This window comes from Hyperolius riggenbachi, chromosome 8 (assembly GCF_040937935.1).
Source record: "Hyperolius riggenbachi isolate aHypRig1 chromosome 8, aHypRig1.pri, whole genome shotgun sequence".
In the NCBI taxonomy this organism is placed as follows: domain Eukaryota; kingdom Metazoa; phylum Chordata; class Amphibia; order Anura; family Hyperoliidae; genus Hyperolius; species Hyperolius riggenbachi.
In genome coordinates this window covers 293,957,695-294,029,783 of record NC_090653.1, presented here as the reverse complement: position 1 = coordinate 294,029,783, position 72,089 = coordinate 293,957,695, and the positions used below count along the sequence as shown (strand labels likewise).

The window sequence follows — 72,089 nt, the reverse complement described above, 5'->3', positions numbered from 1 at the left end:
ATTAAGCTGCACTACTGCAGTATAGCGTGTGCTGAGCTCGCCCTCCTCTCATTAAGCTGCACTACTGCAGTATAGCGTGTGCTGAGCTCGCCCTCCTCTCATTACGCTGCACTACTGCAGTATAGCATATGCCGAGCTCACACTCCTCTCATTAAGCTGCACTACTGCAGCATAGCACATGCCGGGCTCACACTCCTCTCATTAAGCTGCATTACTGCAGTATAGCATATGCCGAGCTCACACTCCTCATTAAGCTGCACTACTGCAGCATAGCGTGTGCTGAGCTCGCACTCCTCTCATTAAGCTGCACTACTGCAGCATAGCATATGCCGAGCTCACACTCCTCTCATTAAGCTGCACTACTGCAGTATAGCATATGCCGAGCTCACACTCCTCTCATTAAGCTGCACTACTGCAGTATAGCATATGCCGAGCTCACACTCCTCTCATTAAGCTGCACTACTGCAGTATAGCATATGCCGAGCTCACACTCCTCTCATTAAGCTGCACTACTGCAGCATAGCGTGTGCTGAGCTCGTCCTCCTCTCATTAAGCTGCACTACTGCAGTATAGCGTATGCCGAGCTCACACTCCTCTCATTAAGCTGCACTACTGCAGCATAGCGTGTGCTGAGCTCACACTCCTCTCATTAAGCTGCACTACTGCAGTATAGCATATGCCGAGCTCACACTCCTCTCATTAAGCTGCACTACTGCAGTATAGCGTGTGCTGAGCTCACCCTCCTCTCATTAAGCTGCACTACTGCAGTATAGCATATGCCGAGCTCACACTCCTCTCATTAAGCTGCACTACTGCAGTATAGCGTGTGCTGAGCTCGCCCTCCTCTCATTAAGCTGCACTACTGCAGCATAGCATGCGCTGAGCTCGCCCTCCTCTCATTAAGCTGCATTACTGCAGTATAGCATATGCCGAGCTCACACTCCTCTCATTAAGCTGCACTACTGCAGCATAGCGTGTGCCGAGCTCACACTCCTCTCATTAAGCTGCACTACTGCAGCATAGCGTGTGCTGAGCTCGCACTCCTCTCATTAAGCTGCACTACTGCAGCGTAGCATATGCCGAGCTCACACTCTTCTCATTAAGCTGCACTACTGCAGTATAGCGTGTGCTGAGCTCGCACTCCTCTCATTAAGCTGCACTACTGCAGCATAGCATATGCCGAGCTCACACTCCTCTCATTAAGCTGCACTACTGCAGCATAGCGTGTGCTGAGCTCGCACTCCTCTCATTAAGCTGCACTACTGCAGCATAGCATATGCCGAGCTCACACTCCTCTCATTAAGCTGCACTACTGCAGTATAGCGTGTGCTGAGCTTGCTCTCCTCTCAGTAAGCTGCACTACCGCAGCATAGCGTGTGCCGAGCTCACACTCCTCTCATTAAGCTGCACTACTGCAGCATAGCGTGTGCCGAGCTCGCCCTCCTCTTATTAAGCTGCACTACTGCAGTATAGCGTGTGCCGAGCTTGCACTCCTCTCATTAAGCTGCACTACTGCAGTATAGCATATGCAGAGCTCACACTCCTCTCATTAAGCTGCACTACTGCAGCATAGCATATGCAGAACTCACACTCCTCTCATTAAGCTGCACTACTGCAGTGTAGCGTGTGCTGAGCTCACACTCCTCTCATTAAGCTGCACTACTGCAGTATAGCATATGCAGAGCTCACACTCCTCTCATTAAGCTGCACTACTGCAGTATAGCGTGTGCCGAGCTCGCCCTTCTCTCATTAAGCTGCACTACTGCAGTATAGCGTGTGCCAAGCTCACACTCCTCTCATTAAGCTGCACTACTGCAGTATAGCGTGTGCCGAGCTCGCGCTCATCTCATTAAGCTGCACTACCGCAGCATAGCATATGCCGAGCTCGCCCTCCTTTCATTAAGCTGCACTACTGCAGCATAGCGTGTGCCGAGCTTGCCCTTCTCTCATTAAGCTGCAGTATATCGTGTGCCGAGCTCACACTCCTCTCATTAAGCTGCACAACTGCAGTATAGCGTGTGCCGAGCTCGCACTCATCTCATTAAGCTGCACTACTGCAGTATAGCATATGCCGAGCTCGCCCTCCTCTCATTAAGCTGCACTACTGCAGTATAGCGTGTGCTGAGCTCACACTCCTCTCATTAAGCTGCACTACTGCAGTAAATCGTGTGCCGAGCTCACACTCCTCTCATTAAGCTGCACTACTGCAGTATAGCGTGTGCCGAGCTTGCACTCCTCTCATTAAGCTGCACTACTGCAGTATAGCGTGTGCCGAGCTCACACTCCTCTCATTAAGCTGCAGTACTGCAGCATAGCTTGTGCCGAGCTCACACTCCTCTCATTAAGCTGCACTACTGCAGCATAGCACATGGCGAGCTCACACTCCTCTTATTAAGCTGTACTACTGCAGTATAGCACATGCCGGGCTCACACTCCTCTCATTAAGCTGCACTACTGCAGCATAGCACATGGCGAGCTCACACTCCTCTCATTAAGCTGCACTACTGCAGCATAGCACATGCCGAGCTCACACTCCTCTCATTAAGCTGCACTACTGCAGTATAGTGTGTCCTGGGCTCGCCTTCCTCTCATTAAGCTGCACTACCCCTGCATAGCGTGCGCTGAGCTCGCCCTCCTCTCATTAAGCTGCACTACTGCAGTATAGCGTGTGCCGAGCTCGCACTCCTCTCATTAAGCTGCACTACTGAAGTATAGCGTGTGCCGAGCTCACACTCCTCTCATTAAGCTGCACTACTGCAGTATAGCTTGCACTTAGCTCAACCTCCTCTCATTAAGCTGCACTACTGCAGTATAGCGTGTGCTGAGCTCACACTGCTCTCATTAAGCTGCACTACTGCAGTATAGCGTGTCCCGAGCTCATACTCCTCTCTATAAGCTGCACTACTGCAGTATAGCGTGTGCCGTGCTCGCCCTCCTCTCATTAAGCTGCACTACTGCAGTATAGCGTGTGCCTAGCTCACACTCCTCTCATTAAGCTGCACTACTGCAGAATAGCGTGTGCCGAGCTCATACTCCTCTCATTAATCTGCACTACTGCAGTATAGCGTGGGCCTAGCTCACACTCCTCTCATTAAAGAGAACCTGAGGTGGGTTTGAAGAATATTATCTGCATACAGAGGCTGGATCTGCCTAAACAGCCCAGCCTCTGTTGCTATCCCAAACCCCCCTAAGGTCCCCCTGCACTCTGCAATCCCTCATAAATCACAGCCACGCTGCTGACAAACAGCTTGTCAGAGCTGGCTGTGTTTATCTCTATAGTGTGTCTGCTGCTCTCCCCGCCTCCTGCAGAACTCCAGTCCCCGCCTGCATCCCTTCCCTCCCTGCTGATTGGAGGGAAGGGACCGGGGCTATGCAGGAGGCGGGGGAGCAGCTGAGACTGACACTACAGATGTAAACACAGCCTCACAGCACGGCTGTGATTTATGAGGGATTGCAGAGTGCAGGGGGACCTTAGTGGGGTTTGGGATAGCAACAGAGGCTGGGCTGTATAGGCAGATCCAGCCTCTGTATGCAAATAACATTCTTTAAACACACCTCGGGTTCTCTTTAAGCTGCACTACTGCAGTATAGCGTGTGCCGAGCTCACACTCCTCTCATTATGCTGCACTACTGCAGTATAGCGTGTGCCGAGCTCGCCCTCCTCTCATTAAGCTGCATTACTGCAGTATAGCGTGTGCCTAGCTCACACTCCTCTCATTAAGCTGCACTACTGCAGTATAGCGTGTGCCGAGCTCGCCCTCCTCTCATTAAGCTGCAGTATAGCGTGTGCCTAGCTCACACTCCTCTCATTAAGCTGCACTACTGCAGTATAGCGTGTGCTGAGCTCGCACTCCTCTCACTAAGCTGCACTACTGCAGTATAGCATATGCCGAGCTCACACTCCTCTCATTAAGCTGCACTACCGCAGTATAGCGTGTCCCGAGCTCACACTCCTCTCATTAGGCTGCACTACTGCAGTATAGCGTGTGCTGAGCTTGCCCTCCTCTCATTAAGCTACACTACTGCAGCATAGCGTGTGCCGAGCTCAGACTCCTCTCATTAAGCTGCACTACTGCAGTATAGCGTGTGCCGAGCTCACACTCCTCTCATTAAGCTGCACTACTGCAGTATGGCGTGTGCCGAGCTCGCGCTCCTCTCATTAAGCTGCACTACTGCAGTATAGCGTGTGCCGAGCTCGCCCTCCTCTCATTAAGCTGCACTACTGCAGTATAGCGTGTGCTGAGCTCGCACTCCTCTCATTAAGCTGCACTACTGCAGTATAACGTGTGCTGAGCTCACACTCCTCTCATTAAGCTGCACTACTGCAGTATAGCATATGGCGAGCTCACACTCCTCTCATTAAGCTGTACTACTGCAGTATAGCACATGCCGAGCTCACACTCCTCTCATTAAGCTGCACTACTGCAGTATAGCACATGCCGAGCTCACACTCCTCTCATTAAGCAGCCCTACTGCAGTATAGCATGTGCCGAGCTCACACTCCTCTCATTAAGCTGCACTACTGCAGCATAGCATGTGCCGAGCTCACACTCCCCTCATTAGGCTGCACTACTGCAGTATAGCGTGTGCCGAGCTCACACTCCTCTCATTAGGCTGCAGTATAGCGTGTGCTGACCTTGCCCTCCTCTCATTAAGCTGCACTACCGCAGCATAGCGTGTGCCAAGCTCACACTCCTCCTCTCATTAAGCTGCACTACTGCAGTATAGCGTGTACCGAGCTTACACTCCTCTCATTAAGCTGCACTACTGCAGTATAGCGTGTGCCGAGCTCGCACTCCTCTCATTAAGCTGCACTACTGCAGCATAGCACATGCCGGGCTCACACTCCTCTCAATAAGCTGCACTACCGCAGTATAGCGTGTGCCGTGCTCACACTCCTCTCATTAAGCTGCCCTACTGCAGTATAGCATATGCCGAGCTCGCCCTCCTCTCATTAAGCTGCACTTCCGCAGCATAGCGTGTGCCAAGCTCACACTCCTCCTCTCATTAAGCTGCACTACTGCAGTATAGCGTGTACCGAGCTTACACTCCTCTCATTAAGCTGCACTACTGCAGTATAGCGTGTGCCGAGCTCACACTCCTCTCATTAAGCTGCCCTACTGCAGTATAGCATATGCCGAGCTCGCCCTCCTCTCATTAAGCTGCACTACTGCAGTATAGCGTGTGCCGAGCTCACACTCCTCTCATTAAGCTGCCCTACTGCAGTATAGCATATGCCAAGCTCGCCTTCCTCTCATTAAGCTGCAGTATAGCGTGTGCCGAGCTCGCCATCCTCTCATTAAGCTGCACTACTGCAGTATAGCGTGTGCCGAGCTCACACTCCTCTCATTAAGCTGCACTACTGCAGCATAGCGTGTGCTGAGCTCGCCCTCCTCTCATTAAGCTGCACTACTGCAGCATAGCGTGTGCTGAACTCGCCCTCCTCTCATTAAGCTGCACTACTGCAGTATAGCGTGTGCCGAGCTCACACTCCTCTCATTAAGCTGCACTACTGCAGCATAGCATGTGCCGAGCTCACATTCCTCTCATTAAGCTGCACTACTGCAGTATAGCGTGTGCCGAGCTCACACTCTTTTCATTAAGCTGCACTACTGCAGTATAGCGTGTGCCGAGCTCACACTCCTCTCATTAAGCTGCACTACTGCAGCATAGCGTGTGCCGAGCTCACACTCCTCTCATTAAGCTGCACTACTGCAGTATAGCGTGTGCCGAGCTCACACTCCTCTCATTAAGCTGCACTACTGCAGCATAGCGTGTGCTAAGCTCGCACTCCTCTCATTATGCTGCACTACTGCAGTGTAGCGTGTGCCGAGCTCGCACTCCTCTCATTATGCTGCACTACTGCAGCATAGCGTGTGCTGAGCTCGCACTCCTCTCATTATGCTGCACTACTGCAGTGTAGCGTGTGCTGAGCTCACACTCCTCTCATTATGCTGCGCTACTGCAGTATAGCGTGTGCCGAGCTCACACTCCTCTCATTAAGCTGCACTACTGCAGTATAGCGTGTGCCGAGCTCGCACTCCTCTCATTATGCTGCACTACTGCAGTATGGCGTGTGCCGAGCTCGCGCTTCTCTCATTAAGCTGCACTACTGCAGTATAGCATATGCCGAGCTCACACTCCTCTCATTAAGCTGCACTACTGCAGTATAGCGTGTGCCGAGCTCGCACTCCTCTCATTATGCTGCACTACTGCAGTATAGCATGTGCCGAGCTCGCACTCCTCTCATTATGCTGCACTACTGCAGTATAGCATGTGCCGAGCTCACACTCCTCTCATTAAGCTGCAATACAGCAGTATAGCATGTGCCGAGCTCACACTCCTCTCATTAAGCTGCACTACTGCAGCATAGCATATGCCGAGTTCACACTCCTCTCATTAAGCTGCACTACTGCAGCATAGCATATGCCGAGCTCACACTCCTCTCATTAAGCTGCACTACTGCAGCATAGCGTGTGCTGAGCTTGCGCTCCTCTCATTTTGATGAATAAAACCCATTGTATGTTTTGCCTGTAAATTACAAGTAATTGAAGTGTAGCTGAGGCGATCCTCTGGAATGAAAACATGCAGAAGAGGGAAGTTTCTGGATCCTGTAGAGGCCTCCTCCATTCTTCCATCACCTAGTGCGGACATTGAAGATCGGGGTCGCTCCTTTTCAGTATGGCCGCGCCTCTACATTAAGTCGCTAGTGCGCAAGTGACTCCGTACCACTGCGCAGGCGCGACTGTATTCGTGCATGAAGAGGTCTGAAGGCCTGGATTTTCCAGAGGGCGGCACCAGCAAGGAGGACATGGGAAGCCTATACAGCCTCCAGAGGCCTCCCCTGCCATCCTCCGGCCCCCTGCCACTCACAGATCCCCCAGAGAGCAGTACTGCTCCTGCATGGAGAGAAGCCTGGATTCGATCTTCTGGAGGGCGGCAGCGAGGAGGACATGGGAAGCCTATACAGCCTCCAGAGGCCTCCCCTGCCATCCTCCGGCCCCCTGACACTCACAGACCCCCCAGAGAGCAGTACTGCTCCTGCATGGAGAGAAGCCTGGATTCGATCTTCTGGAGGGCGGCAGCGAGGAGGACATGGGAAGCCTATACAGCCTCCAGAGGCCTCCCCTGCCATCCTCCGGCCCCCTGACACTCACAGACCCCCAGAGAGCAGTACTGCTCCTGCATGGAGAGAAGCTGGGCCCCGATCTTCTGGAGGGCGGCAGTGAGGAGGACAGGGCAAGCCTATACAGCCTCCAGAGGCCTCCCCTGCCATCCTCCGGCCCCCTGACACTCACAGACCCCCAGAGAGCAGTACTGCTCCTGCATGGAGAGAAGCTGGGCCCCGATCTTCTGGAGGGCGGCAGTGAGGAGGACAGGGCAAGCCTATACAGCCTCCAGAGGCCTCCCCTGCCATCCTCCGGCCCCCTGACACTCACAGATCCCCCAGAGAGCAGTACTGCTCCTGCATGGAAAGAAGCCTGGCCCCCGATCTTCTGGAAGGCGGCAGCGAGGAGAACATGGGAAGCCTATACAGCCTCCAGAGGCCTCCCCTGCCATCCTCCGGCCCCCTGACACTCACAGACCCCCCCCCCCCAGAGAGCAGTACTGCTCCTGCATGGAGAGAAGCCTGGCCCCCGATCTTCTGGAGGGCAGCAGCGAGGAGGAAATGGGAAACCTATACAGCCTCCGGAGGCCTCCCCTGCCATCCTCCGGCCCCCTGACACTCACAGATCCCCCAGAGAGCAGTACTGCTCCTGCATGGAGAGAAGCCTGGCCCCCGATCTTCTGGAGGGCGGCAGTGAGGAGGACATGGGAAGCCTATACAGCCTCCAGAGGCCTCCCCTGCCATCCTCCGGCCCCCTGCCACTCACAGACCCCCCAGAGAGCAGTACTGCTCCTGCATGGAGAGAAGCCTGGCCCCGATCTTCTGGAGGGCAGCAGCGAGGAGGACATGGGAAGCCTATACAGCCTCCAGAGGCCTCCCCTGCCATCCCCCGGCCCCCTGACACTCACAGACCCCCCAGAGAGCAGTACTGCTCCTGCATGGAGAGAAGCCTGGCCCCGATCTTCTGGAGGGCAGCAGCGAGGAGGACATGGGAAGCCTATACAGCCTCCAGAGGCCTCCCCTGCCATCCTCCGGCCCCCTGACACTCACAGACCCCCCAGAGAGCAGTACTGCTCCTGCATGGAGAGAAGCATGGCCCCGATCTTCTGGAGGGCGGCAGCGAGGAGGACAGGGCAAGCCTATACAGCCTCCAGAGGCCTCCCCTGCCATCCTCCGGCCCCCTGACACTCAGACCCCCCCAGAGAGCAGTACTGCTCCTGCATGGAGAGAAGCTGGGCCCCGATCTTCTGGAGGGCGGCAGCGAGGAGGACAGGGGAAGCCTATACAGGGTCCAGAGGCCTCCCCTGCCATCCCCCGGCCCCCTGCCACTCACAGATCCCCCAGAGAGCAGTACTGCTCCTGCATGGAGAGAAGCCTGGCCCCGATCTTCTGGAGGGCAGCAGCGAGGAGGACATGGGAAGCCTATACAGCCTCCAGAGGCCTCCCCTGCCATCCTCCGGCCCCCTGCCACTCACAGACCCCCCAGAGAGCAGTACTGCACCTGCATTGAGAGAAGCTTGGCCCCGATCTTCTGGAGGGCGGCAGCGAGGAGGACAGGGGAAGCCTATACAGGCTCCAGAGGCCTCCCCTGCCATCCCCCGGCCCCCTGCCACTCACAGACCCCCCAGAGAGCAGTACTGCTCCTGCATGGAGAGAAGCCTGGCCCCGATCTTCTGGAGGGCGGCAGCGAGGAGGACATGGGAAGCCTATACAGCCTCCAGAGGCCTCCCCTGCCATCCTCCGGCCCCCTGACACTCAGACCCCCCCAGAGAGCAGTACTGCTCCTGCATGGAGAGAAGCTGGGCCCCGATCTTCTGGAGGGCGGCAGCGAGGAGGACAGGGGAAGCCTATACAGGCTCCAGAGGCCTCCCCTGCCATCCCCCGGCCCCCTGCCACTCACAGATCCCCCAGAGAGCAGTACTGCTCCTGCATGGAGAGAAGCCTGGCCCCGATCTTCTGGAGGGCAGCAGCGAGGAGGACATGGGAAGCCTATACAGCCTCCAGAGGCCTCCCCTGCCATCCTCCGGCCCCCTGCCACTCACAGACCCCCCAGAGAGCAGTACTGCACCTGCATTGAGAGAAGCTGGGCCCCGATCTTCTGGAGGGCGGCAGCGAGGAGGACAGGGGAAGCCTATACAGGCTCCAGAGGCCTCCCCTGCCATCCTCCGGCCCCCTGACACTCACAGACCTCCCGGAGAGCAGTACTGCACCTGCATGGAGAGAAGCCTGGCCCCGATCTTCTGCAGGGCGGCAGCGAGGAGGACATGGGAAGCCTATACAGCCTCCAGAGGCTTCCCTCTTCTTCGGTAAGGTTGTGTTTGCCGTGGGTTCTCTTTAATATGCAGCGTTCTGTGTACCCTGCAGCTCTCACCCTCAGACGTGGAGACTGGAGATTGTCACTGGACATGGGCAGAAGGAAGTAAAGACCATCTGGCAGCTCACTTCCAGGCCTCCTGTAGATCACGTGTCGTTTAATGTCCCAGGTATTGCATTCAAACACTTTATAATCTGCTGCTCTTAACACTTTCTTTTCAAATCCAGTTCAGCTGAATGGGGAACATACATGAAATTGCTCACCAGGTGGTAGCTACTTTTAAAAGGGAACCTGTGGTGACATGATGGGATAGACGTGTGTAAGTACAGTGCCAGGCACACAAATTAATGTGCTGTGTTCCTTTTTTTCTTCTTCTTTTTGAAAGAGTTAATCATTCAGCTATGCAACCATTTCTCTCCAGCTGGGACCAGTCGAACTATGGTGTCTTTCAAAGATAAGAATTTACAGCCATAAAACACTTTCCTGGCAGAGAACTGGGCTTCCAAGAGCAGGGAATAAATAAAAAGGGTCAATAGTTCATTTATTTTAGCTTTTGTAAAGTGTTTTACACATGCCATAAAAATGTGGGATAGCTAAAATCCTTTTTAGGTTGATAGATACAATTGCTTCTCCCCAGTTTAATGTCACTTAAAGAGAACCCGAGGTGGGTTTAAAGAATGTTACAAGGACACAGAGGCTGGTTCTGCATACTATCACCAGCCTCTGTGTCTGTACTGTGCCCCCCCCCCCCTCCCGCGCTCTGCTGTCCTCCAGAAAAAAACCGCCATGATAGCGTCATGCAGCTTGTCTCTAGCAGGCGGTTTACCTTTTTGCTGCCTGTCACCGTCGCTCCCCCGCCTTCTCTATATCGCCGCGCCCCGCCTTCGGCCCTTCCCTCCAATCAGCTTACGGAGGCTAGGGACGCAAATAATTCAGTGGAGTTTAGAAGTAGACCAATAACCCAACCCTACCACCATGTTAACACTGTCAGACTGGGAGGGTCCAAGCGGCTGTGAAAATGTCTCCTGCTTTGTGCTCTTAATACTCTTCATAAGAAGAAGAAACTCTTGGCTGGTCTGTACTGCAGCACATAATACAGATGTCAGGCTGGGAATAATAATGCCTCCTGCTTTGTGCTGATAATTATCCATGTAGGAAGAAGAAACATCGGAGCAAGCAGGCCACACCCATATATCAGGAAGAGCAGGCCACAGCCATATATCAGGGAGAGCAGGCCACAGCCACGTATCAGGGAGAGCAGGCCACAGCCACATATCAGAGGGAGCAGGCCACAGCCATATATCAGAGGGTGCAGGCCACAGCCATATATCAGAGGCAGCAGGCCACAGCCATATATCAGGGAGAGCAGGCCACAGCCACATATCAGGGAGAGCAGGCCACAGCCATATATCAGAGGGAGCAGGCCACAGCCACATATCAGGGAGAGCAGGCCACAGCCATATATCAGAGGGAGCAGGCCACAGCCACATATCAGGGAGAGCAGGCCACAGCCATATATCAGAGGGAGCAGGCCACAGCCACATATCAGGGAGAGCAGGCCACAGCCATATATCAGGGAGAGCAGGCCACAGCCATATATCAGAGGGAGCAGGCCACACCCATATATCAGGGAGAGCAGGCCACAGCCACATATCAGGGAGAGCAGGCCACATCCACATATCAGGGAGAGCAGGTCACAGCCATATATCAGAGGGAGCAGGCCACATCCATATATCAGAGGGAGCAGGCCACAGCCATATATCAGGGAGAGCAGGCCACAGCCATATATCAGAGGGAGCAGGCCACATCCATATATCAGGGAGAGCAGGCCACAGCCATATATCAGAGGGAGCAGGCCACACCCATATATCAGGGAGAGCAGGTCACAGCCATATATCAGGGAGAGCAGGCCGCAGCCATGTATCAGAGGGAGCAGGCCACAGCCATATATCAGAGGGAGCAGGCCACATCCATATATCAGGGAGAGCAGGCCACAGCCATATATCAGAGGGAGCAGGCCACAGCCATATATCAGAGGGAGCAGGCCACATCCATATATCAGGGAGAGCAGGCCACAGCCATATATCAGAGGGAGCAGGCCACAGCCATATATCAGAGGGAGCAGGCCACACCCATATATCAGGGAGAGCAGGCCACAGCCATATATCAGGGAGAGCAGGCCACAGCCATATATCAGAGGGACAGGCCACAGCCATATATCAGAGGGACAGGCCACAGCCATATATCAGAGGGAGCAGGCCACAGCCATATATCAGAGGGAGCAGGCCACAGCCATATATCAGGGAGAGCAGGCCACAGCCATATATCAGAGGGAGCAGGCCACAGCCATGTATCGGAGGGAGCAGGCCACAGCCATGTATCAGAGGGACAGGCCACAGCCATATATCAGAGGGACAGGCCACAGCCATATATCAGGGAGAGCAGGCCACACCCATATATCAGGGAGAGCAGGCCACACCCATATATCAGAGGGACAGGCCACAGCCATATATCAGAGGGAGCAGGCCACAGCCATATATCAGAGGGAGCAGGCCCCAGCCATATATCAGAGGGACAGGCCACAGCCATATATCAGAGGGAGCAGACCACAGCCATATATCAGGGAGAGCAGGCCACACCCATATATCAGAGGGAGCAGGCCACAGCCATATATCGGAGGGAGCAGGCCCCAGCCATATATCGGAGGGAGCAGGCCACAGCCATATATCGGAGGGAGCAGGCCCCAGCCATATATCGGAGGGAGCAGGCCCCAGCCATATATCGGAGGGAGCAGGCCACAGCCATATATCGGAGGGAGCAGGCCACAGCCATATATCAGAGGGAGCAGGCCACAGCCATATATCAGAGGGAGCAGGCCACAGCCATATATCAGAGGGAGCAGGCCACAGCCATATATCAGAGGGAGCAGGCCACAGCCATATATCAGAGGGAGCAGGCCACAGCCATATATCAGAGGGAGCAGGCCACAGCCATATATCAGAGGGAGCAGGCCCCAGCCATATATCAGAGGGAGCAGGCCCCAGCCATATATCAGGGAGAGCAGGCCACACCCATATATCAGAGGGAGCAGGCCACAGCCATATATCAGAGGGAGCAGGCCACAGCCATATATCAGAGGGACAGGCCACAGCCATATATCAGAGGGACAGGCCACAGCCATATATCAGGGAGAGCAGGCCACAGCCATATATCAGGGAGAGCAGGCCACAGCCATATATCAGGGAGAGCAGGCCACAGCCATATATCAGAGGGAGCAGGCCACAGCCATATATCAGAGGGAGCAGGCCACAGCCATATATCAGGGAGAGCAGGCCACAGCCATATATCAGAGGGACAGGCCACAGCCATATATCAGAGGGAGCAGGCCACAGCCATATATCAGGGAGAGCAGGCCACACCCATATATCAGGGAGAGCAGGCCACAGCCATATATCAGAGGGACAGGCCACAACCATATATCAGGGAGAGCAGGCCACAGCCATGTATCAGAGGGAGCAGGCCACACCCATATATCAGGGAGAGCAGGTCACAGCCATATATCAGAGGGACAGGCCACACCCATATATCAGGGAGAGCAGGTCACAGCCATATATCAGAGGGACAGGCCACAGCCATATATCAGAGGGACAGGCCACAGCCATATATCAGAGGGAGCAGGCCACAGCCATATATCAGGGAGAGCAGGCCACACCCATATATCAGAGGGAGCAGGCCACAGCCATATATCAGAGGGAGCAGGCCACAGCCATATATCAGAGGGACAGGCCACAGCCATATATCAGAGGGACAGGCCACAACCATATATCAGGGAGAGCAGGCCACAGCCATGTATCAGAGGGAGTAGGCCACACCCATATATCAGGGAGAGCAGGCCACACCCATATATCAGAGGGAGCAGGCCACAGCCATATATCAGAGGGAGCAGGCCACAGCCATATATCAGAGGGACAGGCCACAACCATATATCAGGGAGAGCAGGCCACAGCCATGTATCAGAGGGAGTAGGCCACACCCATATATCAGGGAGAGCAGGCCACAGCCATATATCAGAGGGAGCAGGCCACAGCCATATATCAGAGGGAGCAGGCCACAGCCATATATCAGAGGGAGCAGGCCACAGCCATATATCAGGGAGAGCAGGCCACAGCCATATATCAGAGGGAGCAGGCCACAGCCATATATCAGAGGGAGCAGGCCACAGCCATATATCAGAGGGACAGGCCACAGCCATATATCAGAGGGAGCAGGCCACAGCCATATATCAGGGAGAGCAGGCCACACCCATATATCAGGGAGAGCAGGCCACAGCCATATATCAGAGGGAACAGGCCACAGCCATATATCAGAGGGAGCAGGCCACAGCCATATATCAGAGGGAGCAGGCCACAGCCATATATCAGAGGGACAGGCCACAGCCATATATCAGGGAGAGCAGGCCACAGCCATATATCAGAGGGAGCAGGCCACAGCCATATATCAGGGAGAGCAGGCCACACCCATATATCGGAGGGAGCAGGCCACAGCCATGTATCGGAGGGAGCAGGCCACAGCCATATATCGGAGGGAGCAGGCCACAGCCATATATCAGGGAGAGCAGGCCACACCCATATATCAGGGAGAGCAGGCCACAGCCATATATCAGAGGGAGCAGGCCACAGCCATATATCAGAGGGAGCAGGCCACACCCATATATCAGGGAGAGCAGGTCACAGCCATATATCAGAGGGACAGGCCACACCCATATATCAGGGAGAGCAGGTCACAGCCATATATCAGAGGGACAGGCCACAGCCATATATCAGAGGGAGCAGGCCACAGCCATATATCAGGGAGAGCAGGCCACACCCATATATCAGAGGGAGCAGGCCACAGCCATATATCAGAGGGAGCAGGCCACAGCCATATATCAGAGGGACAGGCCACAACCATATATCAGGGAGAGCAGGCCACAGCCATGTATCAGAGGGAGCAGGCCACACCCATATATCAGGGAGAGCAGGTCACAGCCATATATCAGAGGGACAGGCCACACCCATATATCAGGGAGAGCAGGCCACAGCCATATATCAGAGGGACAGGCCACACCCATATATCAGGGAGAGCAGGTCACAGCCATATATCAGAGGGACAGGCCACAGCCATATATCAGAGGGACAGGCCACACCCATATATCAGGGAGAGCAGGTCACAGCCATATATCAAAAGGAACAGGCCACAGCCATATATCAGGGAGAGCAGGCCACAGCCATATATCAGGGAGAGCAGGCCACAGCCATATATCAGAGGGAGCAGGCCACAGCCATATATCAGAGGGAGCAGGCCACACCCATATATCAGGGAGAGCAGGCCACAACCATATATCAGGGAGAGCAGGCCACAGCCATGTATCAGAGGGAGCAGGCCACACCCATATATCAGGGAGAGCAGGTCACAGCCATATATCAGGGAGAGCAGGCCACACCCATATATCAGGGAGAGCAGGTCACAGCCATATATCAGGGAGAGCAGGCCACAGCCATATATCAGGGAGAGCAGGCCACAGCCATGTATCAGAGGGAGCAGGCCACACCCATATATCAGGGAGAGCAGGTCACAGCCATATATCAGAGGGACAGGCCACAGCCATATATCAGGGAGAGCAGGCCACAGCCATATATCAGAGGGAGCAGGCCACACCCATATATCAGGGAGAGCAGGTCACAGCCATATATCAGAGGGAGCAGGCCACAGCCATATATCAGGGAGAGCAGGCCACAGCCATATATCAGGGAGAGCAGGTCACAGCCATATATCAGAGGGAGCAGGCCACAGCCATATATCAGGGAGAGCAGGCCACAGCCATATATCAGGGAGAGCAGGCCACACCCATATATCAGAGGGAGAGCAGGCCACACCCATATATCAGAGGGACAGGCCACAGCAGTGATTTTCTGCTGCACAAATGTTGAGCGTGTCATAGTGCTGGGGAAAGCCATGAAGTGCCAATAATATGCGATTCTTTCTTCTGCCAGATGTACAGATCAACATGACAATGAGTGTGGAAAATGAAGACATTCCTTATTACCAATCCCAGGCAAGCTGCAGCCAGGTGCACTTCTGCTAATACTTTACACAGGTAATGCCAGATATTATAAATATTCATATACAGCTTATCATACAACATATACAGTGGTGTGAAAAACTATTTGCCCCCTTCCTGATTTCTTATTCTTTTGCATGTTTGTCACACTTAAATGTTTCTGCTCATCAAAAACCGTTAACTATTAGTCAAAGATAACATAATTGAACACAAAATGCAGTTTTAAATGATGGTTTTTATTATTTAGTGAGAAAAAAACCCTCCAAATCTACATGGCCGTGTGAAAAAGTGATTGCCCCCCTTGTTAAAAAAAAATAACTTAACTGTGGTTTATCACACCTGAGTTCAATTTCTGTAGTCACCCCCAGGCCTGATTACTGCCACACCTGTTTCAATCAAGAAATCACTTAAATAGGAGCTATCTGACACAGAGAAGTAGACCAAAAACACCTCAAAAGCTAGACATCATGCCAAAATCCAAAGAAATTCAGGAACAAATGAGAACAAAAGTACTGTAATTGAGATCTATCAGTCTGGTAAAGGTTATAAAGCCATTTCTAAAGCTTTAGGACTCCAGCGAACCACAGTGCGAGCCATTATCCACAAATGGCAAAAACATGGAACAGTGATGAACCTTCCCAGGAGTGGCCGGCCGACCAAAATTACCCGAAGAGCGCAGAGAAAACTCATCCGAGAGGCCACAAAAGACCCGAGGACAACATCGAAAGAACTGCAGGCCTCACTTGCCTCAATTAAGGTCAGTGTTCACGACTCCACCATAAGGCCCGGTTCACATTGGCGTTCGCCGTCCGGAATCGCCGTACCGGAGCCGGACCACATGCGGAACGGACGCACGGCATAGCAATGAAAGTCTATGCGTCCGTTCACATGCGTCCGTACCATGCGGACCGGAGCCGGACCGGATCCGGACTCCGGCGTAAGATCCAACATGCGCTATTTTTTGGTCCGGCTCCTCCGGCAGACGTATCCGGAGCGGAGCCTGACTGTTGCATCCGTCCAATACAAACCAATGAGAAACGGAGAGCGCACAACACACTGGCTATTAAATATGGACGTTCTACCCCGTTCTCCCTTCTACCTTCTCCCCACATAGTAGTAGATGAACAACAGGAAGGAGAGAATTCCCAGGTAATACGAGTAAAAAATGACTGGATCCATGGTCCCAACTGCAGTATCTGTATCCACGGATGGTCTCCACAGGTCTACCTGTCTCCAACAATGACCCCAGAGCTTCTGCTGACCTCCCAGACCCCAGGTATTTATACAGGTTGTTATCTCTGTAAACGGATCCGGACCGCAACCGTGTTCATACCGCACGGAAAACGGATGCAAACGGAACGGATCTGGATAGGAACCGTACGGATCCGGTCCGGATCCGGTGCGGTCCGGACATCCGTTCTGTTTTTTACAAAAACGCAAGTGTGAACGGGGCCTAAGAAAGAGACTGGGCAAAAACGGCCTGCATGGCAGATATCCAAGGCACAAACCACTTTTAAGCAAAAAGAACATTAAGGCTCGTCTCAATTTTGGTAAAAAACATCTCAATGATTGCCAAGAGTTTTGGGAAAATACCTTGTGGACCGACAAGACAAAAGTTGAACTTTTTGAAAGGTGCGTGTCCCGTTACATCTGGCATAGAAGTAACACAGCATTTCAGCAAAAGAACATCATACCAACAGTAAAATGTGGAGGTGGTAGTGTGATGGTCTAGGGTTGTTTTGCTGCTTCAGGATCTGGAAGGCTTGCTGTGATAGATGAAATCATGAATTCTACTGTCTACCAAAAAATCCTGAAGGAGAATGTCCGGCCATCTGTTCGTCAACTCAAGCTGAAGCGATCTTGGGTGCTGCAGCAGGACAATGACCCAAAACACACCAGCAAATCCACCTCTGAATGGCTGAAGAAAAACAAAATGAAGACTTTGGAGTGGCCTAGTCAAAGTCCTGACCTTAATCCTATTGAGATGTAGTGGCATGACCTTAAAAAGGCGGTTCATGCTAGAAAACCCTCAAATAAAGCTGAATTACAACAATTCTGCAAAGATGAGTGGGCCAAAATTCCTCCAGAGCGCTGTAAAAGACTCGTTGCAAGTTATCGCAAACGCTTGATTGCAGTTATTGCTGCTAAGGGTGGCCCAACCAGTTATTAGGTTCAGGGGGCAATTTCTTTTTCACACAGGGCCATGTAGGTTTTCAGTTTTTTTTTCTCACTAAATAATAAAAACCATCATTTAAAACTGCATTTTGTGTTCAATTATGTTATCTTTAACTAATGGTTAACGGTTTTTGATGAGCAGAAACATTTAAGTGTGCCAAACATGCAAAAGAATAAGAAATCAGGAAGGGGGCAAATAGTTTTTCACACCACTGTATACAAAATATGAACAGTTCCCAGTAGCGTTTCCTGCTAACAGTATTCCATCTCTTTAGGCCTTTATAGCCAAGCGATCATCAACCTAAGAACATTCAAAAAAGAATAACCGTTGTGTTGTGGAGAATTGGGTCAAAAATGATTTTCATCTGTATTGGTAGCTGTGTAAAAAAATAAAATAGTAATCTGACCTACTATGAAATGTTTCCGTAGTATTTGTGCCCTTTGATGTTTTTGATGGTTTTCACTGCTTTGGACCTGACAATTGGTCACATGGTGAATCTCACTGCACACTTCTACATTTTATCAGTGCTGCCTTTTTTGTAAATTTAATTGTTAATTATGTATTAAAATGAAGCCAATGTGATAAATGTATAAACAAAACCAGTTGCCTGGCAGCCCTGCTGATGTGTATGGCTGCAGTAGTATCTGAATCACACACCTGAAACAAGCATGCAGCGAATCCTTTCAGAAACGCCTGATATACATTCTTGTTCAGGGGCTATAACTAATTGTATTAGAGGAAAAGGATCAGCAGGACAGCCAGGCAATTTACATTGTTTAAAAGTATATACATGTAACCGCCTCCATATGTCTCTCACCTTGGGTTCCTTTCTAATGCTATTGTGCAATTGTTCATTAGGGTTCAGTTTTGTGTCCATCACACAGGGGCATGTAGTGTGACTGTCTCAATAATAAGTGGCAAGCCACATAGTCACCATGTCTGTAGATCCAGAAGAGGCTGCTGTGGAAGTGGAGAATGCAGTTTGTAGATCCAGAAGAGGCTGCTGTGGAAGTGGAGAATGCAGTTTGACTGTCTGTAGATCCTGAAGAGGCTGCTGTGGAAGTGGAGAATGCAGTTTGGCTGTCTGTAGATCCAGAAGAGGCTGCTGTGGAAGTGGAGAATGCAGTTTGGCTGTCTGTAGATCCTGAAGAGGCTGCTGTGGAAGTGGAGAATTCAGTTTGGCTGTCTGTAGATCCAGAAGAGGCTGCTGTGGAAGAGGAGAATGCAGTTTGGCTGTCTGTAGATCCAGAAGAGGCTGCTGTGGAAGTGGAGAATGCAGTTTGGCTGTCTGTAGATCCAGAAGAGGCTGCTGTGGAAGTGGAGAATGCAGTTTGGCTGTCTGTAGATCCAGAAGAGGCTGCTGTGGAAGTGGAGAATGCAGTTTGGCTGTCTGTAGATCCAGAAGAGGCTGCTGTGGAAGTGGAGAATGCAGTTTGGCTGTCTGTAGATCCAGAAGAGGCTGCTGTGGAAGAGGAGAATGCTGTTTGGCTGTCTGTAGATCCTGAAGAGGCTGCTGTGGAAGTGGAGAATGCAGTTTGGCTGTCTGTAGATCCAGAAGAGGCAGCTGTGGAAGAGGAGAATGCAGTTTGGCTGTAGATCCAGAAGAGGCTGCTGTGGAAGTGGAGAATGCAGTTTGGCTGTCTGTAGATCCTGAAGAGGCTGCTGTGGAAGTGGAGAATGCAGTTTGGCTGTCTGTAGATCCAGAAGAGGCTGCTGTGGAAGTGGAGAATGCAGTTTGGCTGTCTGTAGATCCAGAAGAGGCTGCTGTGGAAGAGGAGAAGGCTGTTTGGCTGTCTGTAGATCCAGAAGAGGCTGCTGTGGAAGTGAAGAATTCAGTTTGGCTGTCTGTAGATCCAGAAGAGGCTGCTGTGGAAGAGGAGAAGGCTGTTTGGCTGTCTGTAGATCCAGAAGAGGCAGCTGTGGAAGAGGAGAATGCAGTTTGGCTGTAGATCCAGAAGAGGCTGCTGTGGAAGTGGAGAATGCAGTTTAGCTGTCTGTAGATCCTGAAGAGGCTGCTGTGGAAGTGGAGAATGCAGTTTGGCTGTCTGTAGATCCAGAAGAGGCTGCTGTGGAAGTGGAGAATGCAGTTTGGCTGTCTGTAGATCCAGAAGAGGCTGCTGTGGAAGAGGAGAAGGCTGTTTGGCTGTCTGTAGATCCAGAAGAGGCAGCTGTGGAAGAGGAGAATGCAGTTTGGCTGTAGATCCAGAAGAGGCTGCTGTGGAAGTGGAGAATGCAGTTTAGCTGTCTGTAGATCCTGAAGAGGCTGCTGTGGAAGTGGAGAATGCAGTTTGGCTGTCTGTAGATCCAGAAGAGGCTGCTGTGGAAGAGGAGAAGGCTGTTTGGCTGTCGGTAGATCCTGAAGAGGCTGCTGTGGAAGTGGAGAATGCAGTCTGGATGTCTGTAGATCCAGAAGAGGCTGCTGTGGAAGTGGAGAATGCAGTTTGGCTGTAGATCCAGAAGAGGCTGCTGTGGAAGTGGAGAATGCAGTTTGGCTGTCTGTAGATCCAGAAGAGGCTGCTGTGGAAGTGGAGAATGCAGTTTGGCTATCTGTAGATCCAGAAGAGGCTGCTGTGGAAGTGGAGAATGCAGTCTGGATGTCTGTAGATCCAGAAGAGGCTGCTGTGGAAGTGGAGAATGCAGTTTGGCTGTAGATCCAGAAGAGGCTGCTGTGGAAGTGTAGAATGCAGTTTGGCTGTAGATCCAGAAGAGGCTGCTGTGGAAGTGGAGAATGCAGTTTGGCTGTAGATCCAGAAGAGGCTGCTGTGGAAGTGGAGAATGCAGTTTGGCTGTCTGTAGATCCAGAAGAGGCTGCTGTGGAAGTGGAGAATGCAGTTTGGCTGTAGATCCAGAAGAGGCTGCTGTGGAAGTGGAGAATGCAGTTTGGCTGTCTGTAGATCCAGAAGAGGCTGCTGTGGAAGTGGAGAATGCAGTTTGGCTGTAGATCCAGAAGAGGCTGCTGTGGAAGTGGAGAATGCAGTTTGGCTGTCTGTAGATCCAGAAGAGGCTGCTGTGGAAGTGGAGAATGCAGTTTGGCTGTCTGTAGATCCAGAAGAGGCTGCTGTGGAAGTGGAGAATGCAGTTTGGCTGTCTGTAGATCCAGAAGAGGCTGCTGTGGAAGTGGAGAATGCAGTTTGGCTGTCTGTAGATCCTGAAGAGGCTGCTGTGGAAGTGGAGAATGCAGTTTGGCTGTCTGTAGATCCAGAAGAGGCTGCTGTGGAAGTGGAGAATGCAGTTTGGCTGTCTGTAGATCCAGAAGAGGCTGCTGTGGAAGTGGAGAATGCAGTTTGGCTGTCTGTAGATCCAGAAGAGGCTGCTGTGGAAGAGGAGAATGCAGTTTGGCTGTCTGTAGATCCAGAAGAGGCTGCTGTGGAAGTGGTGAATGCAGTTTGGCTGTAGATCCAGAAGAGGCTGCTGTGGAAGTGGAGAATGCAGTGGCTGTGACAGGCCTGCCTTACTGCAAATGGAAAAAGAGGCAAGTGCAACCCTGCACACCATAAGATATGAGCCTGAATGTAGATCGGGTGCTCAGACAATGCGATGTACATCTGCACCGCCAATAGTCAATCCAAAGAACAACAGATGTCGGCACACCAATAAGTTGAAGTATGCAACTTTATTGGTGTAGAAGTATGAACAGAAGCGCCATAAAAGGATAAAAACGTCTAAAAACAGTTTAAAAAGGGGACGTTGATGGACTTGCCACCCGTGAAGAAAAACAGACATAGATTTGTTATTTTTAGCACACAAAAATAACATTTATTTGTAGCTACAGTTATGCGATTTTATTGTAATACAAAAATCTTAACTCAACATTTCGGAATGACCATGCGTCCCTTTATCAAGGAATTGCAATAAAACCAGTAGCTACAGATTGACAGAAACTGCACTCACCAACAGGCGATGGGCATTAACTCCTGGCGTCTAGCAGTCTGCTGTAATCGGAGCTTGGGGCAGTCCCCCATTCAGGAGAGCTATCTGGAATGCTGATTTCTCAATGTCCATAAGTCATATCAATAAATGGATTGCATATTTGCTTTCAGTAAGGTGTTACGAATTCACACATCTGAAATATGAATAATATTGATAAAGTACGGCTGAAAACCTGTTTTACTCAATGTCCTGATGTCTGATCCACCTGGGAACTTCCCAGAATGTGTGTCAGACTAGCCTTTATAACTTCTGTAAAGATGGTTCGGCTTGCAGGCAGTTAGTGTCTAGAAAAAGCATGCACTATGAAAAACATGAATTTTAGGGTTACTGTAGCAGCTGGACAGGAGAGGTGTGAAAACTACAGTTTGGAGACTGTCAGGCTGGTAACGGTCTATTTTATGAGTTTCTGTCACAGTTGACCGATGCTTTTGTCAGTAGCTTGCTGATAATAGCTGAGAGAAAAAAAGCTGATTGACTGTTCAGCCTGTGCAGTTTAACTCTTTGCTGCTGTGGCTCTGTTGTGAGACTGTAAATGATATGATGCAAAGTATATGAAAAATATCAAATGTCGGAGGCAACAATGAGTGTCCGTAACTATGAATTGTACACATATAGTCCCAGTGGTTGTGAGAGCTGTGAAATCCAAGAATAGGTTACTGCCACAGCACGTGTTATGGAGGAAATAAAGGAATAGGTTACTCCCACAGCACGTGTTATGGAGGAAATAAGGGAATAGGATACTGCCACAGCACGTGTTATGGAGGAAATAAAGGAATAGGATACTTCCACAGCACGTGTTATGGAGGAAATAAGGGAATAGGATACTGCCACAGCAGGTGTTATGGAGGAAATAAAGGAATAGGACACTCCCACAGCACGTGTAATGGAGGAAATAAAGCAATAGAACACTCCCACAGCACGTGTTATGGAGGAAATAAGGGAATAGGATACTCCCACAGCACGTGTTATGGAGGAAATAAAGGAATAGGATACTGCCACAGAAAGTGTTATGGAGGAAATAAAGGAATAGGATACTGCCACAGCACGTGTTATGGAGGAAATAAAGGAATAGAACACTCCCACAGCACGTGTTATGGAGGAAATAAAGGAATAGAACACTCCCACAGCACGTGTTATGGAGGAAATAAAGGAATAGGACACTCCCACAGCACGTGTTATGGAGGAAATAAAGGAATAGAACACTCCCACAGCACGTGTTATGGAGGAAATAAAGGAATAGGTTACTTCCACAGCACGTGTTATGTAAGAAATAAAGGAATAGGACACTGCCACAGCACGTGTTATGGAGGAAATAAAGGAATAGGATACTTCCCAGCATGTGTTATGGGGGAAATAAAGGAATAGGTTACTCCCACAGCACGTGTTATGGAGGAAATAAAGGAATGGGTTACTGCCACAGCATGTGTTATGGAGGAAATAAGGGAATAGGATACTGCCACAGCATGTGTTATGGAGGAAATAAAGGAATAGGTTACTGCCACAGCACGTGTCATGGAGGAAATAAAGAAATAGGATACTTCCACAGCACGTGTTATGGAGGAAATAAGGGAATAGGATACTGCCACAGCACGTGTTATGGAGGAAATAAAGGAATAGGACACTGCCACAGCATGTGTTATGGAGGAAATAAGGGAATAGGATACTGCCACAGCATGTGTTATGGAGGAAATAAAGGAATAGGTTACTGCCACAGCACGTGTTATGGAGGAAATAACGGAATAGGTTACTGCCACAGCATGTGTTATGGAGGAAATAAAGGAATAGGATACTGCCACAGCATGTGTTATGGAGGAAATAAAGAAATAGGATACTTCCACAGCATGTGTTATGGAGGAAATAAAGGAATAGGTTACTGCCACAGCACGTGTTATGGAGGAAATAAAGGAATAGGATACTGCCACAGCACGTGTTATGGAGGAAATAAAGGAATAGGATACTGCCACAGCACGTGTTATGGAGGAAATAAGGGAATAGGATACTGCCACAGCACGTGTTATGGAGGAAATAAGGGAATAGGTTACTGCCACAGCACGTGTTATGGAGGAAATAAGGGAATAGGTTACTGCCACAGCATGTGTTATGGAGGAAATAAAGGAATAGGATACTCCCACAGCATGTGTTATGGGGGAAATAAAGGAATAGGATACTGCCACAGCACGTGTTATGGAGGAAATAAGGGAATAGGTTACTGCCACAGCATGTGTTATGGAGGAAATAAAGGAATAGGATACTCCCACAGCACGTGTTATGGAGGAAATCAAGGAATAGGATACTCCCACAGCATGTGTTATGGAGGAAATAAAGGAATAGGTTACTACCACAGCACGTGTTATGGAGGAAATAAGGGTATAGGATACTCCCACAGCATGTGTTATGGAGGAAATAAAGGAATAGGATACTCCCACAGCATGTGTTATGGGGGAAATAAAGGAATAGGATACTGCCACAGCACGTGTTATGGAGGAAATAAAGGAATAGGTTACTGCCACAGCACGTGTTATGGAGGAAATAAGGGAATAGGATACTGCCACAGCACGTGTTATGGAGGAAATAAAGGAATAGGTTACTGCCACAGCACGTGTTATGGAGGAAATAAGGTATTAGGATACTGCCACAGCACGTGTTATGGAGGAAATAAAGGAATAGGTTACTGCCACAGCACGTGTTATGGGGGAAATAAAGGAATAGGTTACTGCCACAGCACGTGTTATGGAGGAAATAAAGGAATAGGATACTCCCACAGCATGTGTTATGGAGGAAATAAAGGAATAGGATACTGCCACAGCATGTGTTATGGAGGAAATAAAGGAATAGGATACTGCCACAGCATGTGTTATGGAGGAAATAAGGGAATAGGTTACTCCCACAGCACGTGTTATGGAGGAAATAAAGGAATAGGATACTGCCACAGCATGTGTTATGGAGGAAATAAGGGAATAGGTTACTGCCACAGCACGTGTCATGGAGGAAATAAGGGTATAGGATACTGCCACAGCATGTGTTATGGAGGAAATAAGGGAATAGGTTACTGCCACAGCACGTGTTATGGAGGAAATAAAGGAATAGGTTACTGCCACAGCACGTGTTATGGAGGAAATAAAGGAATAGGTTACTGCCACAGCACGTGTTATGGAGGAAATAAAGGAATAGGATACTGCCACAGCATGTGTTATGGAGGAAATAAAGGAATAGGTTACTGCCACAGCATGTGTTATGGAGGAAATAAAGGAATAGGTTACTGCCACAGCATGTGTTATGGAGGAAATAAAGGAATAGGACACTGCCACAGCATGTGTTATGGAGGAAATAAGGGAATAGGATACTGCCACAGCACGTGTTATGGAGGAAATAAGGGAATAGGATACTCCCACAGCATGTGTTATGGAGGAAATAACGGAATAGGTTACTCCCACAGCATGTGTTATGAAGGAAATAAGGGAATAGGTTACTTCCACAGCACGTGTTATGGAGGAAATAAGGGAATAGGATACTTCCACAGCACGTGTTATGGAGGAAATAAAGGAATAGGTTACTGCCACAGCACGTGTTATGGAGGAAATAAGGGAATAGGATACTGCCACAGCATGTGTTATGGAGGAAATAAGGGAATAGGATACTGCCACAGCATGTGTTATGGAGGAAATAAGGGTATAGGTTACTGCCACAGCACGTGTTATGGAGGAAATAAAGGAATAGGTTACTGCCACAGCACGTGTTATGGAGGAAATAAAGGAATAGGATACTCCCACAGCATGTGTTATGGAGGAAATAAGGTATTAGGATACTGCCACAGCACGTGTTATGGAGGAAATAAAGGAATAGGATACTGCCACAGCATGTGTTATGGAGGAAATAAAGGAATAGGTTACTGCCACAGCACGTGTTATGGAGGAAATAAAGGAATAGGTTACTGCCACAGCATGTGTTATGAAGGAAATAAGGGAATAGGATACTCCCACAGCACGTGTTATGGAGGAAATACAGGAATAGGATACTGCCACAGTACGTGTTATGGAGGAAATAAGGGAATAGGTTACTCCCACAGCACGTGTTATGGAGGAAATAAAGGAATAGGATACTGCCACAGCACGTGTTATGGAGGAAATAAAGGAATAGGATACTGCCACAGCACGTGTTATGGAGGAAATAAGGGAATAGGATACTGCCACAGCATGTGTTATGGAGGAAATAAGGGTATAGGTTACTGCCACAGCACGTGTTATGGAGGAAATAAAGGAATAGGTTACTCCCACAGCACGTGTTATGGAGGAAATAAAGGAATAGGTTACTGCCACAGCACGTGTTATGGAGGAAATAAGGGAATAGGATACCGCCACAGCATGTGTTATGGAGGAAATAAGGGAATAGGTTACTGCCGCAGCACGTGTTATGGAGGAAATAAAGGAATAGGTTACTCCCACAGCATGTGTTATGGAGGAAATAACGGAATAGGATACTCCCACAGCATGTGTTATGGAGGAAATAAAGGAATAGGTTACTGCCACAGCACGTGTTATGGAGGAAATACAGGAATAGGTTACTGCCACAGCACGTGTTATGGAGGAAATAAAGGAATAGGTTACTGCCACAGCACGTGTTATGGAGGAAATAAAGGAATAGGTTACTCCCACAGCATGTGTTATGGAGGAAATAAGGGAATAGGTTACTGCCGCAGCACGTGTTATGGAGGAAATACAGGAATAGGTTACTGCCACAGCATGTGTTATGGAGGAAATAAGGGAATAGGATACCGCCACAGCATGTGTTATGGAGGAAATAAGGGAATAGGTTACTGCCGCAGCACGTGTTATGGAGGAAATAAAGGAATAGGTTACTCCCACAGCACGTGTTATGGAGGAAATAAGGTATTAGGATACCGCCACAGCATGTGTTATGGAGGAAATAAGGGAATAGGTTACTGCCACAGCATGTGTTATGGAGGAAATAAAGGAATAGGTTACTGCCACAGCATGTGTTATGGAGGAAATAAAGGAATAGGTTACTCCCACAGCATGTGTTATGGAGGAAATAACGGAATAGGTTACTTCCACAGCATGTGTTATGGAGGAAATAAAGGAATAGGTTACTGCCACAGCATGTGTTATGGAGGAAATAAAGGAATAGGTTACTCCCACAGCATGTGTTATGGAGGAAATAACGGAATAGGTTACTTCCACAGCATGTGTTATGGAGGAAATAAAGGAATAGGTTACTGCCACAGCATGTGTTATGGAGGAAATAAGGGAATAGGTTACTGCCACAGCACGTGTTATGGAGGAAATAAAGGAATCGTATACTGCCACAGCATGTGTTATGGAGGAAATAAGGGAATAGGTTACTCCCACAGCACGTGTTAGGGAGGAAATAAAGGAATAGGTTACTGCCACAGCACGTGTTATGGAGGAAATAAGGGAATAGGTTACTCCCACAGCACGTGTTATGGAGGAAATAAAGGAATAGGTTACTGCCACAGCATGTGTTATGGAGGAAATAAAGGAATAGGATACTGCCACAGCACGTGTTATGGAGGAAATAAGGGAATAGGATACTGCCACAGCACGTGTTATGGAGGAAATAAAGGAATAGGAAACTTCCACAGCACGTGTTATGGAGGAAATAAAGGAATAGGTTACTCCCACAGCACGTGTTATAGAGGAAATAACGGAATAGGTTACTCCCACAGCACGTGTTATGGAGGAAATAAAGGAATAGAATATTCCCACAGCATGTGTTATGGAGGAAATAACGGAATAGGTTACTTCCACAGCACGTGTTATGGAGGAAATAAAGGAATAGGTTACTGCCACAGCACGTGTTAGGGAGGAAATAAAGGAATAGGTTACTCCCACAGCATGTGTTATGGAGGAAATAAAGGAATAGGATACTTCCACAGCACGTGTTATGGAGGAAATAATGGAATAGGTTACTCCCACAGCACGTGTTATGGAGGAAATAAAGAAATAGGTTACTCCCACAGCACGTGTTATGGAGGAAATAAAGGAATAGGTTACTGCCACAGCATGTGTTATGGAGGAAATAAGGGAATAGGATACTGCCACAGCATGTGTTATGGAGGAAATAAGGGAATAGGATACTGCCACAGTACGTGTTATGGAGGAAATAAAGGAATAGGTTACTGCCACAGCACGTGTTATGGAGGAAATAAAGAAATAGGATACTTCCACAGCACGTGTTATGGAGGAAATAAAGGAATAGGTTACTGCCACAGCACGTGTTATGGAGGAAATAAAGAAATAGGATACTTCCACAGCACGTGTTATGGAGGAAATAAAGGAATAGGTTACTGCCACAGCACGTGTTATGGAGGAAATAAAGAAATAGGATACTTCCACAGCACGTGTTATGGAGGAAATAAAGGAATAGGTTACTGCCACAGCACGTGTTATGGAGGAAATAAAGGAATAGGACACTGCCACAGCACGTGTTATGGAGGAAATAAAGGAATAGGACACTGCCACAGCATGTGTTATGGAGGAAATAAAGGAATAGGTTACTGCCACAGCATGTGTTATGGAGGAAATAAAGGAATAGGTTACTCCCACAGCACGTGTTATGGAGGAAATAAAGGAATAGGTTACTGCCACAGCATGTGTTATGGAGGAAATAAAGGAATAGGTTACTGCCACAGCACGTGTTATGGAGGAAATAAAGGAATAGGATACTGCCACAGCATGTGTTATGGAGGAAATAAAGGAATAGGTTACTGCCACAGCATGTGTTATGGAGGAAATAAAGGAATAGGTTACTGCCACAGCACTTGTTATGGAGGAAATAAAGGAATAGGTTACTGCCACAGCACTTGTTATGGAGGAAATAAAGGAATAGGTTACTGCCACAGCACGTGTTATGGAGGAAATAAAGGAATAGGATACTGCCACAGCATGTGTTATGAAGGAAATAAGGGAATAGGTTACTGCCACAGCACGTGTTATGGAGGAAATAAGGGAATAGGATACTGCCACAGCATGTGTTATGGAGGAAATAAAGGAATAGGTTACTGCCACAGCATGTGTTATGGAGGAAATAAGGGAATAGGATACTGCCACAGCACGTGTTATGGAGGAAATAAGGGAATAGGATACTCCCACAGCACGTGTTATGGAGGAAATAAGGGAATAGGATACTGCCACAGCACGTGTTATGGGGGAAATAAAGGAATAGGTTACTCCCACAGCACGTGTTATGGAGGAAATAAAGGAATAGGTTACTGCCGCAGCACGTGTTATGGAGGAAATAAAGGAATAGGTTACTGCCACAGCATGTGTTATGGAGGAAATAAGGGAATAGGATACTGCCACAGCATGTGTTATGGAGGAAATAAGGGAATAGGTTACTGCCGCAGCACGTGTTATGGGGGAAATAAAGGAATAGGTTACTCCCACAGCACGTGTTATGGAGGAAATAAAGGAATAGGTTACTGCCACAGCATGTGTTATGGAGGAAATAAAGGAATAGGTTACTGCCACAGCATGTGTTATGGAGGAAATAAGGGAATAGGATACTGCCACAGCATGTGTTATGGAGGAAATAAGGGAATAGGTTACTGCCGCAGCACGTGTTATGGGGGAAATAAAGGAATAGGTTACTCCCACAGCACGTGTTATGGAGGAAATAAAGGAATAGGTTACTGCCACAGCATGTGTTATGGAGGAAATAAAGGAATAGGTTACTGCCACAGCATGTGTTATGGAGGAAATAAGGGAATAGGATACTCCCACAGCACGTGTTATGGAGGAAATAAAAGAATAGGTTACTCCCACAGCACGTGTTATGGAGGAAATAAAGGAATAGGTTACTCCCACAGCACGTGTTATGGAGGAAATAAAGGAATAGGATACTGCCACAGCATGTGTTATGGAGGAAATAAAGGAATAGGATACTTCCACAGCACGTGTTATGGAGGAAATAAGGGAATAGGATAATGCCACAGCACGTGTTATGGAGGAAATAAAGGAATAGGATACTTCCACAGCACGTGTTATGGAGGAAATAAGGGACTAGGATACTCCCACAGCACGTGTTATGGAGGAAATAAGGGAATAGGATACTGCCACAGCACGTGTTATGGAGGAAATAAGGGAATAGGTTACTGCCGCAGCACGTGTTATGGAGGAAATAAAGGAATAGGTTACTGCCACAGCATGTGTTATGGAGGAAATAAGGGAATAGGTTACTGCCGCAGCACGTGTTATGGAGGAAATAAGGGTATAGGTTACTGCCGCAGCACGTGTTATGGAGGAAATAAGGGAATAGGATACTGCCACAGCACGTGTTATGGAGGAAATAAAGGAATAGGTTACTCCCACAGCACGTGTTATGGAGGAAATAAAGGAATAGGATACTCCCACAGCACGTGTTATGGAGGAAATAAAGGAATAGGATACTCCCACAGCACGTGTTATGGAGGAAATAAAGGAATAGGTTACTCCCACAGCACGTGTTATGGAGGAAATAAGGGAATAGGTTACTGCCACAGCACGTGTTATGGAGGAAATAAGGGAATAGGATACTGCCACAGCATGTGTTATGGAGGAAATAAGGGAATAGGTTACTGCCGCAGCACGTGTTATGGGGGAAATAAAGGAATAGGTTACTCCCACAGCACGTGTTATGGAGGAAATAAAGGAATAGGTTACTGCCACAGCATGTGTTATGGAGGAAATAAAGGAATAGGTTACTGCCACAGCATGTGTTATGGAGGAAATAAGGGAATAGGATACTGCCACAGCATGTGTTATGGAGGAAATAAGGGAATAGGTTACTGCCGCAGCACGTGTTATGGGGGAAATAAAGGAATAGGTTACTCCCACAGCACGTGTTATGGAGGAAATAAAGGAATAGGTTACTGCCACAGCATGTGTTATGGAGGAAATAAAGGAATAGGTTACTGCCACAGCATGTGTTATGGAGGAAATAAGGGAATAGGATACTGCCACAGCATGTGTTATGGAGGAAATAAGGGAATAGGTTACTGCCGCAGCACGTGTTATGGGGGAAATAAAGGAATAGGTTACTCCCACAGCACGTGTTATGGAGGAAATAAAGGAATAGGTTACTGCCACAGCATGTGTTATGGAGGAAATAAAGGAATAGGTTACTGCCACAGCATGTGTTATGGAGGAAATAAAGGAATAGGACACTCCCACAGCACGTGTTATGGAGGAAATAAGGGAATAGGATACTCCCACAGCACGTGTTATGGAGGAAATAAAGGAATAGGACACTCCCACAGCACGTGTTATGGAGGAAATAAGGGAATAGGATACTGCCACAGCACGTGTTATGGAGGAAATAAAGGAATAGGATACTTCCACAGCACGTGTTATGGAGGAAATAAGGGAATAGGATAATGCCACAGCACGTGTTATGGAGGAAATAAAGGAATAGGATACTGCCACAGCACGTGTTATGGAGGAAATAAGGGAATAGGTTACTGCCACAGCATGTGTTATGGAGGAAATAAAGGAATAGGATACTGCCACAGCATGTGTTATGGAGGAAATAAGGGAATAGGATACTGCCACAGCATGTGTTATGGAGGAAATAAGGGAATAGGATACTGCCACAGCACGTGTTATGGAGGAAATAAAGGAATAGGTTACTGCCACAGCACGTGTTATGGAGGAAATAAAGGAATAGGATACTGCCACAGCATGTGTTATGGAGGAAATAAGGGAATAGGATACTGCCACAGCACGTGTTATGGAGGAAATAAAGGAATAGGTTACTGCCACAGCACGTGTTATGGAGGAAATAAAGGAATAGGTTACTCCCACAGCACGTGTTATGGAGGAAATAAGGGAATAGGATACTGCCACAGCACGTGTTATGGAGGAAATAAAGGAATAGGATACTTCCACAGCACGTGTTATGGAGGAAATAAGGGAATAGGATAATGCCACAGCACGTGTTATGGAGGAAATAAAGGAATAGGATACTTCCACAGCACGTGTTATGGAGGAAATAAGGGACTAGGATACTCCCACAGCACGTGTTATGGAGGAAATAAGGGAATAGGATACTGCCACAGCACGTGTTATGGAGGAAATAAGGGAATAGGTTACTGCCGCAGCACGTGTTATGGAGGAAATAAAGGAATAGGTTACTGCCACAGCATGTGTTATGGAGGAAATAAGGGAATAGGTTACTCCCACAGCATGTGTTATGGAGGAAATAAGGGAATAGGTTACTGCCGCAGCACGTGTTATGGAGGAAATAAGGGTATAGGTTACTGCCGCAGCACGTGTTATGGAGGAAATAAGGGAATAGGATACTGCCACAGCACGTGTTATGGAGGAAATAAAGGAATAGGTTACTCCCACAGCACGTGTTATGGAGGAAATAAAGGAATAGGATACTCCCACAGCACGTGTTATGGAGGAAATAAAGGAATAGGATACTCCCACAGCACGTGTTATGGAGGAAATAAAGGAATAGGTTACTCCCACAGCATGTGTTATGGAGGAAATAAGGGAATAGGTTACTGCCACAGCACGTGTTATGGAGGAAATAAAGGAATAGGATACTGCCACAGCATGTGTTATGGAGGAAATAAGGGAATAGGATACTGCCACAGCACGTGTTATGGGGGAAATAAAGGAATAGGATACTGCCACAGCATGTGTTATGGAGGAAATAAGGGAATAGGTTACTGCCACAGCACGTGTTATGGAGGAAATAAGGGAATAGGTTACTGCCACAGCACGTGTTATGGAGGAAATAAAGGAATAGGTTACTGCCACAGCACGTGTTATGGAGGAAATAAAGGAATAGGTTACTGCCACAGCACGTGTTATGGAGGAAATAAGGTATTAGGATACTGCCACAGCATGTGTTATGGAGGAAATACAGGAATAGGATACTGCCACAGCACGTGTTATGGGGGAAATAAAGGAATAGGATACTGCCACAGCACGTGTTATGGAGGAAATAAAGGAATAGGATACTGCCACAGCATGTGTTATGGAGGAAATAAGGGAATAGGATACTGCCACAGCACGTGTTATGGGGGAAATAAAGGAATAGGATACTGCCACAGCATGTGTTATGGAGGAAATAAGGGAATAGGATACTGCCACAGCACGTGTTATGGGGGAAATAAAGGAATTGGTTACTCCCACAGCACGTGTTATGGAGGAAATAAAGGAATACAATACTGCCAGGAAATAAAGGAATAGGTTACTTCCACAGCATGTGTTATGGAGGAAATAAAGGAATAGGTTACTTCCACAGCACGTGTTAGGGAGGAAATAAAGGAATAGGTTACTGCCACAGCACGTGTTATGGAGGAAATAAGGGAATAGGTTACTGCCACAGCATGTGTTATGGAGGAAATAAGGGAATAGGTTACTGCCACAGCACGTGTTATGGAGGAAATAAGGTATTAGGATACTGCCACAGCATGTGTTATGGAGGAAATACAGGAATAGGATACTGCCACAGCACGTGTTATGGGGGAAATAAAGGAATAGGATACTGCCACAGCACGTGTTATGGAGGAAATAAAGGAATAGGATACTGCCACAGCATGTGTTATGGAGGAAATAAGGGAATAGGATACTGCCACAGCACGTGTTATGGGGGAAATAAAGGAGTAGGATACTGCCACAGCATGTGTTATGGAGGAAATAAGGGAATAGGATACTGCCACAGCACGTGTTATGGGGGAAATAAAGGAATAGGTTACTCCCACAGCACGTGTTATGGAGGAAATAAAGGAATACAATACTGCCAGGAAATAAAGGAATAGGTTACTTCCACAGCATGTGTTATGGAGGAAATAAAGGAATAGGTTACTTCCACAGCACGTGTTAGGGAGGAAATAAAGGAATAGGTTACTGCCACAGCACGTGTTATGGAGGAAATAAGGGAATAGGTTACTTCCACAGCACGTGTTAGGGAGGAAATAAAGGAATAGGATACTGCCACAGCACGTGTTATGGAGGAAATAAAGGAATCGTATACTGCCACAGCACGTGTTATGGAGGAAATAAAGGAATAGGATACTTCCACAGCATGTGTTATGGAGGAAATAAAGGAATAGGTTACTCCCACAGCATGTGTTATGGAGGAAATAAGGGAATAGGTTACTGCCACAGCATGTGTTATGGAGGAAATAAAGGAATAGGTTACTGCCACAGCATGTGTTATGGAGGAAATAAAGGAATAGGTTACTGCCACAGCACGTGTTATGGAGGAAATAAAGAAATAGGATACTGCCACAGCACGTGTTATGGAGGAAATAAAGGAATAGGTTACTGCCACAGCATGTGTTATGGAGGAAATAAAGGAATAGGTTACTGCCACAGCACGTGTTATGGAGGAAATAAAGAAATAGGATACTGCCACAGCACGTGTTATGGAGGAAATAAAGGAATAGGTTACTGCCACAGCACGTGTTATGGAGGAAATAAAGGAATAGGATACTCCCACAGCATGTGTTATGGGGGAAATAAAGGAATAGGATACTCCCACAGCATGTGTTATGGAGGAAATAACGGAATAGGTTACTTCCACAGCACGTGTTATGGAGGAAATAAAGGAATAGGATACTCCCACAGCATGTGTTATGGAGGAAATAACGGAATAGGTTACTTCCACAGCACGTGTTATGGAGGAAATAAAGGAATAGGATACTTCCACAGCACGTGTTATGGAGGAAATAAAGGAATAGGTTACTACCACAGCACGTGTTATGGAGGAAATAAAGGAATAGGTTACTTCCACAGCACGTGTTATGGAGGAAATATAGGAATAGGATACTACCACAGCACGTGTTATGGAGGAAATAAAGGAATAGGTTACTACCACAGCACGTGTTATGGAGGAAATAAAGGAATAGGTTACTTCCACAGCATGTGTTATGGAGGAAATAAGGGAATAGGTTACTGCCACAGCACGTGTTATGGAGGAAATAAAGGAATAGGTTACTGCCACAGCACGTGTTATGGAGGAAATAAAGAAATAGGATACTTCCACAGCACGTGTTATGGAGGAAATAAAGGAATAGGATACTGCCACAGCATGTGTTATGGAGGAAATAAGGGAATAGGACACTGCCACAGCATGTGTTATGGAGGAAATAAAGGAATAGGACACTGCCACAGCACGTGTTATGGAGGAAATAAAGGAATAGGTTACTCCCACAGCATGTGTTATGGAGGAAATAAAGGAATAGGTTACTGCCACAGCACGTGTTATGGAGGAAATAAAGGAATAGGTTACTCCCACAGCACGTGTTATGGAGGAAATAAAGGAATAGGATACTGCCACAGCATGTGTTATGGAGGAAATAAAGGAATAGGTTACTCCCACAGCATGTGTTATGGAGGAAATAAAGGAATAGGTTACTCCCACAGCATGTGTTATGGAGGAAATAAAGGAATAGGATACTCCCACAGCATGTGTTATGGAGGAAATAACGGAATAGGTTACTTCCACAGCACGTGTTATGGAGGAAATAAAGGAATAGGATACTCCCACAGCATGTGTTATGGAGGAAATAACGGAATAGGTTACTTCCACAGCACGTGTTATGGAGGAAATAAAGGAATAGGATACTTCCACAGCACGTGTTATGGAGGAAATAAAGGAATAGGTTACTACCACAGCACGTGTTATGGAGGAAATAAAGGAATAGGTTACTTCCAGAGCACGTGTTATGGAGGAAATATAGGAATAGGATACTACCACAGCACGTGTTATGGAGGAAATAAAGGAATAGGTTACTACCACAGCACGTGTTATGGAGGAAATAAGGGAATAGGTTACTGCCACAGCACGTGTTATGGAGGAAATAAGGGAATAGGTTACTTCCACAGCATGTGTTATGGAGGAAATAAAGGAATAGGATACTGCCACAGCATGTGTTATGGAGGAAATAAGGGAATAGGTTACTTCCACAGCATGTGTTATGGAGGAAATAAAGGAATAGGTTACTTCCACAGCACGTGTTAGGGAGGAAATAAAGGAATAGGTTACTGCCACAGCACGTGTTATGTAGGAAATAAGGGAATAGGTTACTTCCACAGCACGTGTTAGGGAGGAAATAAAGGAATAGGATACTGCCACAGCACGTGTTATGGAGGAAATAAAGGAATCGTATACTGCCACAGCACGTGTTATGGAGGAAATAAAGGAATAGGATACTTCCACAGCATGTGTTATGGAGGAAATAAAGGAATAGGTTACTCCCACAGCATGTGTTATGGAGGAAATAAGGGAATAGGTTACTGCCACAGCATGTGTTATGGAGGAAATAAAGGAATAGGTTACTGCCACAGCATGTGTTATGGAGGAAATAAAGGAATAGGTTACTGCCACAGCACGTGTTATGGAGGAAATAAAGAAATAGGATACTGCCACAGCACGTGTTATGGAGGAAATAAAGGAATAGGTTACTGCCACAGCATGTGTTATGGAGGAAATAAAGGAATAGGTTACTGCCACAGCACGTGTTATGGAGGAAATAAAGAAATAGGATACTGCCACAGCACGTGTTATGGAGGAAATAAAGGAATAGGTTACTGCCACAGCACGTGTTATGGAGGAAATAAAGGAATAGGATACTCCCACAGCATGTGTTATGGGGGAAATAAAGGAATAGGATACTCCCACAGCATGTGTTATGGAGGAAATAACGGAATAGGTTACTTCCACAGCACGTGTTATGGAGGAAATAAAGGAATAGGATACTCCCACAGCATGTGTTATGGAGGAAATAACGGAATAGGTTACTTCCACAGCACGTGTTATGGAGGAAATAAAGGAATAGGATACTTCCACAGCACGTGTTATGGAGGAAATAAAGGAATAGGTTACTACCACAGCACGTGTTATGGAGGAAATAAAGGAATAGGTTACTTCCACAGCACGTGTTATGGAGGAAATATAGGAATAGGATACTACCACAGCACGTGTTATGGAGGAAATAAAGGAATAGGTTACTACCACAGCACGTGTTATGGAGGAAATAAAGGAATAGGTTACTTCCACAGCATGTGTTATGGAGGAAATAAGGGAATAGGTTACTGCCACAGCACGTGTTATGGAGGAAATAAAGGAATAGGTTACTGCCACAGCACGTGTTATGGAGGAAATAAAGAAATAGGATACTTCCACAGCACGTGTTATGGAGGAAATAAAGGAATAGGATACTGCCACAGCATGTGTTATGGAGGAAATAAGGGAATAGGACACTGCCACAGCATGTGTTATGGAGGAAATAAAGGAATAGGACACTGCCACAGCACGTGTTATGGAGGAAATAAAGGAATAGGTTACTCCCACAGCATGTGTTATGGAGGAAATAAAGGAATAGGTTACTGCCACAGCACGTGTTATGGAGGAAATAAAGGAATAGGTTACTCCCACAGCACGTGTTATGGAGGAAATAAAGGAATAGGATACTGCCACAGCATGTGTTATGGAGGAAATAAAGGAATAGGTTACTCCCACAGCATGTGTTATGGAGGAAATAAAGGAATAGGTTACTCCCACAGCATGTGTTATGGAGGAAATAAAGGAATAGGATACTCCCACAGCATGTGTTATGGAGGAAATAACGGAATAGGTTACTTCCACAGCACGTGTTATGGAGGAAATAAAGGAATAGGATACTCCCACAGCATGTGTTATGGAGGAAATAACGGAATAGGTTACTTCCACAGCACGTGTTATGGAGGAAATAAAGGAATAGGATACTTCCACAGCACGTGTTATGGAGGAAATAAAGGAATAGGTTACTACCACAGCACGTGTTATGGAGGAAATAAAGGAATAGGTTACTTCCAGAGCACGTGTTATGGAGGAAATATAGGAATAGGATACTACCACAGCACGTGTTATGGAGGAAATAAAGGAATAGGTTACTACCACAGCACGTGTTATGGAGGAAATAAGGGAATAGGTTACTGCCACAGCACGTGTTATGGAGGAAATAAGGGAATAGGTTACTTCCACAGCATGTGTTATGGAGGAAATAAAGGAATAGGATACTGCCACAGCATGTGTTATGGAGGAAATAAGGGAATAGGTTACTTCCACAGCATGTGTTATGGAGGAAATAAGGGAATAGGTTACTGCCACAGCACGTGTTATGGAGGAAATAAAGGAATAGGTTACTGCCACAGCACGTGTTATGGAGGAAATAAAGAAATAGGATACTTCCACAGCACGTGTTATGGAGGAAATAAAGGAATAGGATACTGCCACAGCATGTGTTATGGAGGAAATAAGGGAATAGGACACTGCCACAGCACGTGTTATGGAGGAAATAAAGGAATAGGACACTGCCACAGCATGTGTTATGGAGGAAATAAAGGAATAGGACACTGCCACAGCATGTGTTATGGAGGAAATAAAGGAATAGGACACTGCCACAGCACGTGTTATGGAGGAAATAAAGGAATAGGACACTGCCACAGCATGTGTTATGGAGGAAATAAAGGAATAGGATACTGCCACAGCATGTGTTATGGAGGAAATAAAGGAATAGGACACTGCCACAGCACGTGTTATGGAGGAAATAAAGGAATAGGTTACTCCCACAGCATGTGTTATGGAGGAAATAAAGGAATAGGACACTGCCACAGCATGTGTTATGGAGGAAATAAAGGAATAGGACACTGCCACAGCATGTGTTATGGAGGAAATAAAGGAATAGGACACTGCCACAGCACGTGTTATGGAGGAAATAAAGGAATAGGTTACTCCCACAGCATGTGTTATGGAGGAAATAAAGGAATAGGATACTGCCACAGCACGTGTTATGGAGGAAATAAAGGAATAGGATACTGCCACAGCATGTGTTATGGAGGAAATAACGGAATAGGTTACTCCCACAGCACGTGTTATGGAGGAAATAAAGGAATAGGATACTATACCTGTTTCGCCATCCCCTGTAGTGATCAGTAAATGCATTGGATGGTGATCTATGTTGATTTCCTTCAGCGTCAGTGAACCATTACAGTAATGCACCATTTTCTGTTACACATGCTCTGTATGCTACAACTCATGAGTCAGCTTTATTACCGTCTATTGTCTTCTAGAAGTGTGGCTCTAACTCTGCGTGTCCTTTCTTCATAGAGACACAGAAGAAAAGAGATTTTCAAGTCTTCAGAGAGTCTTTTCTGGGCGGAGCTTATAGCAATGGCAAATCCTTTATCCATTCCCCATTTCACACCGCATCATCAGGAGTACAGTGCTGATCAGGAGGCACAGTGTACAGACTGCAGGCACCACAATCTCTGTCCCCACCCCCACATCACACAGCATCATCAGGAGTACAGTGCTGATCAGGAGGCACAGTGTACAGACTGCAGGCACCACAATCTCTGTCCCCACCCCCACGTCACACAGTGCTGATCAGGAGGCACAGTGTACAGACTGCAGGCACCACAATCTCTGTCCCCACCCCCACGTCACACCGCATCATCAGGAGTACAGTGCTGATCAGGAGGCACAGTGTACAGACTGCAGGCACCACAATCTCTGTCCCCACCCCCACGTCACACAGCATCATCAGGAGTACAGTGCTGATCAGGAGGCACAGTGTACAGACTGCAGGCACCACAATCTCTGTCACCACCTCCACATCACACAGCATCATCAGGAGTACAGTGCTGATCAGGAGGCACAGTGTACAGACTGCAGGCACCACAATCTCTGTCCCCACCCCCACGTCACACCGCATCATCAGGAGTACAGCGCTGATCAGGAGGCACAGTGTACAGACTGCAGGCACCACAATCTCTGTCCCCACCCCCTTGTCACACAGCATCATCAGGAGTACAGCGCTGATCAGGAGGCACAGTGTACAGACTGCAGGCACCACAATCTCTGTCCCCACCCCCTTGTCACACAGCATCATCAGGAGTACAGTGCTGATCAGGAGGCACAGTGTACAGACTGCAGGCACCACAATCTCTGTCCCCACCCCCATGTCACACTGCATCATCAGGAGTACAGCGCTGATCAGGAGGCACAGTGTACAGACTGCAGGCACCACAATCTCTGTCCCCACCCCCACGTCACACCGCATCATCAGGAGTACAGTGCTGATCAGGAGGCACAGTGTACAGACTGCAGGCACCACAATCTCTGTCCCCACCCCCATGTCACACTGCATCATCAGGAGTACAGCGCTGATCAGGAGGCACAGTGTACAGACTGCAGGCACCACAATCTCTGTCCCCACGTCACACAGCATCATCAGGAGTACAGCGCTGATCAGGAGGCACAGTGTACAGACTGCAGGCACCACAATCTCTGTCCCCACCCCCACGTCACACAGCATCATCAGGAGTACAGTGCTGATCAGGAGGCACAGTGTACAGACTGCAGGCACCACAATCTCTGTCCCCACCCCCACATCACACAGCATCATCAGGAGTACAGTGCTGATCAGGAGGCACAGTGTACAGACTGCAGGCACCACAATCTCTGTCCCCACCCCCATGTCACACTGCATCATCAGGAGTACAGCGCTGATCAGGAGGCACAGTGTACAGACTGCAGGCACCACAATCTCTGTCCCCACCCCCACGTCACACCGCATCATCAGGAGTACAGTGCTGATCAGGAGGCACAGTGTACAGACTGCAGGCACCACAATCTCTGTCCCCACCCCCATGTCACACTGCATCATCAGGAGTACAGCGCTGATCAGGAGGCACAGTGTACAGACTGCAGGCACCACAATCTCTGTCCCCACGTCACACAGCATCATCAGGAGTACAGCGCTGATCAGGAGGCACAGTGTACAGACTGCAGGCACCACAATCTCTGTCCCCACCCCCACGTCACACAGCATCATCAGGAGTACAGTGCTGATCAGGAGGCACAGTGTACAGACTGCAGGCACCACAATCTCTGTCACCACCCCCACGTCACACAGCATCATCAGGAGTACAGTGCTGATCAGGAGGCACAGTGTACAGACTGCAGGCACCACAATCTCTGTCCCCACCCCCATGTCACACAGCATCATCAGGAGTACAGCGCTGATCAGGAGGCACAGTGTACAGACTGCAGGCACCACAATCTCTGTCCCCACCCCCACATCACACAGCGCTGATCAGGAGGCACAGTGTACAGACTGCAGGCACCACAATCTCTGTCCCCACCCCCACGTCACACCGCATCATCAGGAGTACAGCGCTGATCAGGAGGCACAGTGTACAGACTGCAGGCACCACAATCTCTGTCCCCACCCCATGTCACACAGCGCTGATCAGGAGTACAGTGCTGATCAGGAGGCACAGTGTACAGACTGCAGGCACCACAATCTCTGTCCCCACCCCCACGTCACACCGCATCATCAGGAGTACAGTGCTGATCAGGAGGCACAGTGTACAGACTGCAGGCACCACAATCTCTGTCCCCACCCCCACGTCACACAGCATCATCAGGAGTACAGTGCTGATCAGGAGGCATAGTATACAGACTGCAGGCACCACAATCTCTGTCCCCACCCCCACATCACAACGCATCATCAGGAGTACAGTGCTGATCAGGAGGCACAGTGTACAGACTGCAGGCACCACAATCTCTGTCCCCACCCCCATGTCACACATCATCATCAGGAGTACAGCGCTGATCAGGAGGCACAGTGTACAGACTGCAGGCACCACAATCTCTGTCCCCACCCCCATGTCACACTGCATCATCAGGAGTACAGCGCTGATCAGGAGGCACAGTGTACAGACTGCAGGCACCACAATCTATGTCCCCACCCCCACGTCACACAGCATCATCAGGAGTACAGCGCTGATCAGGAGGCACAGTGTACAGACTGCAGGCACCACAATCTCTGTCCCCACCCCCACGTCACACCGCATCATCAGGAGTACAGCGCTGATCAGGAGGCACAGTGTACAGACTGCAGGCACCACAATCTCTGTCCCCACCCCCACGTCACACAGCATCATCAGGAGTACAGTGCTGATCAGGAGGCACAGTATACAGACTGCAGGCACCACAATCTCTGTCCCCACCCCCACGTCACACAGCATCATCAGGAGTACAGCGCTGATCAGGAGGCACAGTGTACAGACTACAGGCACCACAATCTCTGTCCCCACCCCCCGTCACACAGCGCTGATCAGGAGGCACAGTGTACAGACTGCAGGCACCACAATCTCTGTCCCCACCCCCACGTCACACAGCGCTGATCAGGAGGCACAGTGTACAGACTGCAGGCACCACAATCTCTGTCCCCACCCCCACGTCACACAGCATCATCAGGAGCACAGTGCTGATCAGGAGGCACAGTGTACAGACTGCAGGCACCACAATCTCTGTCACCACCCCCTTGTCACACCGCATCATCAGGAGTACAGTGCTGATCAGGAGGCACAGTGTACAGACTGCAGGCACCACAATCTATGTCACAACCTCCACGTCACACAGCAACCAGAACATTGGTGGGACCTATTCTATACACAGAACATTGATGTGACCTATTTTGTACACACATATTGCTGTGACCTATTCTATACATAGGACATTGATGTGACCTATTCTGTACACACAACATTGATGTGACCTATTCTGTACACAGAACATTGATGTGACCTATTCTGTACACATAACATTGATGTGACCTATTCTGTACACTCAACATTGGTGTGACCTATTCTGTACACACAACATTGATGTGACCTATTCTGTACACAGAACATTGATGTGACCCATTCTGTCCACAGAACATTGATGCGACCTATTCTATACACAGAACATTGATGTGACCTATTCTGTACACACACATTGCTGTGACCTATTCTGTACACAGAACATTGATGTGACCTATTCTGTACACAGAACATTGGTGTGACCTATTCTGTACACAGAACATTGATGTGACCTATTCTGTACACACACATTGCTGTGACCTATTCTGTACACAGAACATTGATGTGACCTATTCTAAACACAGAACATTGATGTGACCTATTCTGTACACACACATTGCTGTGACCTATTCTATACATAGGACATTGATGTGACCTATTATGTACACAGAACATTGGTGTGACCTATTCTGTACACAGAACATTGGTGTGACCTATTCTGTACACAGAACATTGGTGTGACCTATTCTGTACACAGAACATTGATGTGCCCTATTCTGTACACAGAACATTGATGTGACCTATTCTGTACACAGAACATTGATGTGACCTATTCTGTACACAGAACATTGCTGTGACCTATTCTGCATACTAAACATTGATGTGACCTATTCTGCACACTGAACATTGTTGTGACCTATTCTGCACACTGAACATTGATGTGACCTATTCTGCACACTGAACATTAATGTGACCTATTCTGTACGCAGAACATTGTTGTGTCCTATTCTGCACACTGAACATTGATGTGACCTGTTCTGTACACAGAACACTGGTGTGCCCTATTCTGTACACACACATTGCTGTGACCTATTCTATACATAGGACATTGATGTGACCTATTCTGTACACACACATTGCTGTGACCTATTCTATATATAAGACATTAATGTGACCTATTCTGTACACACACATTGCTGTGACCTATTCTATACATAGGACATTGATGTGACCTATTCTGTACACAGAACATTGGTGTGCCCTATTCTGTACACAGAACATTGGTGTGACCTTTTTCTGTACACACATTGGTGTGACCTACTGTATTCTGTACACAGAACATTGGTGTGACCTATTCTGTACACAGAACATTGGTGTGACCTATTCTGTACACACAACATTGATGTGACCTATTCTGTACACACACATTGTTGTGTCCTATTCTGTACACAGAATATTGCTGTAACCTATTCTGTACACAGAACATTGGTGTGACCTATTTTGTACACAGAACATTGCTGTGACCTATTCTGTACACAGAACATTGTTGTGTCCTATTCTGTACACAGAACATTGGTGTGACCTATTCTGCACACACAACATTGATGTGACCTATTCTGTACACAGAACATTGGTGTGACCTATTTTGTACACAGAACATTGCTGTGACCTATTCTGCACACACAACATTGTTGTGTCCTATTCTGTACACAGAACATTGGTGTGACCTATTCTGTACACACAACATTGATGTGACCTATTCTGTACACACAACAATGAGGTGACCTATTCTGTACACAGAACATTGCTGTGACCTATTCTGTACACAGACCATTGGTGGGACCTATTCTGTACACAGAACATTGGTGTGACCTATTCTGTACACAGAACATTGGTGTGACCTATTCTGTACACAGAACATTGGTGTGACCTATTCTGTACACAGAACATTGGTGTGACCTGTTCTGTACACAGAACATTGATGTGCCCTATTCTGCACACTGAACATTGATGTGCCCTATTCTGCACACTGAACATTGTTGTGACCTATTCTGCACACTGAACATTGATGTGACCTATTCTGTACATAGAACATTGGTGTGACCTTTTTCTGTACACACATTGGTGTGACCTATTCTGTACACAGAACATTGGTGTGCCCTATTCTGTACACAGAACATTGGTGTGGCCTTTTTCTGTACACACATTGGTGTGACCTATTCTGTACACAGAACATTGGCGTGACCTATTCTGTACACAGAACATTGCTGTGACCTATTCTATACATAGGACATTGATGTGACCTATTCTGCACACTGAACATTGATGTGACCTATTCTGTACACACAACATTGGTGTGACCTTTTCTGTACACACAACATTGGTGTGACCTATTCTGTACACAGAACATTGGTGTGACCTATTCTGTACACAGAACATTGGTGTGACCTATTCTGTACACAGAACATTGGTGTGACCTATTCTGTACACAGAACATTGGTGTGCCCTATTCTGTACACAGAACATTGGTGTGACCTATTCTGTACACAGAACATTGCTGTGACCTATTCTGTACATCCCCCAAGGATTTACACCAATACTTGTTAGTCTGAATTAGTATTTCATCCACACTTGAGATTTTTTAAAAGCTGGCACAATCCTTGAATAAGGAAAATACTGAAATTGCCAAAACAATGCAGCTGGCTCCTGTTAACGCTCGGTTACCTTTTATGCAGTGTGCTCCAGTAACAGAATGAGGCCATAGGGATGAGCGAGAAGTGACCGTTTCCCCCGCATGAGTGCACGGAGGGGGCTGCAGTGGAGGGGGTAACGTTATCCATATTGCCACTGTGCGCCATCTTCCCCACACTTCCTCTTTCGTGGCCGGAACTTCCACTATGAAGCAGCAAGTGATGGCGAAATGCGTAAGCCTCTCTGCTTCGCACACAGGCGGGTACTGTTTCTCACAATCCTGCTGTCGCTCAACCCTCAGTAATGCATTCTATTTCTATAAAGACTTGTCATAGTTATCTTTGTCCTCTGCTGATGATGCCGGTGTACACAGTATTTGTTGATGTTATAACTATGTGAACAGAGAGATAACTAGGAGTATATGGCCAGGTTCACCCTTAACCTCGTATCCTGATCGGCTGCGCTGGCGTCGCTCACATCGGCCTCTGCCGGTCTGCTGGTACTCCCACTGCTTCTCTCATCGTCCATGTTGTCACTGCTCGCCTGCATCTCGCCCAGAGACCAGGAAGCATGAGGCTTCCGGCCTAGCAGCAGGGAGGATTCTCATTGGTCTACATGAAGCAATGAGAATTTTCTCTTGCAAAAGGATTCCCATTGGTTCTTTTGCAAACCAACAGGAAGCCCCATGGCTCCTGGTCACCGGGGCAGGTATGTGAAATTCATGCCGCCAACGCTTTCCATTGCCATAAGCTGCCTTGTTGTGCTTGCAGCACTCGCGATCTGGTCGGGATTATTTGTGGTCAGGTGACCGCGTCATGCATTTTATTCTCTTTGGCAGTGTAAACACATCGTAATAATAAGATAGGATACATTTACTGTTTGTTTTTGTGTTTTACTTGTGTTCCATTGAATGCAGCGTTTTTCTCATTAGTGTGAACAGGCCCTAAGGTGTTCCTTTTTACCCTGTAGAGGCAAGTTTGAGCCCAGATTAGCACAGACTGCAGACTACCAGCTTGTACTGAAGATATTGGGGTTCATTATTCTGTATCTAAAAAAGGTTGCAAAATGAATAAACCAATTACTCTGCATTATTAACCTGACTGAAGTTATTTGTAAAGAGACACCAGGATAAAAAGCCCCCGCTATCTGGCACAGGAGGGGATTGCCAGAGAGGGCCGCCCGCTATCCGGCATAGGAGGGGATTGCCTGATGCCAGAAAGGGCCGTCCGCTATCCGGCATAGGAGAGGATTGCCTGATGCCAGAGAGGGCCGTCCGCTATCCGGCATAGGAGGGGATTGCCTGATGCCGCCAGAGAGGGCCATCCGCTATACGGCACAGGAGGGGATTGCCTGATGCCAGAGAGGGCCGTCCGCTATCCGGCATAGGAGGGGATTGCCTGATGCCGCCAGAGAGGGCCATCCGCTATACGGCATAGGAGGGGATTGCCTGATGCCAGAAAGGGCCGTCCGCTATCCGGCACAGGAGGGGATTTCCTGATTCCAGAGAGGGCCATCCGCTATCCGGCACAGGAGGGGATTGCCTGATGCCAGAGAGGGCCATCTGCTATCTGGCATAGGAGGGGATTGCCAGACAGGGCCATCCGCTATCTGGCACAGGAGGGGATTGCCTTATGCCAGAGAGGGCCATCCGCTATCCGGCACAGGAGGGGATTGCTTGATGCCAGAGACGGCCATCCGCTATCCGGCATAGGAGGGGATTGCCAGAGAGGGCCATCCGCTTTCTGGCACAGGAGGGGACTGCCTGATGCCGCCAGAGAGGGCCGCCCGCTATCCGGCACAGGAGGGGATTGCCTGATGGAGAGGGCCGCCTGCTATCTGGCACAGGAGGGGATTGCCTGATGCCAGAGAGGGCCGCCTGCTATCTGGCACAGGAGGAGGGGATTGCCTGATGCCGCCAGAGAGGGCCATCCTCTATCCGGCACAGGAGGGGATTGCCTGATGCCAGAGAGGGTCATCCGCTTTCCGGCACAGGAGGGGATTGCCTGATGCCAGAGAGGGCCGTCCGCTATCTGGCATAGGAGGGGATTGCCTGATGCCACAGAGGGCCATCCGCTATCTGGCACAGGAGGGGATTGCCAGAGAGGGCCGTCCGCTATCTAGCACAGGAGTGGATTGCCTGATGCCAGAGAGGGCTGTCCGCTATCCGGCACAGGAGGGGATTGCCTGATGCTGGAGAGGGCCATCCGCTATCCGGCACAGGAGGGGATTGCCTGATGCCGGAGAGGGCCGTCCGCTATCCGGCACAGGAGGGGATTGCCTGATGCCGTAGAGGACCGTCCGCTATCCGGCACACAGGGCCGGATTACTGACCAGGCAACAAAAGCAGTCACTTGGGGCCCCATTCAGAGTCAAAGGGGCCCCATCAGCACATAAACCAGCCCTCGTCATCCTGTCAGCGGTGGCTGGATGGTATAATGGTTAAAGGGACTCTAAGCAGTGCAGTAACTATGGAAAGATGCATATCATTTTAAAGCTCTCTTTCTCCTCTTTCCAATGATATATAAACCGCCGCCCTATGCCTTTTAGTTTTCAGCATTTTCGCAATCAAAATCGTGGCCGTGGCAATTTTGATCGCAAAAATTGCGAAAACTAGGGTGGCAGTTCATCTATCATTGGAAAGAGGAGAAAGAGAGCTTCAAAATGATATGCATCTTTCCATAGTTACATTGTATTACACAGGATGACTTTTCTCCAAAGTCGGCAGCTCGATTCAGCACAATGCAATGAAATATAAGGAACCCAGGGGAATATAATTACAAACATCATGCTGGTAGGTGTGAGGATGTAATTAATTAGTTGTGGGTATGCTTAAAGGCATAGCCACAGGAACTGCTTAGAGTCCCTTTAAGGGCTCTGCCGGAGACCAGGGTTCGAATCTCGTCTCTGCCTGTTCAGTAAGTGGCTGCAGCTGTAGCGCTTTGAGTCCACCAGGAGAAAAGCGCAATATAAATGTTATTTGTCTTGTCAAATGATGCCGTGCGCTGCTGATTGTCTTCAGATCTAGGCTCTCCTCCTAGGTCCCCCTCCTGCTACTGTGCGCTCTGCCGCTGCCCACTCCTCCCTCCCATCCCACAGAGAACCAAAGCTGCAGCAAGAATGATAGCAGCAGATGGCAAACAATCACTCACCTATCCATGATCCAAGCGATAGAGATCCCGTCATCTGAAACCTATCTGTCTCTTCTACAGTGCAGCCGCTCGCTCTGAACTTCCTGATTCTCAGATCAGACAGGAAGTAGGAAGTAGTAATTGCAGGAGTAACAGAGCGGCAGCACTCTAGAGGAGACAGATGGGCTCCGGATGACGGGACCTCTATTGCTTGGATCGCAATAGGTGAATGTGAGTCATCTGGTGCTGTCATTCTCCCCCGCTGCGGCTGCCTTCTCTGCTGGACTATCGTATTCACTGGGATGGAGGCTGCATGGTGGCTGTCTAGTTTGGGAGGAAATCGGTTGTTGGGTGGTGGGGGTGGTTAAGTAATTCTGTCTGGGGACCGGCTTCCGGGTTGGCGGTGTCCAGAGCTTTCAGTAATTGCCAGGCTGGAGATGCAGGGGGAAAGTGCTGCTGCTGTGATATCTGGCGCCCTCTTCACAGGGGTGCCCCAGCCCCTGAGTGCAAATGTCCCAGCCATTCATCTCTCACTCTGCATTTTGCCGCTGCTATTCCCTGCATTGTGCACCCACAGAGGAAAGCGGGCTGTTGCCCATAGCAACCAGTAGCTCGGCTGCCCCAGTGTGTGCGGCATGTTGCTGTGCAGCTGCATCTTCTGATTCTATTACGACATGATGGGGGGGGCCCAAATCAGTTACTTTGCTTAGGGCCCCATTTCGCCTTAATCCAGCTCTGCCGGCACAGGAGGGGATTGCCTGATGCCGGAGAGGGCTATCCGCTATACGGCACAGGAGGGGATTGCCTGATGCCAGAAAGGGCCATCCGCTATCCAGCACAGGAGGGGATTGCCTGATGCCAGAGAGGGCCATCCGCTATCCGGCACAAGAGGGGATTGCCTGATGCCAGAGAGGGCCATCCGCTATCCGGCACAGGAGGAAATTGCCTGATGCCGCCGGAGAGGGCCGTCCGCTATCTGGCACAGGAGGGGATTGCCTGATGCCAGAAAGGGCCGTCCGCTATCCGGCACAGGAGGGGATTGTCTGATGCCGGAGAGGACCATCCGCTATCCGGCACAGGAGGGGATTGCCTGATGCCAGAAAGGGCTGTCCGCTATCCGGCACAGGAGGGGATTGCCTGATGCCGGAGAGGACCATCCGCTATCCGGCACAGGAGTGAATTGCCTGATGCCAGAGAGGGCCATTCGCTATCCGGCACAGGAGGGGATTGCCTGATGCCAGAGAGAAGGCCATCCGCTACCTGGCATAGGAGGGGATTGCCTGATGCCGCCAGAGAGGGCCATCCACTATCCGGCACAGGAGGGGATTGCCTGATGCCAGAGAGGGCTGTCCGCTATCCGTCACAGGGGGGGATTGCCTGATGCCAGAGAGGGCTGTCCGCTATCCGGCATAGAAGGGGATTGCCTGATGCCAGAGAGGGCCATCCGCTATCCGGCACAGGAGGGGATTGCCTGATGCCAGAGAGGGCCATCCGCTATCCGGCACAGGAGGTGATTGCCTGATGCCAGAGAGGGCCGCCCGCTATCCGGCACAGGAGGGGATTGCCTAATCTCGCCGGAGAGGGCCATCCGCTATCCGGTATAGGAGGGGATTGTTTGATGCCGCCAGAGAGGGCCATCCGCTATCGGGCACAGGAGGGGATTGCCTGATGCCAGAGAGGGCCATCCGCTATCCGGCATAGGAGGGGATTGCCTGATGCCAGAGAGGGCCATCCGCTATCCGGCACAGGAGGGGATTGCCTGATGCCAGAGAGGGCCTTCCGCTATCCGGCACAGGAGGGGATTGCCTGATCTCGCCGGAGAGGGCCATCCGCTATCCGGTATAGGAAGGGATTGTTTGATGCCGCCAGAGAGGGCCATCCGCTATCGGGCACAGGAGGGGATTGCCTGATGCCAGAGAGGGCTGTCCGCTATCCGGCATAGGAGGGGATTGCCAGAGAGGGCCGTCCGCTATCCGGCATAGGAGGGGATTGCCTGATGCCAGAGAGGGCCATCCGCTTTCCGGCATAGGAGGGGATTGCCAGAAAGGGCCATCCGCTATCTGGCACAGGAGGGGATTGCCTGATGCCAGAGAGGGCCGCCCGCTATCCGGCACAGGAGGGGATTGCCTGATGGAGAAGGCCGCCTGCTATCTGGCACAGGAGGGGATTGCCTGATGCCAGAGAGGGCCGCCTGCTATCTGGCACAGGAGGGTATTGCCTGATGCCGCCAGAGAGGGCCGTCCTCTATCCGGCACAGGAGGGGATTGCCTGATGCCAGAGAGGGCCGCCCGCTATCCGGCACAGGAGGGGTTTGCCTGATGCCAGAGAGGGCCGTCCGCTATCCGGCACAGGAGGGGATTGCCTGATGCCAGAGAGGGCCGTCCGCTTTCCGGCACAGGAGGGGATTGCCTGATGCCAGAGAGGGCCGTCCGCTATCCGGCACAGGAGGGGATTGCCTGATGCCACAGAGGGCCATCCGCTATCTGGCACAGGAGGGGATTGCCAGAGAGGGCCGTCCGCTATCCGGCACAGGAGGGAATTATTGCCTGATGCCAGAGAGGGCTGTCCGCTATCCGGCACAGGAGGGGATTGCCTGATGCTGGAGAGGGCCGTCCGCTATCCGGCACAGGAGGGGATTGCCTGATGCCGTAGAGGACCGTCCGCTATCCGGCACAGGAGGAGATTGCCTGATGCCAGAGAGGGCCATCCGCTATCCGGCACAGGAGGGGATTGCCTGATGCCAGAGAGGGCCATCCGCTATCCGGCACAGGAGGGGATTGCCTGATGCCAGAGAGGGCCATCCGCTATCCGGCACAGGAGGGGATTGCCTGATTCCAGAGAGGGCCATCCGCTATCCGGCACAGGAGGGGATTGCCTGATGCCGCCGGAGAGGGCCGTCCGCTATCCGGCACAGGAGGGGATTGCCTGATGCCAGAAAGGGCCGTCCGCTATCCGGCACAGGAGGGGATTGCCTGATGCCGGAGAGGACCATCCGCTATCCGGCACAGGAGGGGATTGCCCGATGCCAGAAAGGGTCGCCCGCTATCCGGCACAGGAGTGGATTGCCTGATGCCAGAGAGGGCCATTCGCTATCCGGCACAGGAGGGGATTGCCTGATGCCAGAGAGAAGGCCATCCGCTATCCGGCATAGGAGGGGATTGCCTGATGCCGCCAGAGAGGGCCATCCGCTATCCGGCACAGGAGGGGATTGCCTGATGCCAGAGAGGGCCGTCCGCTATCCGGCATGGAAGGGGATTGCCTGATGCCAGAGAGGGCCTTCCGCTATCCGGCACAGGAGGGGATTGCCTGATGCCAGAGAGGGCCATCCGCTATCCGGCACAGGAGGGGATTGCCTGATGCCAGAGAGGGCCTTCCGCTATTCGGCATAGGAGGGGATTGCCTGATGCCAGAGAGGGCCATCCGCTATCCGGCACAGGAGGGGATTGCCTGATGCCAGAGAGGGCCATCCGCTATCCGGTATAGGAGGGGATTGTGTGATGCCGCAGAGAGGGCCGCCTGCTATCCGGCATAGGAGGGGATTGCCTGATGCCGCCAGAGAGGGCCGTCCTCTATCCGGCACAGGAGGGGATTGCCTGATGCCAGAGAGGGCCGCCCGCTATCCGGCACAGGAGGGGTTTGCCTGATGCCAGAGAGGGCCGTCCGCTATCCGGCACAGGAGGGGATTGCCTGAAGCCAGAGAGGGCTGTCCGCTTTCCGGCACAGGAGGGGATTGCCTGATGCCTGCGAGGAGGTGTTAACCTCATCCTGGATACGCCCCACACAGTGAGCGGACCAGATGGGAAACCTCGCAGGTATACGGAGACGCCTCCTGGGTCTGACGTCATAGGGACACGTGTGCGGAATGTAAACTAACTGCACACGTGGCCACATAAGTCAACAGGAGCAAAGATACAATTGATGGTGCCATCTCTACTACTTGCTACCATAAAGATTTCATAAGAAAAATATGTTGTTTTATAATTCAAACCACACCAGTCCTTTCTATCCTGGTTCATTTTCCTTCATAGTAACATTTTATAATTAGTAAGATATCAATGTAAAGGTTGGGAATAAAGTTTAGAGTCAATTAAACCCATTTTTAGTAGAGAAATCTCTATATTTCCATAGAAAGAGGGACAAATGGGGAGGAGGGAGGGACAGTTGAGAAGTATGGTTGTCTGCCATGGAGGGCAGCATTGAGGCAGCACAATCAGACATTACACCAGCCGAGGCGCCTGCGCAATATGAGATAAGAGGATTGACGCGTAGCATGAACTGTGACTCCGCCCACCTCTGCGGCCGCCTCAGGCCAAGCTTCCTCCCGCGGCGTAATGTGAGTGCGGCTACACTGCGCATGCGCGATATGAGATCTGCGACTGGTGTACTGTGACTCCGCCCCCCTCAGGCCACGCTTCCTTCCGAGGCGCACTGTGAGCGCGGCTGCGCATGCGCGATATGAGATATGTGACGGGTGTAGTGTGACTCCGCCCACCTCTGCAGCCTCCTCAGGCCACGCTTTTTCCCGAGCGCGGCTACACTGCGCATGCGCGATGTGAGATCTGTGACGCGTAGAGTGACAGTGACTCCTCCCTTTCCGGCCCGTGTCCCCGCCCTTTCCTGCGTGTGTCGGCCATCGAGCAGCAGCCCGGAGCCGGCCTCAGCATGGTGAGTCGGGGGAGCGGGGAGGAGTAGCGGAGCTGCCGCAGCTGCTGTACCCGGGAGAGGCTGCGGGGAGGGAAGGCTGGCCGGGGGTGTCCTCCTCGTGTCTCCGGGCCCCGCCCCCTCCTCCCTGCCGCCACGTGTGTGTGAGGCGCGTGCCGCCGCGTGTCCCCCTGTATGTTCCCCTCCCCGCCACAGGGCCGGTGTTCCAACATATTAGCATACCCGACAAATGTGAACACCGGTGTGGTGATAGTTTTTGCATCTTTATCAGATTTTGCAACCGGTTGTTGCCCTTATTTATAGGTATAGCTATGAGAAAGTGCTACCCAATCAAACCCTAATCTCACACAGAACCCTCCCCTCTGCTCAACTAATAACCCCCCCTGGAGGGAACACTCCCCCCTCTGCTCAACTAATAACCCCCCCCTGGAGGGAACAATCCCCCTCTTGCTCAACTAATAACCCCCTCCCCCCTGGAAGGAACAACCCCCCCCCCTCTTGCTCAACTAATAACCCCCCCCCCCCCCCTTGGAAGGAACAATCCCCCTTCTTGCTCAACTAATACCCCCCCTGGAGGGAACAATCCCCCCTCTGCTCAACTAATAACCCTCCCTGGAAGGAACAACCCCCCCCCCCCTCTTGCTCAACTAATACCCCCCCTGGAGGGAACAATCCCCCCTCTGCTCAACTAATAACCCCCCCGGAAGGAACAACCCCCCCCTCTTCCTCAATAGGCTCCGTGGTGTCAACAAATGACAGGCGTGTTAAAGCGGGATTGTCACCATAAAAATCTAATTTCAACAGCAACTGGTCTGAGTGTATTCAGTTATAAAGATGCTTATCCTGCATTCAAGACTTTTTCTGCTGTTATGCTTTGGAGTTATCACATGCTTTAGGACCACTGGCCCTTTAATAGTCAGTGCCAAACAGTAGCATGCTGGGGGTTCTTTTTATCTATAATATATTCCTCCTCTTCCATTTATTTCCCTGCCTAGCTGTCTATCTGAAACACGATCCTCTGATCACTTGACACACAAGCAAGGCTGAGGTGACTGAGCAATTGGAGGAGAAAACAAAAAAAGTAAAGGGCAGAAATGACATCAGGATTTAGCCTAAACTGGGCAAAAGACGTGGTTCCCACCAGGAACATAATTATCTTCATTTACTATCTAACATTCACTGAAAGCAAAACTTGGACAGTAAAATACATGTTATGCAAGTAGATCAAGAATTTATATACTTATATATAAATACTTATATATATCTACTTATATATGTGTTTTTGTTTTCTTTGCTTTCCCTGGCATTGTATGGCTAATCCTTCTGCTTTAACAGAAATAAGCCACGCCTACGCAGACATACTCTGTCCTTATGGCAAGTTGCAAAATATAATGGGTTACAAAATCCCTCATTACACCGCCTGCCCATATTCCTCCATCCCCTCACAGTGCGACCTCTGTACCCTGAACCCTCACAATGCTGCCTGCAGTCCACTGTAACCTCCCCCCCCCCCCCCCCACAGTCTATCAGTGTGCCCCTCTGCAGTCTTGGTAGATCGGGAGCAGGACCAGTGGTAGATTGGTGGCCCATATCATTCTACTGCATTTAACAGTATACCACTACAGTTTGACTTTCATGACATTCCCTGCTGGAATCTATTGAGAATTGATCTGATGTGTGTGGCACAGGAATGCCACACACGTCAGCTTTGCTTTTTTGGCATTTGTGGTTCTGTTGTATATTGGCAATAAAACCCTTTGTCCTCATATCGATGGTTTGCTGAGTTACCAGGCCATATTATTAAGACTGATCATGTGGTCTCTTTGCATGGGAAGCAGTGTTTATGCGATGATGGTGTAATTTGCGTCTTACCTGGTATTCAGCGACAGTTGCCTGCTGTCATTCTGCTGATACTGTGGGCTGACGACAATAGAGTCTGAGCATTCAGTGCGACAATGTACAGGTTTGCTGTGTGTGTTGCATTATAAATAACAGATATTTCTTTCCCCAGGCGTGTGCTCGCCCATTGATAACGGTCTACTCCGAGAAGGGAGAAGCCACCGGCAAGAATGTGACTATGCCGGCAGTGTTCAAGGCTCCCATACGGCCAGATATAGTCAACTTTGTCCACACCAACATGCGCAAGAACAGCAGACAGCCGTATGCAGTGAGCGAACTCGCTGGTATGTGCTCCCGATATCTGTTATTCTGCACCTAGAATTGCAAGTAGCTGTAATGATTCTGCACATCTGTAAATCCTTTCTGGGATTTGTCTTTCATATGATGAGCTTCACTTCATTGGTCCGTGTTTCTGAAGCTAATGATCTCTCTTGAAGTTCTGATAACTGCCTCTTTGGGTGACTGTAAAGTTGTGGGGAAATACCCTTGTCTGATAGTTTGTGTTTTCAGGCCACCAGACCAGTGCTGAGTCCTGGGGAACTGGCAGGGCTGTTGCCCGTATTCCTCGTGTTCGTGGTGGTGGAACTCATCGCTCTGGCCAGGGTGCATTCGGAAACGTATCCTTTGGAGTGGAGGGAAATGTATTGTGTGGCGGTTGTAGCTTGCAGTGATGTGGTAATTTGCGCCTTACTCCTCACTTGGCGACAGTTGCCTGCTGTCATAATGCTTGTGTGGATGGCTGACGATAACCTGAGATCTGAGCAAGATTTCACACATTTGGGACTTTTTCCTTCTCACTACAATTAGCTTTCCTTAATAAGTCTCTGTAGATGTGCCGTGGAGGACGTATGTTTGCCCCGACAAAGACCTGGAGACGCTGGCATCGTAGAATCAATACAACCCAGAAGCGATATGCCGTCTGCTCTGCACTGGCTGCATCAGCTTTACCTGCCCTGGTCATGTCTAAAGGTAAGTGGCAGACAGATGTGTCCATCAGTAGGGGCTGTAACCTCTCCACATGATGATTTCCACTTCTGGTCCGTGTTTCTGAAAGCCGTGATTTCAGTGGAAGTTCTGATGAGTTGTGGTCTTCAGCCCCCATCTCCAGTGCTGGTAAATGGTGTATTGTGTGTAATATACAGGTGACGATCATGTGGCCCAATCAGTGCTACGTCACCCTCTGACGGGTGGAATAGTTCATGTCCTCCCCAGTCTACAGTCAATCTTATGGAGCATGTTGTGTATTTCCTTTCAGGGCACCGCATTGAGGAGATCCCGGAGGTCCCTTTGGTGGTCGAGGATAAAGTTGAAAGCTACAAGAAGACAAAGGAAGCAGTGTTACTGCTGAAAAAGATCAAAGCCTGGAATGACATCAAGAAGGTGGGCGGGGCTTCCGTAATGTCTAGTCTGGGCAGCTCAGGATGCTGTCATCATTCCACCAATTGCTTGTTGCAGCTGAGCTGCGGCCAGATGGGCCTGGATTTCCAGCATACATGTTGTTACATAATACTGCATGTATTTCTTATGGGAGTCCTTTGCATTCACAGCCAGCTAGCAAATAGTAATCAAGCCAGCTCAGGATTACCATTCAGCTGTGTGGGAATTTGCATACCTGCATCCATTGGCTGATGCCAGCATAAAAGTCTGCCTCCCATTTCCTACCCCGCCCGACATAGCGTTCAGCTCTCTGAGTTGTCGTTGGGTCTATGCTGTGAAAGTTGTTATTGTAAATGAATAATGCCTTGCTCTGTATTGTCATGTCTGCTGGATGTTTGCTGACCTGCGGGGGTCAGTGAAGTCCTTCTGATCCTGATAGTTAGATTCTGCCAGCACCACGTTGGTGACTGGTAGTATTCCTTCTAGCCTTGTTCTTGAGGATGAACTATAGCAGCGGTTGCCATTAGTTACGCTCCTACCTGTTAGTCTTGTCTATCTCACTGTGCATGTCACCGTCGCTGAAACAGCGACTAGATTGGCTGAGCATTCCGTCTGTCTTGTTAATTACCATTGTGCTTTAGCTAGTTCTTGATAAATATATATGCAGACTTGCTAATATATATTTATCCATTAGTTGAGTTGTTTGTTATTTTCTTTATTCGAGCTACGGAGATTTTTCAGTTACTATGTTAGCTAGTCTGTTTAGTGTATTTCGGTAGGTTGCACTTATCGTGATCACCGGTGCTTAGCTAGCATAGTTGTGTTGCTATTAGTTACGTTCTTTCCTGTAGTCTTGCCTGTGTGGATGCATGCTGGTGACTGTTGTTAGCCTGCTTGCTCTGCTTCTGTGGACGTGACTGTGAGCTGCGGTTGCTACTAGTTACACTCCAATCTATAGTCGTGTCTTGTATCTGTCTGAATGTTTGCTATCGCAAGAGCAGCGCAACATCACACTGCGCTGCCATTGCGTCTTATTTGTAGTGATATCGGAAGCCCAGAGCTGCAGTTGCTCTGGGCAGCCTGTGTAGCCTCTTCCATTATCCAGCTCTTAGCCTTGTTGTGCTGGGTGGTCAGAGAGTATGACCCCCCCCCCCGCATTACAATTACAACTTAAAGGACTTACGAGGCGAATATTAGAAAAAAAGTTAGTTACCTTATTGCAATATCAGACCTCAGGGCAGACGGTCAGTGTTTCCCCTGTCAGTGTCAGGCGCTCTGTTATCTAAATCCAGGATTCATTACAGGCCCCGTTTCCAGGCCTGTCTGCGGGCCAGAGAGTCACTGAGAAGCTGCTGGTGAGCCGGCTCACGTACGAGCGCATAACAAAGAACCGCTGGTGAATCAGAATCAGATTCACCAGCGGTTCTTTATGCGCTCGTACGTGAGCCGGCTCACCAGCGGCTTCTCAGTGACTCTCTGCTCAATATGAGCAAGCGGCTCTTCAGCGACCGTGCAAATAACAGTTCTAATTAACCGGCTCAGCGTTGCTAGTGTGTGCTGAGGAGGCGCTGCCCATCATGTGGATGGTCACGTGGGGAAGCCCACGACATAATCACACCAATGCGCACGGAGCGAGGACGGCCCCGTAGACAGGGCTGGAAACCTGCGCAGACGCACCAGCAGCATGCAAACTGCACAGGCGTTTGTTGTTTAAAGCGGCAATTCTTATCTCATCAGTTCAGGCGACCCTGCAGAGGGTCGGGCCTGTATTGAAACCTGGATTTAGATAACAGAGCGCCTGACACTGACAGGGGAAGCACTGACCGTCTGCCCTGAGGTCTGATATTGCAATAAGGTAACTAACTTTTTTTCTAATATTCGCCTCGTAAGTCCTTTCAGCTAAAGTCCCTTTCACGCCAAATGAGGCAGACTTGCAGCAATGTCCAGGGGGAAATATCACCATATTTAATGAAAGCATGTGACCACTGCCATGAGCTGTAACCAGGTGTGTTTCCCTGTCAGGTCTATGCTTCTCAACGCATGCGTGCCGGCAAGGGGAAAATGAGGAACCGCCGCCGTATCCAGCGCAGAGGACCCTGTGTCGTCTTCAACGAAAATAACGGCATCATCAAAGCATTCAGAAATATCCCAGGTAACCGCCCTATCCATCCATCACCCGCTGATATCCTTCAGCATTCATGCACAAGCATTCCTCTCCATCCATCCCCTGCTGATATCTTTCAGCATTCGTGCACAAGCATTCCTCTCAATCCATCCCCTGCTGAAATCCTTCAGCATTCATGCACAAGCATTCCTCTCCATCCATCCCCCGCTGATATCCTTCAGCATTCATGCACAAGCATTCCTCTCCATCCATCACCGGCTGACATCCTTCAGCATTCGTGCACAAGCATTCCTCCACCCATCACCCGCTGATATCTTTCAGCATTCCTGCACAAGCATTCCTCTCCATCCCCTGCTGATATCCTTCAGCATTCATGCACAAGCATTCCTCTCCATCCATCACCGCTGATTATCTTCAGAATTGCCATTCGTGCACAAGCATTCCTGTAACTGGAGTTCTGTCCCCTTGCAGGAATCACGCTCCTCAATGTAAACAAGCTGAACCTTCTGAGGCTCGCTCCAGGGGGTCATGTTGGCCGCTTCTGCATCTGGACAGAGAGTGCCTTCCGCAAGCTGGACAATCTCTATGGAACATGGCGCAAACCTGCTTCTCTGAAGGCCGACTACAAGTATGTCTTCCATGTTACAGCTCTCCTGTCAGTGCCTTGTGTTGTCACATTTATGGCCATGGCCATTGCTGGGGTGATTAGTGCATTATCTGCTGTAGACGTGATGATTTCCACTTCTGGTCCGTGTTTCTGAATCTCTGTGATATCTGTGGAAGTTCTGATCTCCAGTGTCCTCTATCTCTTCCTGCTTTGTGAAGACCTTTTCTCCTGTTACTATTTCATGTTCTTTGTTTTTCTAGCCTCCCCATGCACAAAATGACAAACACAGATCTGAGCCGGATTCTGAAGTCTCAAGAAATCCAGAAGGCTCTGCGTGCGCCTATGTAAGTTACGCAACTCGTCTAAGACTTCAGTGACACCTTATTCCCACTACAGACAATACAGAGCATTTATATCACCTCGAAGCACCACAGAGCTGCAGCCACTTGGGGCATGCTCCACAGGCGATCAGTATTGCCCAAACTCTCCTTACTGTTTTACCTAGCGGCTTGAGACCAAATTTGAACCCTGGTCAAAAGCAAAAGCCTTACTAATTAACCCTCTGGGCGATAAAATTATATCGCCCAGGAGGGGGCGCAGCACTATTTTTTTTAAATTTTTTTATTTTTTAAATCATGTAGCGAGCCCAGGGCTCGCTACATGATAGCCGCTGCGCAGCGGCATACCCCCACCCACTCCGATCGCCTTAGGCAATCAGAGTAAGCAGGAAATCCCGTTCAGAACGGGATTTCCTGCTGGGCTTCCCCGGTCGCCATGGCGACGGTGCGGGATGATGTCACCGACGTCTCTTGACGTCAGAGGGAGTCCCGATCCACCACTCAGCGCTGCCTGGCACTGATTGCCCAGGCTGCGCAAGGGGTCGGGGAGGGGGGGGGGGGCTGCGCGGCGCGGCGAGCGGCAGCGATCGGAAGTTACACGCAGCTAGCAAAGTGCTAGCTGCGTGTAACAAAAAAAAAATTATGCAAATCGGCCCACCAGGGCCTGAGAACTCCTCCTGCGCGACATACCCCGAGCTCAGCTCGGGATTATCGCTCAGGAGGTTAAAAGAAAACTGTAGTGAGAGGAATATGGAGGGTGCCATATTTATTTCCTGTTAAACAATACCAGTTGCCTGGCAGCCCTGCTGATCTTGTTGGCTGCAGTAGTGTCTTGATAAAGGTCTCCTGACGAAACATTTTTTTTTTTTTCCTGCTATGGCACAATAACCATTTTGCTTTAATTGCATAAATCCAGGTGGGGTCCCAGTCATCTTTTCTACTTTGCAGTAGTGTCTGAATCACACACCTGAAACAAGCATGCAGCTAATCCAGTGACACTTCAGTCAGAACACCTGATCTGCATGCTTGTTCAGGGACTACGGCTAAATTAGAAGCAGAGGATCAGCAAGACTGCCAGGAACCTGCTATTAAAAGAAACGCATATGACAGCCTCCATGTCTCACTTCAGTTCTCCTTTAACATGCATATTGCAAGGATTGTAATTGAATCCTGTGACTGCTGCCAATAGTGTGATTAGATTCTAACTGAATTGTGACCACACTGTTTGTTTTATTAGTTATTTGCTTGCATTTCCTTAGTATACAGTTGCATGGAAGTTTGTTAGCACATCAGATTTGCATTGTGCAGTGCAGGCGAGGCCTCCAGCATCTCACAAGATACATTTCCTTAGTATACAGTTGCATGGAAGTTTGTTAGCACATCAGATTTGCATTGTACAGTGCAGGCGAGGCCTCCAGCATCTCACAAGATACATTTCCTTAGTATACAGTTGCATGGGAGTTTGTTAGCACACCAGATTTGCATTGTGCAGTGCAGGCGAGGCCTCCAGCATCTCACAAGATGCATTTCCTTAGTATACAGTTGCATGGAAGTTTGTTAGCACATCAGATTTGCATTGTGCAGTGCAGGCGGGGCCTCCAGCATCTCACAAGATGCATTTCCTTAGTATACAGTTGCATGGAAGTTTGTTCGCACATCAGATTTGCATTGTGCAGGCGAGGCCTCCAGCATCTCACAAGATACATTTCCTTAGTATACAGTTGCATGGAAGTTTGTTCGCACATCAGATTTGCATTGTGCAGGCGAGGCCTCCAGCATCTCACAAGATACATTTCCTTAGTATACAGTTGCATGGAAGTTTGTTCGCACATCAGATTTGCATTGTGCAGGCGAGGCCTCCAGCATCTCACAAGATGCATTTCCTTAGTATACAGTTGCATGGAAGTTTGTTCGCACATCAGATTTGCATTGTGCAGTGCAGGCGAGGCCTCCAGCATCTCACAAGATACATTTCCTTAGTACACAGTTGCATGGAAGTTTGTTCGCACATCAGATTTGCATTGTGCAGTGCAGGCGAGGCCTCCAGCATCTCACAAGATACATTTCCTTAGTACACAGTTCCATGGAAGTTTGTTCGCACATCAGATTTGCATTGTGCAGTGCAGGCGAGGCCTCCAGCGTCACAAGATGCATTTCCTTAGTATACAGTTGCATGGAAGTTTGTTCGCATGTCAGATTTGCATTGTGCAGTGCAGGCGGGGCCTCCAGCATCTCACAAGGTACATTTCCTTAGTATACAGTTGCATGGAAGTTTGTTAGCACATCAGATTTGCATTGTGCAGTGCAGACGAGGCCTCCAGCGTCACAAGATGCATTTCCTTAGTATACAGTTGCATGGAAGTTTGTTAGCACATCAGATTTGCATTGTGCAGTGCAGGCGGGGCCTCCAGCATCTCACAAGATAAATTTCCTTAGTATACAGTTGCATGGAAGTTTGTTAGCACATCAGATTTGCATTGTGCAGTGCAGGCGAGGCCTCCAGCATCTCACAAGATGCATTTCCTTAGTATACAGTTGCATGGAAGTTTGTTAGCACATCAGATTTGCATTGTGCAGTGCAGGCGAGGCCTCCAGCATCTCACAAGATGCATTTCCTTAGTATACAGTTGCATGGAAGTTTGTTAGCACATCAGATTTGCATTGTGCAGTGCAGGCGGGGCTTCCAGCATCTCACAAGATGCATTTCCTTAGTATACAGTTGCATGGAAGTTTGTTAGCACATCAGATTTGCATTGTGCAGTGCAGGCGGGGCCTCCAGCATCTCACAAGGTACATTTCCTTAGTATACAGTTGCATGGAAGTTTGTTAGCACATCAGATTTGCATTGTGCAGTGCAGACGAGGCCTCCAGCGTCACAAGATGCATTTCCTTAGTATACAGTTGCATGGAAGCTTGTTAGCACATCAGATTTGCATTGTGCAGTGCAGGCGAGGCCTTTAGCATCTCACAAGATGCATTTCCTTAGTATACAGTTGCATGGAAGTTTGTTAGCACATCAGATTTGCATTGTGCAGTGCAGGCGAGGCCTCCAGCATCTCACAAGATGCATTTCCTTAGTATACAGTTGCATGGAAGTTTGTTAGCACATCAGATTTGCATTGTGCAGTGCAGGCGAGGCCTCCAGCATCTCACAAGATGCATTTCCTTAGTATACAGTTGCATGGAAGTTTGTTAGCACATCAGATTTGCATTGTGCAGTGCAGGCGAGGCCTCCAGCATCTCACAAGATGCATTTCCTTAGTATACAGTTGCATGGAAGTTTGTTAGCACATCAGATTTGCATTGTGCAGTGCAGGCGGGGCCTCCAGCATCTCACAAGATGCATTTCCTTAGTATACAGTTGCATGGAAGTTTGTTAGCACATCAGATTTGCATTGTGCAGTGTAGGCGAGGCCTCCAGCATCTCACAAGATACATTTCCTTAGTATACAGTTGCATGGAAGTTTGTTAGCACATCAGATTTGCATTGTGCGGTGCAGGCGGGGCCTCCAGCATCCCACAAGATGCATTTCCTTAGTATACAGTTGCATGGAAGTTTGTTAGCACATCACATTTGCATTGTGCAGTGCAGGCGAGGCCTCCAGCATCTCACAAGATGCATTTCCTTAGTATACAGTTGCATGGAAGTTTGTTAGCACGTCAGATTTGCATTGTGCAGTGCAGGCGGGGCCTCCAGCATCTCACAAGATGCATTTCCTTAGTATACAGTTACATGGAAGTTTGGTAGCACATCACATTTGCATTGTGCAGGCGAGGCCTCCAGCATCTCACAAGATACATTTCCTTAGTATACAGTTACATGGAAGTTTGTTAGCACATCAGATTTGCATTGTGCAGTGCAGGCGAGGCCTCCAGCATCTCACAAGATGCATTTCCTTAGTATACAGTTGCATGGAAGTTTGTTAGCACATCAGATCTGCATTGTGCAGTGCAGGCGAGGCCTCCAGTATCTCACAAGATGCATTTCCTTAGTATACAGTTGCATGGAAGTTTGTTAGCACATCAGATTTGCATTGTGCAGTGCAGGCGGGGCCTCCAGCATCTCACAAGATGCATTTCCTTAGTATACAGTTGCATGGAAGTTTGTTAGCACGTCAGATTTGCATTGTGCAGTGCAGGCGGGGCCTCCAGTATCTCACAAGATGCATTTCCTTAGTATACAGTTGCATGGAAGTTTGTTAGCACATCAGATTTGCATTGTGCAGTGCAGGCGAGGCCTCCAGCATCTCACAAGATACATTTCCTTAGTATACAGTTGCATGGAAGTTTGTTAGCACATCAGATTTGCATTGTGCAGTGCAGGCGAGGCCACCAGCATCCCACAAGCTACATTTCCTTAGTATACAGTTGCATGGAAGTTAGCGCATCAGATTTGCATTGTGCAGGCGAGGCCTCCAGCATCTCACAAGATACATTTAATGATGAGCTCACTTCATTGGTCCGTGTTTATGAAACTTTGTGACTTGAGTGGAAGTTCTGATAAGCCAATCAGCATAGAATACATTTTGTATATATAATGAGAAAGGTGCTTGTGTGGCATTTCCTGTAACGTGCTTGTGTGGCATTTACAGTAAGAAGGTGAAGCGCAGAGAACTGAAGAAGAATCCTCTGAAGAACCTGAGAATATTGATGAGGCTGAATCCATATGCAAAGACCGCCAAACGCAATGCAATCCTGCGGCAGGCTGACAATGTGAGTACCAGGAGAATTATTTCTGTAGGGATGGTCCAAACACAGGGGGATTATTCACACAGTCACCACACACACACATGGTAATCTAGGTAAATAAGAGGTGATATAGGAAGTATACAAGAGAGCATCAATTGTTAGATGACCCGGGATGGATACCTCACCCTGGCTGTATATTCTCCTAAAGGGACAAAGTATCCCTCAAACATGGCCAGGCAGCATATAGATATACAGCCCTGGTCACATGGCCAGGCAACATATAGATATACAGCCCTGGTCACATGGCCAGGCAGCATAGCATATAGATGTATAGCCCTGGTCACATGGCCAGGCAGCATAGCATATAGATGTATAGCCCTGGTCACATGGCCAGGCAGCATAGCATATAGATGTATAGCTCTGGTCACATGGTCAGGCAGCATAGCATATAGATATATAGCCCTGGTCACATGGCCAGGCAGCATAGCATATAGATGTATAGCTCTGGTCACATGGCCAGGCAGCATAGCATATAGATGTATAGCTCTGGTCACATGGCCAGGCAGCATAGCATATAGATGTATAGCCCTGGTCACATGGCCAGGCAGCATAGCATATAGATGTATAGCCCTGGTCACATGGCCAGGCAGCATAGCATATAGATGTATAGCCCCGGTCACATGGCCAGGCAGCATAGCATATAGATATATAGCCCTGGTCACATGGCCAGGCAGCATAGCATATAGATGTATAGCTCTGGTCACATGGCCAGGCAGCATAGCATATGAATAGATATAAGATTCTTCTGGCTGCAGCTATTTTCCTTATGGTGTTGGTCAGCTTTATATGGTACATTTTCTGCTCTCCATCTTCTGGAAGTCAGTCTGGAGAATGTCCTGGCTGAGATAGCGGATGTGTTCTTGTGTAATATCCAAGCATTGTTTCCTCTCTACAGATTAAGAAAAAGAAGGAAAAAAAGGAGGGAATTGCCGCCCGTGCAGCCGCCGCCCCTGCAGCAGCGAAAGCCTCCTAAATGTTCAGCTCTGGAGATGTTACCATTAAAAGCTGTTCTATTTAAATGTCCTGTGTGTGGTTTATCAAGACTTACTAACTGCCCCAAACACAGATATCAGCTGGTAAATAAAACAAGCGTTCTGATTGGCTGACAGAACTGCCCCACTATTGCTTTACATTCACTGCTTGTGATAAATTTGCCCATCTTGTTTAAACAGTGAAAGTCTCTGAAGTGACAAATACAGCAAAGTCCGCGTTATCTGGAATTCAGGCAACCGGAAGTCTCAACTAACCAGCATGCCATAGGGATAACAGGGGCCTCTATGGGGGGGGGGGGGGGGGGGGGGAACAGCAGGCAGCAAGATACGGGGGGGTTCAGTGATGTATAGCAGCCTCCCTCCATCTCCCAGCGGGCTCTGAGCGAGTTCTGTATGGCAGCCAGTGTCACATGACTTCGATGTGGGTCAGCTGACCCACATCATGTGACACTCCGGCTTCCCCAGTGTCAGCTGACCAGCATCATGTGACACTCCGGCTTTCCCAGTGTCAGCTGACCCGCATCATGTGACACTCCGGCTTCCCAGTGTCAGCTGACCAGCATCATGTGACACTCCGGCTTCCCCAGTGTCAGCTGACCCGCATCATGTGCCCCCACGCCCCCCGGCTTCCCCAGTGTCAGCTGACCAGCACCTAATTGGCGTTAGGCTGGCCTGGGGCTGCTGCCGCGGCCATGCCCATTGGCGTGACGCGGTCGGCTAGAGGTGAAAGGACATACGAGCCCAAATAAGAAAAAAAAAAGTTAAGTACCTGCCTGAAATGTGAATGCTCGGAGGGCGCCATCCGTGCAGTTCCGCCGGGTCCCCGCAGTTAAATCGTCCAGCCCCCCCCCCCCCCATCCTCGCGCCCCCCGGGTGGTGTCCTCGTTCATTCAAATTTCAGGCAGGTACTTTTTTTTTTTTTATTATTATTTGGGCTCGTCAGTCCTTTGAGGTAGAACCGCTCTTTTCATGATGACGGATTTTAGGGCCACAGGCCTCTAGTTAGATTCCCTGCTTTTTTTGGGACAAAGATGATGGTGGACTTCTTGAAGCACGTGGGTACTTTGCCTTCCTGAAGGGACCTGGCGTAGCCGCTGTGAACCAGTTTTGAGACTGGCTGGTGACACGCCCTCAGGACTTGAGGCTTTACTGGCGTTCAACGTTGACAGGCGACGATGGACATCGCCCTCGCTCACAGCTGGAGGTGGTGAGCTCAGACCTGGAAAATTATCATCTGAGAAGTGGGCAGATGTCGCCCCACCGCTGCCTGGTTCTCAAACCTGCAGTAAAAATTACTGAGGACCTTGGCTAGCTCTGTGCCAGGTTTTGCATGTTGGGGGGCATCTAGTTTGTGACCGTTTTGAGCCCTTTCCAAACCGCGTGTCATTTGAGTGAAGGTTGTGTCTCTTCCTCTTCGCATACTCCTTCTTTGCAGCTCTCTGTTCCCACATAACTTCCTGAGCGCTACGCCGCTCAGGAAGTTTTGTTAGTTTGTGCCCCCAGGATTAATTAATTTGCTAAAATGGCTGTAAAAGCTTTAGCTAGCACTAGGCTAGCTAGTAAAGGTGTCCGGCACCCCCCGATCCAGCCAGCTAATACATTACCCAGCCTGAATCCAGCGATCGCGCAGCCTCCCCGCACAGCTCCAGTCTTCACTATGGGGAGGATCGTACATGACGGCGCCACCCGATCCTCCCCATAGAGAGACTGGAGCTGTGCAGGGAGGCTGCACTATCGCTAGATTCAGGCTGGGTAATGTATAAATGGGGGGATTGCAGGCGATCGGGGGGGGGGGGGTGGAGGTGCTGGACACCTTTTATTAGCTAGCCTAGTGCTAGCTAAAGCTTTTACATGCATGTGAGCAAATCAATTAATTCTGGGGGACTTTTGAGGACAGATAGCGGTATGCCCGACACAGTGAGATTAAAGGGGTTCTGTGGAATCGTGTAATGAACATAAAGAGACATCTACTTGGGGCTTCTATCAGCCCTGTAGCTGTAATGTCCCGCGTCGTCCTCCGATCACTCCTTCCCCACCGCCAGTCCAGCTCTAATTACGCGTGTGGCATGGCTGTGCGTGCTCCCGCACGTGTCTCCGGGAGCTTACTGCGCAGTACAAGAAAACCTCATACTGCATAGTAAGCTCCCGGTGACGGGAGCGGGAGTGCACATTATTCGTCTTGTTAGGATAATTGCCCAGTGCCGGCAGCGGGGAACATTACAGCTACAGGGGGCTGATAGAAGCCCCAGGTAAGTGTGTGTCTGTTTATTACGGGACTCCACAGAACCCCTTTAAGGTTGTATCTTGCCATTTTTTAGTCCTCCTGGTTCCTTTTTTTCTCAGTTGCTGTAGTTTGTTGAACTACGGTTTATTTTTCGAATAGACTTTGAAGGACTTAGTATACAGGAGTCCTTGCAGCAGGCAATACGGAGGCTGACATTTATTACCTGTTACCACTCCTTCAGAATTGTGTTTCAGTGACAAGGGTAGTGATATTGGTTACTTTGGACAGATGTCTGCTCTGAATTACTGTAACATGTATAAGAGTGGGTTTGTGTTTATAAATGACATTGATGAAATCGGTCTTCCATTTCATCACCTAACTTGGCCTGAGTTAATGAACCATATTCAAACCCTGGATCCTCTATTTTTGTTTTTGAACTCAAATGATTTCAGATGCAGGCTTCTCTGGAGTATCATCGTGGAAGCAAGTTCCAGGGTTCAACCTCCTTCAACATTTATATTGGGAACCAGATAAACCAAATATTTTAAACCAGAAAAGATAATTGTGGATCCAGGAGCAGTGGTCCAAAGCTCTGAACTCTGTCCTCCAGGGGGAGCTCTGAACTCTGTCCTCCAGGGGGAGCTCTGAACTCTGTCCTCCAGGGGGAACTCTGTCCTCCAGGGGGAGCTCTGAACTCTGTCCTCCAGGGAGAGCTCTGCACTCTGTCCTCCAGGGGGAGCTCTGCACTCTGTCCTCCAGGGGGAGCTCTGCACTCTGTCCTCCAGGGGGAGCTCTGAACTCTGTCCTCCAGGGGGAGCTCTGAACTCTGTCCTCCAGGGGGAGCTCTGAACTCTGTCCTCCAGGGGGAGCTCTGAACTCTGTCCTCCAGGGGGAGCTCTGAACTCTGTCCTCCAGGGGGAGCTCTGAACTCTGTCCTCCAGGGGGAGCTCTGAACTCTGTCCTCCAGGGGGAGCTCTGAACTCTGTCCTCCAGGGAGAGCTCTGCACTCTGTCCTCCAGGGGGAGCTCTGCACTCTGTCCTCCAGGGGGAGCTCTGCACTCTGTCCTCCAGGGGGAGCTCTGAACTCTGTCCTCAAGGGTTCAGGCTCATCTAGAAATGTATATCTACAAGTGGTCTTGGTTCATCTCTGCTGTTCTCCTTGGCAGCCAAACCTGAATGATTCCTTCTTATAATATGGAATTATAGTTATTGCTTATTTACTAATATGGATGATCAATGAGATGCAAAGACTTTTGAAATTATGCAAATTGTTATGCAAATATATGCAGTTTGAAAATGGACTGGTCAATTTAAACCCAATTGATTGGTCCTTTTTCAAGCTGCATGTATTTCAGGGGCGTAACAATAGACCCTGCAAGTGATGCAGCAGCAGGGGGGCCCAGAAGCCACAAGGGGCCCCATGGTGGGATAATCTTTTCCCTGTCCTGAGAGACTGACAACTAAGGGCATGGAGAGAAAAAGCTTTTTGCACAATTCTAATGAATGCATCTGCTTAGCCACTGATACTGAATCATACAAAGTTTTGTAAACAGTCCCTGTTTAGTGTGCAGCAGGTTCTTGTGTACAGTGCACTCTCCCCAGCCTCTACCCCTCCCCAAGGGCTGTGTACTGTAGTGATGCTGGAGGAGTCTGCAAAGGCAGTTTTGCTCCATCAGAGATGGGACAGAGTGAGTGTAATAAGCTGAGGCTGGGAGCACACAAATCTGTCGGTTTTCTGCACACGTGTCTGTATGTGTGAAAACATGCAAGTTTTATTAGAGAAGCTAATGTAATTGATAGAGAAAATGCTCCCAGTGCTTCACTGCTGTTTTTATCTGTACAGGGAAAACACATTCAAGTGTGCAATAGCCAATGGAATAACATTGGTTCTCAGTTTACCTGTGCAGAAAGCAAAAGAGTGGGGTTTAGTTTGGCGGGGAAGCAGACCCTGCAGTTCCAGGATTAATCACAGGCCATTTACTACTGCCTTCAGTCGCAATTGGTAGTAATTAAGTTGTGCCTTTAATCTATTGCATTTACAATGAAGCTCTGGAAAGATACATAAACCTGCAAGGGTTGACCAAGGACTCGTTCACACTGCAAGAGCTTTTTAAAGTGAACCACCAGACTAAAAATCTACTCAGCAGCACTGAAAAGGCTGGATGTTTCTTTAACAGTTTCACAGCATCAGAACTTTGTTTTTCTTACCTAAGCCTCATTTTTAGCTGCACAGAGGAAAACTACCCGGGCATTTTTCTCCTGATGCTGTGCAAAGCATGATGGGATTTTCAATGTTGTTGTTCTCCTGCTGTTTTGGTGCAATTTTTTTTTTATTTGAAGCCTAGTGTGCGCAGCTCGGAGGGATGATCAGGACAGTTGGAACTGTGTCTCATGCTCCCTGTCGCCTCCTTTCAAACAACAAGATAGAGATGGCTCGAACCTCCGATTTTAGGTTTGCGAACATTGAGCACGAACTTCCGCAAAAGTTTGCATTCGCGCGAACCGTAATAGACTTCAATGGGCAGGCAAATTTTCAAAACCACAAACACTAATTCTGGCCACAAAAGTGATGGAAAAGATGTATCAAGGGGTCTAACACCTGGAGGGGGGCATGGCGGAGTGGGATACATGCCAAAAGTCCCCGGGAAAATTCTGGATTTGATGCAGAGCAGAGTTTTAGGGGCAGAAATCACATTGAATGCTAAATTGGACGCATAAAGTGCTTTAAAAAATCTTGCGTGTGTATGCATCAATCAGGGAGTGTAATTAGAGTACTGCTTCACACTGACACACCAAACTCACTGTGTAACGCACCGCAAACAGCTGTTTGTGTAGTGACAGCCGTGCTGGACTGGTGCGCACCATGGCGAGAGTGCAGGCAATGGCGGTTTTTAAGTCCATATGGTCGGGCTGAGGTAACTCAATGACAGAACAACAGTGACTGAGTGTCCAGCTGATCGAATTTGGTCTGTCCACAATGAAGCAACAACCTTATTATCTTGGGTCAGGAGTGCCCCCCAGCACATTCATATAGCCGGTCACTGCTTCATTGTGGTACGCAAGCCCCTTCACTGCAGCAAGGTAACGATCACAAAGGGGAATTGACACATGTACTTGCCTTTTGTTTTGTTGTTGCAGCCAGAAAAATTAGGCAGGCATGTACACGCACCAGAAACATTATTATAGCAGCCGCTGCTAGCAGCGGCCTTAAAAACTCAGAAATCCACCTGGAGTCCTGGACCCTGTTGGTAGTGGCGGAGAAGGCCGTCAACCGGCCTGCGGGCAGAGATGCTGTGTGGGGACCGACTTAGTCTTGGGGCAGGCGGCCAGTCATACGGCGTGCAGGCAGAGATGCTGTGTGTGGGGACTGACTTAGTCTTGGGGCAGGCAGTCACATGGCGTGCAGGCAGAGATGCTGTGTGTGGGGACTGACTTAGTCTTGGGGCAGGCAGTCACACGGCGTGCAGGCAGAGATGCTGTGTGTGGGGACTGACTTAGTCTTGGGGCAGGCCTGACCGTGCTTTGCAGACCAGGCATCCATGGTCAGATGGACCCTTGACCCAACACTGTGTCAGAGATTAAGCGCCCTGAACCCAAACAGCAGAGGGAAGACTCCGCACGATGTCCACAGCAGGGATGCTCATCCGGATTACGGATATCCAAACTTTTTTCAGCTATTCGAGTCGGATTCCGGATTTTTTTTCAAATCCGGATAGCTATCTGCAGATATTTGGGCGAATAACACGGATATCCGGATCCGAAATACTGTAACTAAGGAGATGATATCCTGGAGCCAATCAGAGGGCTCCCAGCAGAAGCCTTAGCCACCAATCACAGAGGGGAACCCTGGTCAGCCCCACCTGACCTCATTGAGCCAATCAGATATCTAAACCCTGGCACCCAATCACAGAAAGGAACACTGGCTAGCCCCCCTGTATAATAAGGAGGGCTGCCATGATGAGACAGATCGTCCCTTGCTTGTGAATGTTCACTGAGAGGCATGCTCCAGTGCTGCTGGGCCTAGCAAGGGCTGTACACACAGTAATAAGCTGTTCAGTGATTAACCCCTTCACTATCACTACACTATTGTTGTATTGTTAATTAGCTTGATTCCATAGTGTGACAGTCAGAGTGTGTGCTGTGCTTCAGTGCTGATGCAGCTGCTATGTGTCAGTGTGTGTGTACTGTGCACAGACCAGGCCAGCTGCTGCCTGCTGGCCAGCTATTAGCCTTAACTAGCTACAGGTTAGGGATTAGGGAATAGCATTACTGTGTAATTGTGTAGTTAGTACTGTAGTACTGCAGTCAGTGGTAGTAGTTGTTAGAGTAGTAGTACTACTGTGTTAGCTTACTACAAAACTGCTGTGCTGCTGAGCAGTGCCAGTGTGACAGAGTCCTCTCCCCCTGGTTGTCACTCGGTACTTGGCACGTGACGTAACAAGTGCCACGTCCGGCTTGCTCCTGGCACACGTTACACCTGCTGCTGCTGCATTGCCCTGCTCCTGCTGCCTGTGCAGCTCCCACCACCAGGACAGGGTGCCACAGGCCACTGATACCACCTATATGTAACCAGGGCCGGCCCTAAACTTTTTGCTGCCTGAGGCAAATTTTGAAAAATTGCCGCCTCCACTCCCCCCCCCCCCCCCCCCCCGCCGAGCTGGAGGGGTAGCGGGCGGGGAGGGGGGGTCGGACGCAACGCTGCAGGAAGTGACGTCAGTGGAGCACACGCTGGAGCGAGTAAGAGGCGAGTCCTCCCCGCCCGTGCCTCTTACGAGCGGCTGCTTCTGAACTATTTAAGGCTGGAGGGGAGCGCAGATCGGGGGACCCAGGCGAGGGAGGGGGGGTTCCCGACCCCCCCTCCCCGCCGCTAGGCCCAATAACCCCGTCCTGCCCGCTACCCCTCCAGCTCGGCGGCCAGCTCTCCGCATCCACGGACGGGCGGGTGCCGCCCCTAGAAATGTGCTGCCTGAGGCAAAAGTTTCACCCCGCCTCATGAGCGGGCCGGCCCTGTATGTAACCCAAAACACAATTGCTGCATAATTTTTTGAGAGGTGTCTTGGCTGAAAACTGTCGTGTCCCAGTTGTGCGGTTGGACTTTGGACACAATGTGGGCTGCACAACTGCTGTCTGGAACCTAGGCCTAATGTTAATTGCCAATTATTTTTGTTTTTGGGTGGCGATTTTAACCACTTAGCAACTTCTGCCACGCTTTTCTACGTCCTTGTTTACAAACACCTATAAATACATCTAAATATTTGGTTCTGTGTTCTATTTTT

At 49.1% G+C, this 72,089-nt stretch overlaps 2 protein-coding genes and 6 non-coding genes across 8 annotated transcripts in view; all 8 read left to right on the top strand.

The window, feature by feature from the left end:
* Positions 1-18,115, top strand: part of ZWILCH (zwilch kinetochore protein) — a 132,525-nt gene extending 114,410 nt beyond the window's left edge. Inside the window, exons 17-19 of the mRNA XM_068249159.1 lie at positions 9,473-9,591; positions 15,455-15,558; positions 17,973-18,115. Coding sequence (XP_068105260.1) covers positions 9,473-9,591; positions 15,455-15,546 — 211 coding nt within the window. The 3' untranslated portion in view covers positions 15,547-15,558; positions 17,973-18,115. The remainder of the gene's footprint in view (positions 1-9,472; positions 9,592-15,454; positions 15,559-17,972) is intronic.
* A 34,282-nt stretch (positions 18,116-52,397) lies between these two features.
* LOC137527989 (large ribosomal subunit protein uL4B) lies at positions 52,398-64,616 on the top strand. Its single transcript, XM_068249156.1, has 10 exons — positions 52,398-52,505; positions 54,514-54,685; positions 54,912-55,018; positions 55,232-55,370; positions 55,657-55,781; positions 57,801-57,930; positions 58,375-58,531; positions 58,771-58,854; positions 63,441-63,561; positions 64,493-64,616. Exons 1-10 carry the CDS (start codon positions 52,503-52,505, stop codon positions 64,568-64,570), a joined length of 1,116 nt encoding a protein of 371 aa, XP_068105257.1. The 5' UTR covers positions 52,398-52,502; the 3' UTR covers positions 64,571-64,616.
* Positions 54,347-54,445, top strand: LOC137529204 (small nucleolar RNA SNORD16). Its single transcript, XR_011023627.1, has one exon. It is a non-coding gene; the product is annotated as a small nucleolar RNA SNORD16 (small nucleolar RNA).
* LOC137529197 (small nucleolar RNA SNORD18) lies at positions 54,778-54,848 on the top strand. The gene has a single exon (XR_011023620.1). It is a non-coding gene; the product is annotated as a small nucleolar RNA SNORD18 (small nucleolar RNA).
* On the top strand, positions 55,065-55,165 carry LOC137529206 (small nucleolar RNA SNORD16). Its single transcript, XR_011023629.1, has one exon. It is a non-coding gene; the product is annotated as a small nucleolar RNA SNORD16 (small nucleolar RNA).
* On the top strand, positions 55,415-55,483 carry LOC137529193 (small nucleolar RNA SNORD18). Its single transcript, XR_011023616.1, has one exon. It is a non-coding gene; the product is annotated as a small nucleolar RNA SNORD18 (small nucleolar RNA).
* Positions 58,627-58,696, top strand: LOC137529195 (small nucleolar RNA SNORD18). Its single transcript, XR_011023618.1, has one exon. It is a non-coding gene; the product is annotated as a small nucleolar RNA SNORD18 (small nucleolar RNA).
* Positions 63,283-63,353, top strand: LOC137529199 (small nucleolar RNA SNORD18). Its single transcript, XR_011023622.1, has one exon. It is a non-coding gene; the product is annotated as a small nucleolar RNA SNORD18 (small nucleolar RNA).
* Positions 64,617-72,089: the final 7,473 nt, after the last annotated feature.

Coding starts and splice junctions, on each gene's coding strand:
- LOC137527989 (XM_068249156.1), top strand. Junction 55,019..55,231: donor GCCAGGGTGCATTCGGAAAC/GTATCCTTTGGA, acceptor AAGTCTCTGTAG/ATGTGCCGTGGAGGACGTAT. Junction 57,931..58,374: donor AGCATTCAGAAATATCCCAG/GTAACCGCCCTA, acceptor GTCCCCTTGCAG/GAATCACGCTCCTCAATGTA.